This window comes from Ascaphus truei, chromosome 21, assembly GCF_040206685.1.
Source record: "Ascaphus truei isolate aAscTru1 chromosome 21, aAscTru1.hap1, whole genome shotgun sequence".
NCBI lineage: Eukaryota > Metazoa > Chordata > Amphibia > Anura > Ascaphidae > Ascaphus > Ascaphus truei.
This window is the reverse complement of record NC_134503.1, coordinates 22,038,246-22,109,859: the sequence shown is the minus strand read 5'-3', so window position 1 is coordinate 22,109,859 and position 71,614 is coordinate 22,038,246. Positions and strand designations below refer to the sequence as shown.

General features: G+C 48.3%; 3 protein-coding genes across 6 annotated transcripts in view; 1 reads left to right on the top strand and 2 right to left on the bottom strand.

Annotated features, from left to right (window-relative positions):
- Positions 1-25,020: 25,020 nt before the first annotated feature.
- Positions 25,021-32,237, bottom strand: NDUFA8 (NADH:ubiquinone oxidoreductase subunit A8). Its single transcript, XM_075579341.1, has 4 exons — positions 32,079-32,237; positions 30,239-30,402; positions 26,572-26,737; positions 25,021-25,255 (listed from the first exon to the last, which is right to left on the bottom strand). Exons 1-4 carry the CDS (start codon positions 32,127-32,129, stop codon positions 25,118-25,120), a joined length of 519 nt encoding a protein of 172 aa, XP_075435456.1. The 5' UTR covers positions 32,130-32,237; the 3' UTR covers positions 25,021-25,117.
- Positions 32,238-32,277: 40 nt separating this feature from the next.
- Positions 32,278-61,578, top strand: MORN5 (MORN repeat containing 5). 4 transcript variants are annotated; one of them, XM_075579344.1, is made up of 6 exons: positions 32,325-32,434; positions 40,513-40,589; positions 44,755-44,905; positions 50,474-50,585; positions 52,308-52,439; positions 61,357-61,578. In XM_075579344.1, exons 3-6 carry the CDS (start codon positions 44,756-44,758, stop codon positions 61,509-61,511), a joined length of 549 nt encoding a protein of 182 aa, XP_075435459.1. In that variant the 5' UTR covers positions 32,325-32,434; positions 40,513-40,589; position 44,755; the 3' UTR covers positions 61,512-61,578. The 4 variants fall into 4 exon arrangements, with proteins under 4 accessions (XP_075435458.1, XP_075435457.1, XP_075435459.1 ...); XM_075579343.1 differs by lacking the exon at positions 40,513-40,589 and having other exon boundaries at positions 32,278-32,434; XM_075579342.1 differs by lacking the exon at positions 40,513-40,589 and having other exon boundaries at positions 32,295-32,461.
- Positions 61,579-68,134: 6,556 nt separating this feature from the next.
- LHX6 (LIM homeobox 6) overlaps positions 68,135-71,614 on the bottom strand; it is a 101,642-nt gene continuing 98,162 nt past the window's right edge. The window contains exon 10 of the mRNA XM_075579340.1: positions 68,135-71,442. Within this exon, the coding sequence (XP_075435455.1) occupies positions 71,422-71,442 (21 nt within the window). The 3' untranslated portion in view covers positions 68,135-71,421. The remainder of the gene's footprint in view (positions 71,443-71,614) is intronic.

Here is a 71,614-nt window from a genome sequence, read left to right as displayed (position 1 = left end):
GCAGGGACACTTGGGTGGGTGGGAGGGAGGGGGCCAGGGACACTTGGGTGGGTGGGAGGGGGCCAGGGACACTTGGGTGGGTGGGAGGGAGGGGGCCAGGGACACTTGGGTGGGTGGGAGGGAGGGGGCCAGGGACACTTGGGTGGGAGGGAGGGGGCCAGGGACACTTGGGTGGGTGGGAGGAGGGGGCAGGGACACTTGGGTGGGTGGGAGGGGGGGGCAGGGACACTTGGGTGGGAGGCAGTGACTGGGTGGGGTGACTTACCTTGCTGCCGGACGCTTTCCCCTGCTGCCCCCGAAATCCCCTGCTGCTCGGGACGGGAGGTGGGCTTGGGGGCATGGGAGGTGGGCTCGGAAGGGGGTGCCACGGGAGGTGAGCTCGGGAAGCGGGCCGCAGTAGGAGCTTGTACTTCCAACCTCCGCCATGTAACGTGCGGGCCGCAGAGGAGCTGGTATTTCCTCCTCCGTCCCACGTTGGGAGCGTGGGACCGCGGGGGGAATCGCCGCCATTGTTTTTTAACTTGAGTGGGGGGGACGGGAGACACCGCCCGGCCAGCCTCGCTGCGACCCGGCAATTTTGGTGCCGTGGCCCGGTGCCGGGTCGCGACCCACCATTTGGGAAACGCTGGTCTAGGCTGTGACAGGTCACCATGTGGGCTTTTGACCCCCCCCCTCATGCTCCTCTCTGAGTGACAGAAGTGTGGTGGTGACTCATGGCCTGTGTATAGCCTATCAGGTACAGGTACAGAACTTGAGCCCTCCCCTTCTAGTCCCTCAGAGAGGCAGTGTCAACTTTAAGTAGTCTGTTCTCCTCCTTCCTTATGCTGCGTCCATAGACAATACAGCTGTGCGGAGGCGTGTCTATGGGCGGGCCACTGACGTCACGGAGCTGGCTCACCCTCATTGGGAGAACCGCTCACGTGACCGCCCTATCGCGTGAAAAATCAGTTTTGACCGATTTCACGAGCATCGTGCACACCCTACCGCTTCTACGCGCCCGCATGCTGTATAGACGCGATCACTGCCTTTAGGCATTCTGATCGCTCAGCATGCGGACGTGTCCGCGCGGTCTGCCCCTCTATGGACGCAGCCTTAGGAGAAGGAGTGGGAGCTTCTCCTCCTGGATGGGAGTGAGAAAGGCCCGGCAGCCCTCATGGCTGACTGGGCCTGTACTATCTGATGCTCCAGACTCATGAGCAAGCACCATCCAGAGGCCTGGATCCTCTGAGCCCTGCATCCGCTGTATGAGAAAGAACTGCATTGGCTGCAATAAACCATCAATTTGATATACTCCTGCCTGGATATCAGTCTTTGGGCAGAGAGGATGGATGGAGTGTGTTTTAGTGGAGACTGTATCCAGAAGACTCTGGAGTCACTACAACTGGAGGCGCTGACACCATGAAGAACTACCAAAAGCCTGTCCTGGTCTCCCTACCAACACATACATCTCAGCTCTCCTGACCCTAACAGGTATGCCGCACCACAACAGCTAGTAGCCACAACACGTATCTCCTAGAGGGTGGGGGTACATGTGCTACATAAACAAAAAGCGAGACAAATACTGATGAAGCAAAATACATTTACTGCATATTATTAGGCTTAGACTCTGAGAATCCCTTCACTCCTTCAAGTTGCCAAGATTTTATTTCACTTGTCATATAGTGAGTGAGAGCAGCTCTCAGACAGGGGAGCGGATAGGATAGGAGGCAGCAGCCAGACACTGACTCCTCCTCCACCCTGCCTGCATCCAGACAGACTCCTCCCCCTCCCTGCCTGCAGCCAGACACTGACTCCCCCACCCTGCCTGCATCCAGACAGACTCCTCCCCTTCCCTGCCTGCAGCCAGGCACTGACTCCTCCCCTTCCCTGCCTGCAGCCAGACAGGCTCATCCCCTTCCCTGCCTGCATCCAGACACTGACTCCCCCACCCTGCCTGCATCCAGACACTGACTCCCCCACCCTGCCTGCAGCCAGACACTGATTCCCCCACCCTGCCTGCATCCAGACACTGACTCCCCCACCCTGCCTGCATCCAGACAGACTCCTCCCCTTCCCTGCTTGCAGCCAGGCACTGACTCCTCCCCTTCCCTGCCTGCAGCCAGACAGGCTCCTCCCCTTCCCTGCCTGCAGCCAGGCACTGACTCCTCCCCCACCCTGCCTGCAGCCAGGCACTAACTCCTCCCCTTCCCTGCCTGCAGCCAGGCACTGACTCCTCCCCCACCCTGCCTGCAGCCAGGCACTGACTCCTCCCCCACCCTGCCTGCAGCCAGGCACTGACTCCTCCCCCACCCTGCCTGCAGCCAGGCACTGACTCCTCCCCCACCCTGCCTGCAGCCAGGCACTGACTCCACCCCCACCCTGCCTGCAGCCAGGCACTGACTCCTCCCCCACCCTGCCTGCAGCCAGGCACTGACTCCTCCCCCACCCTGCCTGCAGCCAGGCACTGACTCCACCCCCACCCTGCCTGCAGCCAGGCACTGACTCCTCCCCCACCCTGCCTGCAGCCAGGCACTGACTCCTCCCACACCCTGCCTGCAGCCAAGCACTGACTCCTCCCCCACCCTGCCTGCAGCCAGAAACTGACTCCTCCCCCTCCCTACCTGCAGCCAGACACTGACTCCTCCCCTACCCTGCCTGCAGCCAGGCACTGACTCCTCCCCCACCCTGCCTGCAGCCAGGCACTGACTCCTCCCCCACCCTGCCTGCAGCCAGGCACTGACTCCTCGCCCACCCTGCCTGCAGCCAGGCACTGACTCCTCCCCCACCCTGCCTGCAGCCAGGCACTGACTCCTCCCACACCCTGCCTGCAGCCAGGCACGGACTCCTCTCCCACCCTACCTGCAGCCACTCACTGACTCCTCCCCCTACCTGCAGCCAGGCACTGACGCCTCCCCTCCCTGCAGCCAATCACTGGCTCCTCCCCCTCCCTGTCGCAGCCAGGCACTGACTCCTCCCCCCTGCCGCATCCAGACACTGACTCCTCCCCATCCCTGCAGCCAATCACTGGCTCCTCCCCCTCCCTGCTGCAGCCAGGCACTGACTCCTCCCCCCTGCCGCAGCCAGGCACTGACTCCTCCCTTCCCCTGCAGCAGCCAGACACTGACTCCTCCCCCACCTTGCCTGCAGCCAATCACTGGCTCCTCCCCCTCCCTGCCACACCCAGACACAGACTCCTCCTCCTCCCTGCAGATGTTTCATAGCTATCACACGGGAAGTGCCATTGCAGTTAATGGGGTTTTTTGTGCAGTAGGGTAAATTGGAGCTATTGTAGTTTACAGCATCATTTATTTATTTATTTAGGAAATGTTTTACCAGGAAGTAACACATTGAGAGTTATCTCTCGTTTTCAAGTATGTCCTGGGCACAGAGTTAAGACAAATAATACATGGTTACAAATACAGTAGATAGTTACATAATACAAGACATTGCATGCACAGTTAGAGACAATATATATTATGGGCGTATGTAACAGTTACAGACAAGATTAAAATGTGAGACAGCCTTAGTTTTGAAAGAACTTAGACTGGTGGTGGATATGAGAGTCTCCGGTAGACTGTTCCAGTTTTGGGGTGCACGGTAAGAGAAGGAGGAACGTCCGGATACTTTGTTGAGCCTTGGGACCATGAACAGTCTTTTGGAGTCTGATCTCAGATGATAGGTGCTGCACGTGGTAGGGGTGAGGAGCTTGTTCAGGTAGCTGGGTAGCTTGCCCAGAAAGTATTTGAAGGCGAGACAGGAGAGATTAACTTTGCGCCTAGACTCTAGTGATGACCAATCTAGTTCTTTGAGCATTTCGCAGTGATGTGTGTTGTAGTTGCATTGGAGAACAAAACGGCATACAGGCATACCCCGCATTAACGTACGCAATGGGTCCAGATCATGTATGTAAAGCGAAAAATGTACTTAAAGTGAAGCACTCCCTTTTTTCCACTTATCGATGCATGTACTGTTCTGCAAACGTCAAATATGTGCATAACTGATGTAAATAACGCATTTGTAACAGGCTCTATAGTCTCCCCGCTTGCGCACAGCTTCGGTACAGGTAGGGAGCCGGTATTGCTGTTCAGGACGTGCTGACAGGCGCATGCGCGAGCTGCCGTTTGCTTATTGGGCGATATGTCCTTACTCGCGAGTGTACTTAAACTGGGGTATGGTATGCCTGTATTGAATTGTAGAGGGTATCAAGTTTGCTAAGGTGGGTTTGGGGTGCCGAGCTGTATGTCCCCATAGTCGATAATTGGCATTAGCATCTGCTGTGCGCAGGCCCGCCAAGAGGGGGGGACAAAGGGCACTGGCATCCCGGGGCCCCGTGTGTCAGGGGGGCCGGCCGCCCGGGCGCCAGTTAATTAAAAAAAAAAAAAACCACAACACTCTGTGCCAGGTCTCCCTATTGGCAGCGCTTGAAGTCAGCAGCTGGGTAACCTTCCGGCGCGCCAGCGTGAGAGGGAGGCCTGGCGCATGCGGGAGCAGCCTCGGGGAACAGGTGCCTGCAGCCGGGCCCCCGCAGCATCGCGCCCTCCCCCCCCCCGCAGCAACGTCACCCCCTGTGGCTGCCGAACCCCCCCCCCCCCCCCAGCGCCGCCAGGCCCCCGCGGTGCCGCCAGGCTGCTACCGGCCCCCCCCCCCCCCCCAGCACTGCCATCCCCCGCGGCCGGCCCCCTTCCGCAGCAACGGGCTCTGTCGCCCCCTCCCTAGTACAGCCAGTCACTACCCCCTCCCCCCCCCCAGCCACCAAGCCTGACCTGAGACCACCCCCCAGGTAAGTCTAATTTTTATATATTTGGGGGGGGGGGGGTTGGGCTATTTTATATATGTATTGGGGGACTGGGTTATTTTATATATGTATTGGGGGGGACTGGGGTATTTTATATATGTATTGGGGGGGCTGGGGTATTTTATATATGTATTGGGGGGGCTGGGGTATTTTATATATGTATTGTTGGGGGTTTGGGTTATTTTATATATGTATTGGGGGGGGGTTGGGGTATTGTTTTATATGTATTGGGGGTGTCGAGTACTTTTTATATGTATTGGGAGGGTCTCGCATATTTTAGCATTGTGTCCACCTGGCAACCCTAGCCGCCCCCCCCCCCCCCAGCCATCCTGCAGCCACAGGCGCCCCCCCCCACCAGTAGCAGCCACCGGCGCCGCCCCCCCCCCAGTGGCAGCGACCGGCCCCCCATCCAAAAGGTAAGTCTGATTTTTATTTGTATTGGGGGTGTATTTTTTATATGTATTGGGTGGTTAAGTAAAAGTTGCACGCGAATTTGTTTTTTTCCGTGGTCGGTGTGCTATGGGTTTGGGGGGGAGGGGTGCGCTATGGGTTGGGGGTGGGGGGCCCTGCTCCTTCCAATTGTCCCAGGCCCCATGATTTCTGTTGACGGCCCTGGCTGTGCGATACGCTTTCTGACCAGCAGACTTAGGGAGGACATGTTCCTATAAAGAACAATGTCCTAGAATGTCCATGTGGTCTCCAGTACGTGGGGAAGACCATCCCGCCCACTGCGTACACGCATTCCGGAACACATAGGAAAACTTCGATGGAAATGAATGACACATTGTGTGGCTAAACATTTTACCTTGGCACATAATGGTGATCCTAGGGGTGTGACCTTTAAAGGTATTGACCAGGTCATGCCCCATTAGAGGGGGGAGGGGGATAATAGAGATGTGGATCTCAATAAAAGGGAGCCATTCGGATAGATCAATTAGGCTGTATGATGCCATCTGGTCTCAACATCAAATCGAACTTTTCGACTTTTTGGGGGGGGAGCGGCTCACTAACCCGGGTTCAGTCCACGCATCTCCATGGCATCTCCATCTCCATGGCAACGTGGCGTCAAATGACTCCACGGAATCATTTGACGCCGCATCAGAGGTAAGGGGGGGGGGCACGACACATGGAAGAGAGCAGGCAGGGGGGCGCAGCGCAGGAAGTTTACGCACCCCTGAGTTATAGGATCAATTACAAGGAGTTTTAGGAGCAGTTAGGGGAGGAGTTATAGGATCAGTTAGGGCAGGGAGGGCGCAAACGTTTTTCCCTGGGCCCCCTGCCAGCGGTCCCCTCACCCCCGCTCCGGCGTCATGACGTCACATGACCTTGCGGCGTCATTTGACGCTTCGTTGCCATGGCGAAGCATGTGAGAAGCTGCCGGAGCTAAGGTAAGTTAGGTTTACAGAGGCCCTGCAGCTCCCCCGGCACTTAATTTAAGTGCCTTCGGGAAGCGCGCGGGGCCACTGTAAACCCCACGTCCCCCCGCACTGAGTCTCTCGCCCCCCCCCCCTCCTGGGGCAGGAATTATAGGGAGCGGTTATAGGAGCAGTTAGGGGAGGAGTTATAGGGAGCGGTTATAGGAGCAGTTAGGGGAGGAGTTATAGGGAGCGGGTATAGGAGCAGTTAGGGGAGGAGTTATAGGGAGCAGTTATAGGAGCAGTTAAGGGAGGAGTTATAGGGAGCAGTTATAGGAGCAGTGAGGGAAGGAGTTATAGTCAGGCCTGTATTTCCCAATAGGACTGAAACCCCCCTGCTGGGTTACTAGTTTGTTATACAAAGGGTTAAGTTCTGCTGGGTTGTTGCTAAATGGTGACCTTTATATGTTTGTTGCCAATAGTCTAACTGACGGAGTGATATGATGAGCCCAACCACTCCCATGTAGCTATGGTGACCTGTGAGGTCACTGTAGTATAAATATGGGAGTATAGGGGGTTGGTGCCCCAGGAGGACCACAGGAGTGCCCCAACAAGACCCAGCAGGTCCCCAGAGGAAAGAGGAGGGGGTCTCATCTGTCTGCATGTAGACCTAGTCTAGTAAGTGTGTAACTCTGTGTTAAGATGTGCGTCACCTTTATTGATTTCACAGTTAGGGAAAGTGTCCTCAGCCAGAACGGGCCACTTAATATATCTGGAGACCAATACCGGCCACTATCACTAAGTGTGTGTGACAGGGACGCAGTGTGCGATCCCTAAACCCGGTTTCTCCAGAACTGGCACCAGTAAAGTTGCTCTAACGCCAACCTGGAAATACCGGCACACCAGGTTACTGAGTGACGACTGCTAGGACATTGTACGGATGATGGGTAGATGGGAACCTGGATGGAACTACACCCCTAGGCCGAGTCTAGGAAAGTACCTGTGAATGACTCCAGTCCATTAAAGTCATGGAAATGCTTGTTCATCTTGACCATGGGTGAGATAAAGTGCCATAAACCGTGTGTACCTCCCTGTGGAGTGGTCTGGACTCCAGGGAAGAACCCTGTATATGTCTTGTCAATAAGCCTGTCCTGTTTGTGTAACAAAGTTCCGGGCAGCCTTTTTCTTACCACCCTGAGAGCTTACACTACCAGCCAGCCGAATGCCAGCACGAATGCCATTTGCCGCCTCCAGGAAGATTTTGAAGGCTGGTGCGCCAGCGCCACCCTCCTCATCCAGTGTCACAGCGTCATTTAACGTCATGTCATCACGTGAAGTCGCGCCTTCATTTGATGCTGTGACGCTGGAGGAGGAGGGTGGTGGCAAAGAGGTGAGTTTGTCTAAGGGCGCAACATTGCTAAAACCGTCCCTGGTTATATTGAGCACTTATAAGAACCGTTAGGGGAGGAGTTATAGGGAGCAGTTAGGGGAGGAGTTATAGGGAGCAGTTAGGGGAGGAGTTATATAGAGCGGTTATTGGAGCAGATAGGAGAGGAGTTATAGGGAGCGGTTAGGGGAGGAGTTATAGGGAATGGTTAGGGGAGGAGTTCTAGGGAGCGGTTAGGGGAGGAGTTATAGGGAGCGGTTAGGGGAGGAATTATAGGGAGCGGTTAGGGGAGGAGTTATATGGAGCAGTTAGGGGAGGAGTTATAGGGAGAGGTTAGGGAGGAGTTACAGAGAGCAGTTAGGGTAGGTGTTTTAGGGGGCAGTTAGGGGAGAAGTTATAGAGAGCAGTTAGAGGAGTCGTTACAGAGCATAAACCATTATGTGCAGAAAGTATGCTGTATAGGCCGCACTTCCTAATGTATTAAATATAATGAGGATATAAGTACGTGGTGGGTGCTGGGGAACAATGAAGAGACCCCTAATCTCTCCTGAGGACATAAAAAACCCACTTTGTGGTGACTATGGGAATGGGCCTGTGGAAGGGGTAAGTAACCCCGAAACGTTGCCCCCACCCCCCCCCCCCGCTTCTCACCGCATCCACTTCCTTCCCTGTTAGGGATTTCTTTATCACATCCCTCACTTTTTAGTGATATCACATTTCCCCCTTCCCTCACCATCCCTCCCCCTCCTGTTCATATCATGTGGTTTGCGGGGTTTTTTTGCACATTGTCAACTCATGTTCTTCACTTTTGCTCATTCATACATATCAGCATTTCAAGTATCATTGATTCTTTTGCATTTATTTGCAGTGCGGGGAACACTTTGTGTAGGACACTGCTCTCTGTCATACAGACGGCCCTCCTCACCGGGCTGACCCCAATGTGCATGCTCCATCAAAAGCGGGGGCGCGCACTGGGACCGTGATGGATGCATGCGCGCTCGCACCTCCTTACTACAGCATCTGTGCTGCATTAGACTGTTTTCTCTGCACCGCTGATCCTGACGGATTCACTCCACACTCGAGGATGACGTCATCAAAGCATGCCTTTATCTGACAGAGAGAGAGAGACCTCCTCACTAAACCCTGTGCCATCAAACAACTTGTCCTCTCACTCCAAGGACAAAACCCCACACAGATCAACAACCTGCCGAAAAAAGAAATCAACTCAATCTCCAACGAAATGAAGAAGCAGTATGTGACTATGTGGGAAAATGATATCCAGCGCTCAAAGAAGCTGGAAACCTACCACAGCCTACAGAGAGAATACACTCTGGCACCCTACCTACTGAAGGTAAAAGACCCAAAACAGAGACAGACCCTCGGCCAGTACAGAATAAGTGCCCACAGCCTAGAAATAGAAACAGGCAGACACAGACAGAACTGGAAGCCCCGGGAGATGAGAATATGCCAAAGATGTGAGCTAGGAGAGGTAGAAGATGAAACACACTTCCTGTTGCGTTGCACACAATACTCTGAAGTGAGGAGTGCCCACCTAGAGAAACTCACTGCACTTATCCAGAACTTTAATAATATAGAGGAGAACCAAAAAATAGCGATCCTCCTGGGAGAAGATGAAACCCCAGCAGAACTGGCTGCACACTATATCAGCACCTGCCACAGGCTGAGAGATGCCCACTAACCCCCACATCCCTGTGTGAAACTGTTACCCATGTACCGTGTAATCATTATACCCTACCCCCTAGTATTCGTGTAATTATTGTCCCCCGCCCCCTATTATTCACGCTTTGGCAATGCTGAAATGTTCTTTCGTCATGCCAATAAAGCTGATTTGATGAGGAGAGAGAGAGAGAGAGGACTGACTGACTGCTCTGGTGGTTGGGGATGCAGGGTCAAGGGAAGTACCTTGTGGTCCGCACAGACCTGAGGGAACGGGTCTGAGGAAGGGGTCTTTTCCCCAAAACGTTGACCCCCTGATTACCCCCCCCCATCCTATTTGTACACCCCCCCCCACACCCCTTGTTTATTGTCTCCCCCACTCCCTGTCCCTGTGCTCCTTTGCCCTTACCACCTCTGTGAAGGGTCCTTTATTATTTACCCGCTCGTGCTACATCACTCCAAGTTTATTTGTATTATCTTGTGCTTGCATTAAATGGTTTACTTTTTGGTGTATACCCTGTTTTGATCATTTTTCCCATAAGTCAGTGAGTGCTGGAACTCTAGTTGATATTTGAACACTTTGTGTGTTCTATAAAACATTATGTGCATTTGTGCATAGAATAAGAAACGTCTCCATCTCCCTGATTTCTAGAAAGTATCGCATCTAATAAATACAAACTTCCCAAGAATGTAAACAGCATTTCTCTTCTGCTGATCGGATTCCCAGACTTTCATTACATTTAGTATCTGGATGAACAATGAGCCTCCTTCAGCTCGGCTTTAAACTTCTAACAACCTATTGTATTTCTTTCCTGTGCCCCAATGTGCTTCCTCTGCCGGAGTGTTCCTCTGTTTAGCCTCAAGTGCAGCTGTCACGAGTACTTAGATCACACCCGGGGCAGGCACAGAGCTGGTATATACACTGCCCGGGGCAGGCACAGAGCTGGTATATACACTGCCCGGGGCAGGCACAGAGCTGGTATATACACTGCCGGGGCAGGCACAGAGCTGGTATATACACTGCCCGGGGCAGGCACAGATCTGGTATATACACTGCCCGGGGTAGGCACAGAGCTGGTATATACACTGCCCGGGGCAGGCACAGAGCTGGTATATACACTGCCCGGGGCAGGCACAGAGCTGGTATATACACTGCCCGGGGCAGGCACAGAGCTGGTATATACACTGCCAGGGCAGACACAGAGCTGGTATATACACTGCCCGGGGCAGGCACAGAGCTGGTATATACACTGCCCGGGGCAATATACACTGCCCGGGGCAGGCACAGAGCTGGTATATACACTGCCCGGGACAGGCACAGAGCTGGTATATACACTGCCGGGGCAGGCACAGAGCTGGTATATACACTGCCGGGGCAGGCACAGAGCTGGTATATACACTGCCCGGGGCAGGCACAGAGCTGGTATATACACTGCCCGGGGCAGGCACAGAGCTGGTATATACACTGCCGGGGCAGGCACAGAGCTGGTATATACACTGCCCGGGGCAGGCACAGAGCTGGTATATACACTGCCGGGGCAGGCACAGAGCTGGTATATACACTGCCCGGGACAGGCACAGAGCTGGTATATACACTGCCGGGGCAAGCACAGATCTGGTATATACACTGCCCGGGGCAGGCACAGATCTGGTATATACACTGCCCGGGGCAGGCACAGAGCTGGTGTATACACTGCCGGGGCAGGCACAGAGCTGGTATATACACTGCCGGGGCAGGCACAGAGCTGGTATATACACTGACCGGGGCAGGCACAGAGCTGGTATATACACTGCCCGGGGCAGGCACAGAGCTGGTATATACACTGCCGGGGCAGGCACAGAGCTGGTATATACACTGCCCGGGGCAGGCACAGAGCTGGTATATACACTGCCGGGGCAGGCACAGAGCTGGTATATACACTGCCCGGGACAGGCACAGAGCTGGTATATACACTGCCGGGGCAAGCACAGATCTGGTATATACACTGCCGGGCAGGCACAGAGCTGGTATATACACTGCCGGGGCAGGCACAGAACTGGTGTATACACTGCCGGGCAGGCACAGAGCTGGTATATACACTGCCGGGGCAGGCACAGAGCTGGTATATACACTGCCCGGGGCAGACACAGAACTGGTATATACACTGCCCGGGGCAGGCACAGAGCTGGTATATACACTGCCCGGGGCAGGCACAGAGCTGGTATATACACTGCCGGGGCAGGCACAGAGCTGGTATATACACTGCCCGGGGCAGGCACAGAGCTGATATATACACTGCCGGGGCAGGCACAGAGCTGGTATATACACTGCCCGGGGCAGGCACAGAGCTGGTATATACACTGCCCGGGGCAGGCACAGAGCTGGTATATACACTGTCCGGGGCAGGCACAGAGCTGGTATATACACTGCCGGGGCAGGCACAGAGCTGGTATATACACTGCCCGGGGCAGGCACAGAGCTGGTATATACACTGCCGGGGCAGGCACAGAGCTGGTATATACACTGCCCGGGGCAGGCACAGAGCTGATATATACACTGCCCGGGGCAATATACACTGCCCGGGGCAGGCACAGAGCTGGTATATACACTGCCCGGGGCAGGCACAGAGCTGGTATATACACTGCCCGGGGCAGGCACAGTGCTGGTATATACACTGCTCGGGGCAGGCACAGAGCTGATATATACACTGCCCGGGGCAGGCACAGAGCTGGTATATACACTGCCCGGGGCAGGCACAGAGCTGGTATATACACTGCCCGGGGCAGGCACAGATCTGGTATATACACTGCTCGGGGCAGGCACAGAGCTGATATATACACTGCCCGGGGCAGGCACAGAGCTGGTATATACACTGCCCGGGGCAGGCACAGAGCTGGTATATACACTGCCGGGGCAGGCACAGAGCTGGTATATACACTGCCCGGGGCAGGCACAGAGCTGGTATATACACTGCCCGGGGCAGGCACAGAGCTGATATATACACTGCCCGGGGCAGGCACAGAGCTGGTATATACACTGCCCGGGGCAGGCACAGAGCTGGTATATACACTGCCCGGGGCAGGCACAGGGCTGGTATATACACTGCCGGGGCAGGCACAGAGCTGGTATATACACTGCCGGGCAGGCACAGAGCTGGTATATACACTGCCCGGGGTAGGCACACAGCTGGTATATACACTGCCCGGGGCAGGCACAGAGCTGGTATATACACTGCCCGGGGCAGGCACAGAGCTGGTATATACACTGCCCGGGGCAGGCACAGAGCTGGTATATACACTGCCGGGGCAGGCACAGAGCTGGTATATACACTGCCCGGGGCAGGCACAGAGCTGGTATATACACTGCCCGGGGCAGGCACAGAGCTGGTATATACACTGCCCGGGGCAGGCACAGAGCTGGTATATACACTGCCCGGGGCAGGCACAGAGCTGGTATATACACTGCCCGGGGCAGGCACAGAGCTGGTATATACACTGCCCGGGGCAGGCACAGAGCTGGTATATCCACTGCCCGGGGCAGGCACAGAGCTGGTATATACACTGCCCGGGGAAGGCACAGAGCTGGTATATACACTGCCCGGGGCAGGCACAGAGCTGGTATATACACTGCCGGGGCAGGCACAGAGCTGGTATATACACTGCCCGGGGCAGACAGAGAACTGGTATATACACTGCCCGGGGCAAGCACAGAGCTGATATATACACTGCCCGGGGCAGGCACAGAGCTGGTGTATACACTGCCGGGGCAGGCACAGAGCTGGTATATACACTGCCGGGGCAGGCACAGAGCTGGTATATACACTGCCGGGGCAGGCACAGAGCTGGTATATACACTGCCGGGGCAGGCACAGAGCTGGTATATACACTGCCCGGGGCAATATACACTGCCCGGGGCAGGCAGAGAGCTGGTATATACACTGCCGGGGCAGGCACAGAGCTGGTATATACACTGCCCAGGACAGGCACAGAGCTGGTATATACACTGCCCGGGTCAGGCACAGAGCTGGTATATACACTGCCGGGGCAGGCAGAGAGCTGGTATATACACTGCCGGGGCAGGCACAGAGCTGGTATATACACTGCCCGGGGCAGGCACAGAGCTGGTATATACACTGCCCGGGGCAGGCACAGAGCTGGTATATACACTGCCGGGGCAGGCACAGAGCTGGTATATACACTGCCGGGGCAGGCACAGAGCTGGTATATACACTGCCGGGCAGGCACAGAGCTGGTATATACACTGCCCGGGGCAGGCACAGAGCTGGTATATACACTGCCGGGGCAGGCACAGAGCTGGTATATACACTGCCGGGGCAGGCACAGAGCTGGTATATACACTGCCCGGGGCAGGCACAGAGCTGGTATATACACTGCCCGGGGCAGGCACAGAGCTGGTATATACACTGCCCGGGGCAGGCACAGAGCTGGTGTATACACTGCCGGGGCAGGCACAGAGCTGGTATATACACTGCCCGGGGCAGGCACAGAGCTGGTATATACACTGCCGGGGCAGGCACAGAGCTGGTATATACACTGCCCGGGGCAGGCACAGAGCTGGTATATACACTGCCGGGGCAGGCACAGAGCTGGTATATACACTGCCCGGGGCAGACACAGAACTGGTATATACACTGCCCGGGGCAGGCACAGAGCTGGTATATACACTGCCCGGGGCAGGCACAGAGCTGGTATATACACTGCCGGGGCAGGCACAGAGCTGGTATATACACTGCCCGGGGCAGGCACAGAGCTGATATATACACTGCCGGGGCAGGCACAGAGCTGGTATATACACTGCCCGGGGCAGGCACAGAGCTGGTATATACACTGCCCGGGGCAGGCACAGAGCTGGTATATACACTGTCCGGGGCAGGCACAGAGCTGGTATATACACTGCCGGGGCAGGCACAGAGCTGGTATATACACTGCCCGGGGCAGGCACAGAGCTGGTATATACACTGCCGGGGCAGGCACAGAGCTGGTATATACACTGCCCGGGGCAGGCACAGAGCTGATATATACACTGCCCGGGGCAATATACACTGCCCGGGGCAGGCACAGAGCTGGTATATACACTGCCCGGGGCAGGCACAGAGCTGGTATATACACTGCCCGGGGCAGGCACAGAGCTGGTATATACACTGCTCGGGGCAGGCACAGAGCTGATATATACACTGCCCGGGGCAGGCACAGAGCTGGTATATACACTGCCCGGGGCAGGCACAGAGCTGGTATATACACTGCCCGGGGCAGGCACAGATCTGGTATATACACTGCTCGGGGCAGGCACAGAGCTGATATATACACTGCCCGGGGCAGGCACAGAGCTGGTATATACACTGCCCGGGGCAGGCACAGAGCTGGTATATACACTGCCGGGGCAGGCACAGAGCTGGTATATACACTGCCCGGGGCAGGCACAGAGCTGGTATATACACTGCCCGGGGCAGGCACAGAGCTGATATATACACTGCCCGGGGCAGGCACAGAGCTGGTATATACACTGCCCGGGGCAGGCACAGAGCTGGTATATACACTGCCCGGGGCAGGCACAGGGCTGGTATATACACTGCCGGGGCAGGCACAGAGCTGGTATATACACTGCCGGGCAGGCACAGAGCTGGTATATACACTGCCCGGGGTAGGCACACAGCTGGTATATACACTGCCCGGGGCAGGCACAGAGCTGGTATATACACTGCCCGGGGCAGGCACAGAGCTGGTATATACACTGCCCGGGGCAGGCACAGAGCTGGTATATACACTGCCGGGGCAGGCACAGAGCTGGTATATACACTGCCCGGGGCAGGCACAGAGCTGGTATATACACTGCCCGGGGCAGGCACAGAGCTGGTATATACACTGCCCGGGGCAGGCACAGAGCTGGTATATACACTGCCCGGGGCAGGCACAGAGCTGGTATATACACTGCCCGGGGCAGGCACAGAGCTGGTATATACACTGCCCGGGGCAGGCACAGAGCTGGTATATCCACTGCCCGGGGCAGGCACAGAGCTGGTATATACACTGCCCGGGGAAGGCACAGAGCTGGTATATACACTGCCCGGGGCAGGCACAGAGCTGGTATATACACTGCCGGGGCAGGCACAGAGCTGGTATATACACTGCCCGGGGCAGACAGAGAACTGGTATATACACTGCCCGGGGCAAGCACAGAGCTGATATATACACTGCCCGGGGCAGGCACAGAGCTGGTGTATACACTGCCGGGGCAGGCACAGAGCTGGTATATACACTGCCGGGGCAGGCACAGAGCTGGTATATACACTGCCGGGGCAGGCACAGAGCTGGTATATACACTGCCGGGGCAGGCACAGAGCTGGTATATACACTGCCCGGGGCAATATACACTGCCCGGGGCAGGCAGAGAGCTGGTATATACACTGCCGGGGCAGGCACAGAGCTGGTATATACACTGCCCAGGACAGGCACAGAGCTGGTATATACACTGCCCGGGTCAGGCACAGAGCTGGTATATACACTGCCGGGGCAGGCAGAGAGCTGGTATATACACTGCCGGGGCAGGCACAGAGCTGGTATATACACTGCCCGGGGCAGGCACAGAGCTGGTATATACACTGCCCGGGGCAGGCACAGAGCTGGTATATACACTGCCGGGGCAGGCACAGAGCTGGTATATACACTGCCGGGGCAGGCACAGAGCTGGTATATACACTGCCGGGCAGGCACAGAGCTGGTATATACACTGCCCGGGGCAGGCACAGAGCTGGTATATACACTGCCGGGGCAGGCACAGAGCTGGTATATACACTGCCGGGGCAGGCACAGAGCTGGTATATACACTGCCCGGGGCAGGCACAGAGCTGGTATATACACTGCCCGGGGCAGGCACAGAGCTGGTATATACACTGCCCGGGGCAGGCACAGAGCTGGTGTATACACTGCCGGGGCAGGCACAGAGCTGGTATATACACTGCCCGGGGCAGGCACAGAGCTGGTATATACACTGCCGGGGCAGGCACAGAGCTGGTATATACACTGCCCGGGGCAGGCACAGAGCTGGTATATACACTGCCCAGGACAGGCACAGAGCTGGTATATACACTGCCGGGGCAGGCACAGAGCTGGTATATACACTGCCCGGGGCAGGCACAGAGCTGGTATATACACTGCCGGGGCAGGCACAGAGCTGGTATATACACTGCCGGGGCAGGCACAGAGCTGATATATACACTGCCCGGGGCAGGCACAGAGCTGGTATATACACTGCCCGGGGCAGGCACAGAGCTGGTATATACACTGCCCGGGGCAATATACACTGCCCGGGGCAGGCAGAGAGCTGGTATATACACTGCCGGGGCAGGCACAGAGCTGGTATATACACTGCCCAGGACAGGCACAGAGCTGGTATATACACTGCCCGGGTCAGGCACAGAGCTGGTATATACACTGCCCGGGGCAGGCACAGAGCTGGTATATACACTGCCCGGGGCAGGCACAGAGCTGGTATATACACTGCCCGGGGCAGGCACAGAGCTGTTATATACACTGCCGGGGCAGGCACAGAGCTGTTATATACACTGCCCGGGGCAGGCACAGAGCTGGTATATACACTGCCCGGGGCAGGCACAGAGCTGGTATATACACTGCCGGGGCAGGCACAGAGCTGGTATATACACTGCCCGGGGCAGGCACAGAGCTGGTATATACACTGCCCGGGGCAGGCACAGAGCTGGTATATACACTGCCGGGGCAGGCACAGAGCTGGTATATACACTGCCCGGGGCAGGCACAGAGCTGGTATATACACTGCCCGGGGCAGGCACAGAGCTGGTATATACACTGCCCGGGGCAGGCACACAGCTGGTATATACAATGCCCGGGGCAGGTACAGAGCTGGTATATACACTGCCCAGGACAGGCACAGAGCTGGTATATACACTGCCCGGGGCAGGCACAGAGCTGGTATATACACTGCCCGGGGCAGGCACAGAGCTGGTATATACACTGCCCGGGGCAGGCACAGAGCTGGTAAATACAGTGTCTGGGGCAGACACAGAGCTGGTATATACACTGCCCGGGGCAGACACAGAGCTGGTATATACACTGCCCGGGGCAGACGCAGAACTGGTATATACACTGCCCGGGGCAGGCACAGAGCTGGTATATACACTGCCCGGGGCAGGCACAGAGCTGGTATATACACTGCCGGGGCAGGCACAGAGCTGGTAAATACAGTGTCCGGGGCAGACACAGAGCTGGTATATACACTGCCCGGGGCAGACACAGAGCTGGTATATACACTGCCCGGGGCAGACACAGAACTGGTATATACACTGCCCGGGGCAGGCACAGAGCTGGTATATACACTGACGGGGCAGGCACAGAGCTGGTAAATACAGTGTCCGGGGCAGACACAGAGCTGGTATATACACTGCCCGGGGCAGACACAGAGCTGGTATATACACTGCCCGGGGCAGGCACAGAGCTGGTATATACACTGCCCGGGGCAGGCACAGAGCTGGTATATACACTGGCCGGGGCAGGCACAGAGCTGGTATATACACTACCCGGGGCAGACACAGAGCTGGTATATACACTGCCCAGGGCAGTGTGCTGCAGTGTGTCACACAGAGCAGTGTATGTTGCAGTGTGTGTGCTGCAGTGTGTTACACAGAGCAGTGTGTGTGCTGCAGTGCGAGTGCGTCACAGAGAGCAGTTTGTATGCTGCAGTGTGTCACACAGAGCAGTGTGTTTGTTGCAGTGTGTCATAGAGCAGTGTGTGTGCTCCAGTGTGTCACAGAGCAGTGTATGTGCTGCAGTGTGTCACACAGAGGTGTGTGTGTGTGATGCAGTGTGTGCTACAGTGTGTTACACAGAGCAGTATGTGCTGCAGTGTGTTACAAAGAGCAGTGTGTGCTGCAGTGTCACACAGAGTACTGTGCGTGCTGTCGTGTGTGTGCTGCAGTGTGTCACAGAGCAGTGTGTGTGCTGCAGTGTGTCACAGAGCAGTGTGTGCTGCAGTGTGTGTGCTCCAGTGTGTCACACAGAGCAGTGTGTGCTGCACTGTGTTACACAGATCAGTGTGAGTGCTGTAGTGTGTCACACAGAGCAGTGTGCGTGCTGCAGTGTGTTACACAGAGCAGTGTGCGTGCTGCAGTGTGTTACACAGAGTAGTGTGCGTGCTGCAGTGTGTCACACAGAGCAGTGTGTGTGCTGCAGTGTGTTACACAGAGCAGTGTGAGTGCTGCAGGGTGTTACACGGAGCAGTGTGAGTGCTGCAGTGTGTTACACAGAGCAGTGTGCGTGCTGCAGTGTGTCACACAGAGTAGTGTGTGTGCTGCAGTGTGTTACACAGAGCATTGTGTGTTGCAGTGTGTTACACAGAGCAGTGTGTGTGCTACAGTGTGTTACACAGAGCAGTGTACGTGCTGCAGTGTCACAGAGCTGTGAGTGTGTGTTGCAGTGTATTACACAGAGCAGTGTGTGTGCTGCAGTGTGTGTGTGTTGCAGTGTGCGTGCTGCAGTGTGAGACACAAGCAGTGTGTGACACAGAGCAGTGTGTGTGTGTGTTGGAGTGTGCGTGCTGCAGTGTGTTACACAGAGCAGTGTGCGTGCTGCAGTGTATTACACAGAGCAGTGTGTGCTGCAGTGTATGTGTTGCAGTGTGCGTGCTGCAGTGTGTGTTTGTGTGCTGTAGTGTGCGTGCTGCAGTGTGCGTGCTGCAGTGTGTGCGTTGCAGTGTGTGCGTGCTGTAGTGTGTGTGTTGCAGTGTGTGTGCTGCATTTTGTGTGTGTGTGTGCTGCAGTGTGTGTGCTGAGTGTGTGTGTGCTGCACTGTGCGTGCTGCAGTGTGTGTGTGCTGCAATGTGTGTGTGCTGCAGTGTGTGTGTGCTGCAGTGTGTGTGTGCTGCAGTGTGTGTGTGCTGCAGTGTGTGTGTGCTGCAGTGTGTGTGTGCTGCAATGTGTGTGTGCTGCTGTGTGTGTGCTGCTGTGTGTGTGTGCTGCAGTGTGTGTGCTGCAGTGTGTGTGTGCTGCAGTGTGTGTGTGCTGCAGTGTGTGTGTGCTGCAGTGTGTGTGTGCTGCAATGTGTGTGTGCTGCAGTGGGTGTGCTGCAGTGTGTGTGTGCTGCAGTGTGTGTGTGCTGCAGTGTGTGTGTGCTGCAGTGTGTGTGTGCTGCAGTGTGTGTGCTTTAGTGTGTGTGTGTGCTGCAATGTGTGTGTGCTGTAGTGTGTGTGTGCTGCAGTGTGTGTGTGCTGCAGTGTGTGTGTGCTGCAGTGTGTGTGTGCTGCAGTGTGTCTGTGCTGCAGTGTGTGTGTGTACTTTGCCCATGGAACTTGGGACTTTCTCACCGAACCTAAAATGTTGACAGATTAAAAAAAAAAAAAAAAATGTTAGACATTGAAGTTGAATACTTCATTTATCATGCAAATTACAGTGACTTCATCCTGCGAGGACAGCCTCTTCTCGTGCTAAGGCCGGAGACTTTCCTGCACAGAGCATCTGAGAGCGTTTAATTTCTCCCAGTGCAGATGTGCTGTTCGTCTTGCTGTCAGCGGATTTATTGATTGTGGGGCATGAGGTTGGGCGAAAGGATGAGGAAACATCAACTCAGACCAAATAGTTCTCTAATCGCTGCTTCCAGACTGACACAGAGGATCTGTCCTGAGGATGTGCTCGAGTTATTCTCGTTCAGGCTCTGCCCACCAAGTCCTGCTTTTTATTAGGTTTCTACATGGTACCATTTCATGTTTAATCAACCTCGTTGATTGACGAAGTTAATTAAGAGGGAATTAAATGGTTAAAGAAGAGAACCAGTTAACCCTTGCAGATCTGAAAAATCAGCTGCTAGTCTGAAAGGAACAATCCCAGCAATATCCTGTCTGTTTTTGTTACACAAATCAGTTCTGTAGTGTGAGATACTTTCTGCCTTATTATTATTATTATTTAATTCACCTCAATGCCATTTTGAATGAGATTTAATATCCTTTGATTTCTATAGCAGGCTTTAGCCCACCTCCCCAGCAGTGCAAGATCTTTGCAACACTTTCCTGTTTCGGATCATTTGTTGCTAATGTTCCCAGCAGTTTGAGCTGCAAACTGTAACAATAGATAATGTTACCTTAGTAATATAAGGATACATTGTAGCTGCTGAGTTACAAGGACTGAAGGATTCATTAAAAGTGAAAGGCGGCCATTTAGTGAACCCTGGGAAGTTGGATCTTTGATGATCAATCACGGGAGAACCAATCGATCGGCAGCTTAGGTCATTAGTTTTCAATAAAGGCAATAAAATGCATATATTAAAACAAAACAAAAAAGTTGTGGTTTTTTTATTGCCTCTTTAAGAGTCCTGGAGAAGGGTCATTACTTGACCTTGGGGCCGGGAGAAGGGTCATTACTTGACCATGGGGCCGGGAGAAGGGTCATTACTTGACCTTGGGGCCGGGAGAAGGGTCATTACTTGACCTTGGGGCCGGGAGAAGGGTCATTACTTGACCTTGGGGCCGGGAGAAGGGTCATTACTTGACCTTGGGGCCGGGACAAGGGTCATTACTTGACCTTGGGGCCGGGACAAGGGTCATTACTTGACCTTGGGGCCTGCCAGGAAGCTCCCCTTCCCTCCCCGCATATACAGAAACACACAACGTGAAGGTCTGGGGGTACAAAGGCCACAGCTTTATTTACACAATATGAAACCCCGCCAGCCTGCTCCCCCCGGGTAAGGGCGATGGCGCCCCAACCAGGGCCCGCACAGGGCGTTCCTGCACCATAGAGCACCCGCGGGCAAGGTTACCGCACACAGTGAGAGCGCTCCACACTGCCCCCTCCTATCTGAGAGCGCTCCACACTCTCCCTCCTATCTGAGAGCACATTGCTCCCTGCTATCTGGGAGCGCTCCACACTGCTCCCTCCTATCTGAGAGCGCTCCACACTCTCCCTCCTATCTGAGAGCACTCCACACTGCTCCCTCCTATCTGAGAGCGCTCCACACTCTCCCTCCTATCTGAGAGCGCTCCATACTGTCCCTCCTTTCTGAGAGTGCTCCATACTGTCCCTCCTTTCTGAGAGCACTCCACACTGTCCCTCCTGAGAGCGCTCCACACTGTCCCTCTTATCTGAGAGCGTTCCACACTGCTCCCTCCTATCTAAGAGCGCTCCACTGCTCCCACCTATCTGAGAGAGCTCCACGCTGCTCCCTCCTGTCTGAGAGCGCTCCACTGCTCCCTCCTATCTGAGAGCGCTCCACACTGCTGCCTCCTATCTGAGAGCGCTCCACACTCCTCTCTCCTATCTGAGAGCGCTCCACACTCCTCTCTCCTATCTGAGAGCGCTCCACACTGCTCGCTCCTGAGAGCACTCCATTGCTCCCTTCTGAGAGAGCTCCACACTACTCCTTCCTGAGAGCGATCCACACAGTTGCCTCCTACCGGAGAGCGCTGCACACTGCTCCCTCCTATCTGAGAGCGCTCCACACTGCTCCCTCCTATCAGAGAGCGCTCCACACTGCTCCCTCCTAGCGGAGAGTGCTCCACACAGCTGCCTCCTATCTGAGAGTGCTCCACACTGCTCCCTCCTATCTGAGAGCGCTCCACACTGCTCCCTCCTATCGGAGAGCGCTCCACACAGCTGCCTCCTATCTGAGAGTGCTCCACACTGCTCCCTCCTATCTGAGAGCGCTCCACACTGCTCCCTCCTTTCGGAGAGCGCTCCACACAGCTGCCTCCTATCTGAGAGTGCTCCACACTGCTCCCTCCTGAGAGCGCTCTGCACTGCTCCCTCCTGTCTGAGAGCGCTCCGCACTGCTGCCTCCTGTCTGAGAGCGCTCCCCATGGCTCCCTCCTATCTGAGAGTGCTCCGCACTGCCTCCTGCTATCTGAAAGCACTTCAAGCTGCTCCCTCCTGAGAGCGCTCCAAACTACTCCCTCTTATCTGAGAGCGCTCCACACTACTCCCTCCTGAGAGCGCTCCACACTAATCCCTCCTACCTGAGTGCGCTCCACACACCTCCCTCCTATCTGAGAGCACTCCACGCTGCTCCGTCCTATCTGAGAGCGCTCCACACTGCTCCCTCCTATCTGTGAGCGCTCCACACTGCTCCTTCCTATCTGAGAGCACTCCACACTACTCCCTCCTATCTGAGAGCGCTCCACACTACTCCCTCCTATCTGAGAGCCCTCCACACTACTCCCTCCTATCTGAGAGCGCTCCACACTACTCCCTCCTATCTGAGAGCGATCCACACTGCTCCCTCCTATCTGAGAGCACTCCACGCTGCTCCGTCCTATCTGAGAGCGCTCCACGCTGCTCCCTCCTATCTGAGAGCGCTCCACACTGCTCCCTCCTATCTGAGAGCGCTCCACACTGCTCCCTCCTATCTGAGAGCGCTCCACACTGCTCCCTCCTATCTGACAGCACTCCACACTGCTCCCTCCTATCTGAGAGCGCTCCACACAGCTGCCTCCTATCTGAGAGCGATCCACACTGCTCCCTCCTATCTGAGAGCACCCAAATGAGATCTGAGGGTTCTGGATGACACAGAACACTATTTAAGAGAGAGACCACTGAAGTCTATGAGAGCACGCATGCAAATAGTGAGTAAGGCCGGTCAGGGCTGAGGATCATAACAGGACCGGGCTGAGGAGCCTCTCAGATTTCTTTGAACTGTTGCATGTTCCTGAGCAAATATAAACTAGATTACAAGCCCAATGCCCTGTAGTCCCTCCAGTATGCTGTGAGAAAGGCATTTCCTGTTGGTTATAACTATGGGATAGATGGCAGAGGGGGCACCACATTATATAAACATGATGAAGGGAGGTATTTGATTTAATATGATCTGTAAGTGCTCTTGTGGAGAAGTTACTCAGCATCACTATCATTTTCTAGTGTCTACACATTACCTTATCTCAGAGCCTGCCCACCGAGGATGACATCATCAGGGCTTTAAACACTTCCTGACTGTGCAGATGATTGCGGGCACCTTTCTGAGTGAGGAGCCGGCGCGTTCTGATTAGTGTGCAGAGAACCTTGTGGTTTGATTTATTCTTCCTACCTCTTATGACTTTTGAACGCCTAGTGCTGCATCCTGTTTATGATCTTTATGTTTAGATTTTGCATTTATCTCACTATGTTTATCTCTGTCTAGTATTGAACACTTAGATTAGTGGAGGATATATTTGTCATTACTTATTCATTTAGACTTACCAATTGTTGCTATCAGATTTAGTGGAGGGTTTATTCTTTCTCATTTGGGGCCTATTTGTGGTTTTGTGGGTTCTGGGATCAGGGAAGTACCCTTTTGGGACTGAGGGGAACGGGCCTGACGAAGGGGTAATCCCCGAAACGTTGCCCCCCTGTATACCCACCTTTTTGTTGTTGCGCCCCCCCCCCCTCCCTTGTTTTGTTCCACTTTTTTCCCCCACACATCCCGTATATGGTACTACCTTTATGTTATTGTAGTTTTCCATGTGTGGTATTGATGCCTTTTTTTAATTCATTTGTGCATATATTAAAACTTACCTTTTTTGGTTCTATACCAGTGATTTGACTTCTCTATATAGGGAGTGCTGGACTATTCAGTATTCTGTATTCTTTCTCTAGTCCTTGGCACCCCGCATTGTATACTTTATTTCATTAGTGTGAGTGCTGTTTATCGTTATTGTATTGAATAATTGTTTGTTCTTGTATAGCGCTGCTAGTTTTACGTAGCACTTTAAGAGACATTTTCCAGGCACAGGTCCCTGCCCCGTGGAGCTTACAATCTATTTTTTGGTGCCTGAGGCATAGTAAACTATTAGTGGCTGTCTCTTTACGATGCAATGTTGTTTCAATACGGCCTGATCTGGCTTTTGAGATGGTTAAATCCAAGAATAATGATTCCATGGTCACAATCTCATAGGTAAGGCGTAGGGTTCAGAGTATTGGTATTTAGAATTGTAATAAATTCTTCAGAGTTGCTTCGTACCTTTCCATAAAATCAAAATGTCATCGATATACCTCGCCCACATAACAATGCGCGAGGTATACATATAATTCATCTCCTGGAAGACCACCTCTGCTTCCCACCATCCAAGGTACAAATTGGCATAGGTGGGGGCACGGGTGGTCCCCATTTCTGTCCCCCTTAATTGATGGTCGATTTTTCCATCAAAAATGAAAAAATTATGGGTTAGTATAAAACGCAATAGATCCAGGACCAGATTATGATTAATGTAATCGCAACTTCTTGTTTGTAAGAAATATGCTACAGCCTTAATCCCAATCTCATGTATTATTGACGTATATAGGGCTTCGACGTCTTAGATGATTAATAATGTCTCCTCGTCAAAAACAAAATCATTTAACCTGTTCAAAACATCTTTTGTGTCTAACATAGGACGGAAGCGTATTTACAAAGGGTCGAAGTACATGATCCACATAGGCACTTGATTGTGTCCGGTATCTCCAATTTAACGGTACAATCAGTCCAATGATTTTAAGTTCTTTTTTTATATTGGACCGTAGGATCTGTTTTTAATACTGTGTAACAGTTGATCCCCAGAAATCCTTTGGGTTTTCCAATAGTTACAGATTTGTGACCATCATACTGGGGTCAGTGGAGCGTTCCCTCTTGGAAATGCATGGTAAGGGGCCACCCCTTGTGCTGACCGCAGACATGAATTCATGTTGAAGGAGAATGGAGGGAAACTCCCTGCGATAATACAGAGAGCAAACGACTCCCTTTGGGGTCTTCGCAATCATTGCAGAGGGTGGTAACACTATCCCTCACATTAATCCAGCGGCGAGGGGAGATGCTTCATGGCCACACTTTTTGGGGTCAGTGTCACACAACAAGCAAAACACAGAGAGGTTTTACCATTTTATTCTCCTAGAACACAGTAGATAATGAAACAAGTCTACGGCAGGAAGACCACAGAGTTAGATACCAGAAGATGTCAGCATTCTACCAGTTCCAGAAGAAAAGCCTGCTGCCATATTTGGAAGGCTTTAGCTCTCCTTCAATAGCAGGGTTTGGCTCTGGTCTTGGCCTTGAATGGTAGACGTTGGTTGGGAGAGGTCTGTCAATTTTCACTTTTGTGACCTAACATGGATAAGAATGAACAGAGGTAAGAGTTTTATAGGACATGGCTACTGTGTAGTTGAGTACATCATAGTACAGCAGAGACAGTGAGCAATCTGTAAGAGAAGCAGACACAGTCATTATAGGGGATTTGTGTTTTAAGAACTGGTCAGCAATGAGGCTATTCAGCTGGAAAAAACAGCCCCTTTTCTTCAGTATTATAGGAGGGCAAGTAATAAGATACTTTTACCAGGAAAGATACAGCAGTTACACAGAACATACTTCGTGTGTCACGAGGCACTTCTTCAGGGGGGGAGGTAGCTCCCCCCCCCCTGAAGTGTCTCGTGACACGAAACGTGCGTCGGGGTGCGGTGACGTCACGCCGGTGGGGTCCGCATGAGGGTAACTACTAGAGGGTACATCTTATGTGTGGCATTAGCGTTTATTACGCATTTACTTTATACTGCTACTACCATCCCCACTACCATTTCTCGCCCTAGCACCTCCCAGTCTGGGGATTTATTTTAATCCAATTTTTATACCACTTATACATACTGTCACTTGTTTCGGCGTATTAGTATTCCAATAAAACATTTATTATTTTTACTTTTAACAGGTTAGACGTCCCATCGCCATATAACCCCATTATTTGTGGGTGATTGGCGCAAGCTAGGCATGTCTCTGAGGGTCACTATATCCCCCCATTTATTATTATTATTATTGCACCATGAGTGCGTGCTAACAAGGGACTCGTGTGACCTCGGTCACTGTCTTGTCTTTACTCGGTCTGATTTTCCCTATGCACCTGGTGCTTATTCTATAATTGTTATTTATTTGGAATTGAGCAGTACCATTATCTGTGTTTGGATATAGGAGTGGGTAAGATTTCTCATTTCACGGCATCTTTAAGAAGAACTCTTATCCAGAAGATTTGTGGGTAACACTCTTGTTTGATTGAAAGCATATTATTCACTTACAATGAAGTTGCATTGAGGTGATTTTTTTTTTTTTTCATTTTTAACTGTCGCCTTGAGGAGGGGTTGTCATTGCTAATACAAGATACTCACACATTATATTACCAACTCCGTGAAAAAGTTTGACTCATATGTCTGTGTATTATTGACACGAACAACCATATTCTGGAACTATGAGCACCCATTACCCTTTATTTATAGAGAATTGTTGCTTACCTGCATGTCACTGATACACTAGATATATTAGTGGCCTCCCTGCATGAGGTCACTGGATACAATAGCTAATAGTGGCCTCCATACATGTCACTGGATACAGCTCATGTTCCTGGAAGAGTTTACAGATAAATCACACAATATCATTACCTTAGACAACTCTCCCATCTCCGGTCTCACCCAGCCGAGCTTGTCAAAGACACAGTTATCGAACACTTGCTGCTGCTTGCGACAGCGGCGAAGTTCCAGCAGATTAGAGTAGTCCAGACATGTCCAATATTCAGTGAAAGGTTCTGCACAGTGAGTCTTAATCTTCCTGCCAATCACAGCACAGGAGAGACACAGTTATCATGCTGTTCTGTGGAGGGGACCCGCTGCTCCGCCTATCTCCTCCCTCTCTATAACACTTCTGTGGGAATATATACTTTGTATCTTCTTTGCTACCCCTACGGCACTTGAGGCCTTGAAAATGTGTGTACAAAGTGTGTGTGCGCGCATGTGTGTACACACACGCGTCTTTTGATATGAGAGAAATCCCACTTCAGAAGTCACACGCCTTTCTTACCTGGGCTATCTGAGACTACAAAGTTATTCCCCCTGCACTAAAACACACCCCAACAAATCCTCCTCACACATTTCTCTTTCTTTCCATGCTTCTCCTCCTCGCTTCTGGGGAGATCTCTCCCAATCCCGGTCCCTGCCTTATTTCTACTTGCCCTCGCCTGCAAAATGCAACTTCTATTCCTTCTGGTGTTAACCCTCCAACCTCATACCCATCCCCTGCCACCCTTCCTCCTCTCTCCCTCTCTCCTGTGCCCTTTGGAATGCTCGCTCCCTTTCTAACAAGTTCCTCTCTGTACATGACTTCTTTATCTCTAACTCTCTGCTCCTATTTGCTATAACTGAGACTTGGCTCACTCAGTCTGACTCTGCTCTGGAAGCTGCCCTCTCTTATGGTGGCCTTTCTCCCACACTCCGTGCCCTGATGGCAGAGGTGGAGGCGTGAGGCTACTCCTCTCCTCTCTGCTGTTACCGTATCCTTCCTATTCCTCCCTCTCTTGCTTTCCCCTCCTTTGAGGCTAAGACTGTCCAGATCTTCTCTCCTCTTCCTGCCATGTGGCGGTCATCTATCGCCCACCTTCCTCTACTCATCCCTCTTCTGCCTTTCTCTCTCACTTTGAATCCTGGCTCTCTTTCTTTCTCTCCTCAGATTCCCCTGTTCTTCTCCTTGGGGACTTTAACTGCCACATTGCTGACCCCTCTCTCCCTTGGGCTTCCCGCTTTCTCTAACCTCTTCTTTTGGCCTTCAACAGTGGACTGCAGCCAGCACCCACAAGAATAGCCACTACCTAGACCTTTTTTTTCACAAAAAACTTTTCTCTTTCCGATTTCTCAATTTCCCCCTTTCCGCTCTCTGACCATCACCTCATCTCATTTTCTCTCTCTCGTTTCTCCCCTTCTCCATCTACCCCTCGCTCCTGCAGAAACCTGCGCTCTATTAACCTGCCAGCCTTTGATTCCACTTTACGCTCCTCCTTCTCCTCTTTCAGTTCTACTCCAGACTCTGACAACCTGGTCAGGAACTACAACTCTGCCTTATCCTCCTCTCTTGATCTTCATGCCCCTCTTTTTCTCGGCCGCCCTCGTCCTAACCCCAGACCTTGGCTAAATTCCCACACGCGCATGCTGCACTCCTCCACTCGTTCCTCTGAACGCCTCTGGAGGAAATCTCACACTCTCGCAGACTTCCTTCACTACAAATTTACGCTATCCTGTTCCAACTCAGCCCTCTCAGGCTAAATAAACCTAGTTTTCTTCACCAATCAACACACACCGACTCTTCTGTCTTTGACTCTCTACTAAAACCACCCCGAGCTGCCTCTTCTTCCTCCATTTCACCTCAGGACATTGATGACTATTTCAAGGAAAAGGTGGAATCTATGTCAGAACATGTCCTCTGTTTCCTCCTCCCATCCCACACCGCTTCCTAACTCTCCTCCTGCCTTCCTTGACTCTTTTTCCGCTGTCACAGAGGAGGATGCGTCACTGCTGATCTCCTCCTCTCCCTCTACCACTTGCCCTCTTGACACCATTCCCTCCCATCTCCTAAAACATCTTGTTCTTACTATAACCCCTACGCTCACACAGATATTTAATACCTCCGTCTACTCTGGTACCTTTCCCTCCTCCTTCAAGCATGCATCCGTTATACCATTACTCAAAAACAGCAAGCTTGACCCTACCTGTCTTTCTAACTATCGACCTGTCTCCCTCCTGCCTTTTGCCTCCAAACTCCTTGAACGTCTTGTATTCTCCCGCTTGCTCCACTTTCTCAACACCCATTCTCTCCTAGATCCTCTACAATCTGGCTTCCGCACGGGTCACTCGACGGAAACAGCCCTCACTAAAATAACTAATGACCTCCATGCTGCCAAATACAAAGGTCATTACACTCTGCTCATATACCTCGACCTCTCTGCAGCATTTGACACAGTGGACCACCCTCTTCTCCTTCACATTCTCCATACTCTTGGTATTCGTAACACAGCTCTATCCTGGATCTCCTCTTGCCTCTCCCATCGTACTTTCAGTGTCTCTTCTGCTAATGCCGCCTCCTCTATCGATCTCTCTGTGGGGGTACCCCAGGGCTCTGTCCTGGGACCTCTTCTCTTTTCACTGTACACACTTTCTCTAGGTGACCTAATCACATCTCTTGGGTTTAAATATCACCTCTATGCTGACGACACTCAAATGTACTTTTATACCCCTGACCTTACACCTGCTGTACAGACCAAAGTTTCTGAATGTCTCTCTGCTATATCATCCTGGTGGCCCTCCGCCGACAAACTTAACATGACAAAAACAGAGTTCCTCATACTTCCTCCCAAACCTGGCCCTACTACCTCCTTCCACATTACTGTTGGAAGTACCATCATTCACCCAGTAGCCCAAGCACGATGCCTAGGGGTCACACTCGACTACTCTCTCACATTTTCTTCTCACATTCAAAACGTCTCTAAAACCAGCCAGAATCACTCTACTCTTTCCTAAATCTGTCTCAGCGTCTCCCCTCCTGAAATCCCTCTCCTGGCTTCCTATCAAATGCCGCATCTTGCACTCAATTCTCCTCCTCACTTTTAAAGCTTTACACTCTTCTGCCCCTCCTTACATCTCAGCCCTAATTTCTCGCTATGCACCATCCCGACTCTTGCGTTCTGCTCAAGGATGTCTTCTCTCTACCCCCTTTGTATCTAAAGCCCTCTCCCGCCTTAAACCTCTCTCACTGACTGCCCCACACCACTGGAATGCCCTGTCCCTCAATACCCGACTAGCACCCTCCCTATCCTCCTTTAAGACCCACCTTAAGACACACTTGCTTAAAGAAGCATGAGTAGCACCGTAGATATTACTAGACACATGATACATAAAGCTTGGCCCCTTGCAGACACACTTACCAAAATGCCCTCCTACTATCTCTGTACGTTCCTCCTGCATACCAATTAGACTGTAAGCTCCTTGGAGCAGGGACTCCTCTTCCTAAATGTTACGTTTATGTCTGAAGCACTTATTCCCATGACCCGTTATTTATATTATTTATCTATATGATTGTCACGTGTATTACTACTGTGAAGCGCTATGTACATTAATGGCGCTATATAAAGACATACAATACACTACTGAGCTACACTATTAATGTGCACTCTCCCATTCCTAGGGAACTACAGCGGAAACACAAGAAACGTATGAGAACCCTACTCTGTGTCATCTCATTTATATCACACTAACCACGAGGACGTTATTATTCCACCACAAGTACCTGAAAAACTCCAATGCACAGTCGTTCACTTTTCTTCCTTCGTTCAAACACTTCCGTGGGTCCTTCTCTTCCCAGCGACACAGCATGAACTCCTTATTGGGCTTGTCACAATGGGAGCCATAGTGATGGGCTGCAGCCTTCAGCACGGCAGAGCTCACGTTCAGCTGAGAGATGGGAGGAGCACAAGAGGAGGACCAGTTAGGCGAAGTGGTGGATACACTTCGATAGGTGCATTCACCACGCACAGACATCACACACACACACCAAGAGAACATATATCAGCGCTCAATCTATTCTGCGATAGTGATTAATCACATTGTTGAAAAAGCAATCCCTAGGTGTCGAAGTCTTTCCAACCAAGGTCTAGTCAGGATAGACCATTATTAACTGAATAATAAAGATAGTATTAAGTGGGGAAAAGACTTGAAATGTGGGGATTTAGCAGCTTCTCATAGGACAACCACATCCAAAAAGTAAACAAAATATCCCTTGAGGAAGTAAGCTTGAGTGACGAAACACGTAGGGTTTCCTATACTGGAGAAACTCAGAGGTTTGATCACGTTATTCTGAGCTATGGTCCTGCCCCTACAACATCGCGAGTACAAGCCGTTACTTGCTACTCCTGGAGAGACACAGACGGGCGTGGAGATGCCTCGAACTAGTATCTGCAACAAGTGTGAGCTACCAATCACAGCCCCCCCGAGAGGCTCCAAACGGAGAACTGTGGCAAGTGTGAGCCACCAACTGTTGGCCCTGGTGAGACGTTGAGAAGTCCGGGGAAGGTTATGTTGAGACAGATTGCTGCTCCTAGTAAGACGCCGACAGGCGTGGGGAAAGATTTGAGTGAGATGCTGATGAGCGTGGGGAGAAATCCTATTGAGATCTGCAGCTGGACGAGCAGGACACGAGAGGCTCCTATAAAGAATAGATCCTGAGAAATCTCAACACTTTATTGTGAATGCGAGTTACTGACTGTTGCCCCCCTGTTTCGAAGGTAAGCGTGGGGAGACCCTTTGAACTAAGATACAGCTGGACCAGCGCCACCTGTTGAAATCAACAACACTTTTTTGGGGTGAGCTTTTCATCACGTGGCAAACTGCAGAGCAGCCATTGTTGTATATACCAAAAGTCCAGCTATTATTTATGTATATGAATTACTGAGTACCTTTAATTAAGCTCTGCATTTTTTATTATATACATGATTTTATTAAAAACTGCCTATATCTTGGATCATGCGCTTCTCCTTTGTGACACACACACACAAACACAGAATATACACACACACAATATCCATGTAACACACAGATCTAACATACATATACACACACGATGACATATTATAGACACATAATATGACATACGAGTGACACAGAGACACCGACGATATGACATGAGACAGAGACACACACGATATGACATAGGAGTCCATGGTTAGTTCACGCGGCATCACATATGCCTGTAGCGGGAGAGATTTGTGTCCAAGGGGTAGACGTAATGGGGAGGCATGTCAGGGGCATGGCTGTGACATCACAGAGACGATTCGTCGTTGAGTTCACCATGGACGCGGCCATGAGACAGAGACACACACGATATGACAGATGAGAGACAGAGACACACGATATGACATGACAGAGATACACACGATATGACATATGAGAGGCACAGAGACACACACTATATGACAGAGACATTTATATTTATATATATATATATATATATATATATATATACACACAGACAGACAGATTATATATATATATATATATATATATATATATATATATTACACACACATATACATACATGCATACATGCATGCATGCATACTGTACGCACACACCTCCCGCACGGTGAGCTCCTCGGCTGTCGGTATCTGCAGGGTGTGCTGCATGACCGGCTCTGTCCTCCTGAGGTCACCGCACTGCGCTTGCGCATGGCGCGCGTCATTACGCCCGCCGTACACACGCACTGACGTCACCGCGCCCGTGCGCCTCCTGTCTCCTGCGGCGGGTGTGAGTTTCCAGCACTCCGCCATGCAGCTCTCTGATTGGTGCGCGCGGTCAACTGACGCGTCTGTTTGTTCTGGTTCCGGGGCTGGTTGTCATGGTGACGCATCATCGTCCCGGAGACAGGCCTGGACGCGCCGGGCATGGAGTACACCGGCAGCGAGTACACCGGGGAGTACCGGCAGCGCAGGTGCAGTATGAGGGAGAGTACCGGCAAGTGCGGTGTGAGGGGGAGTACCGGCAGGTGCGGTGTGAGGGGGAGTACCGGCAGGTACGATGTGTGAAGGGGAGTACCGGCAGGTGCGGTGTGTGTGGGGGAGTACCGGCAGGTGCGGTGTGTGAGGGGGAGTACAGGCAGGTGCGGTGTGTGAGGGGGAGTACAGGCAGGTGCGGTGTGTGAGGGGGAGTACCGGCAGGTGCGGTGTGTGAGGGGGAGTACCGGCAGGTGTTGTATATTGTATTGTATGTCTTTATTTATAAAGCGCCATTAATGTACATAGCGCTTCACAGTAGTAATACATGTGGTAATCAAATAAATAACAGATAATATAAATAACAGGTCATGGGAATAAGTGCTTCAGACATAAAAGTAACATTAAGGAAGAGGAGTCCCTGCCCCGAGGAGCTTACAGTCTAATTGGTAGGTAGGGAGAACGTACAGAGACAGGAGGAGGGAGTTCTGGTAAGTGCGTCTGCAGGGGGCCAAGCTTAATGTATCATGTGTTCAGAATGTTCACAGTGCTATTCATATGCTTCTTTAAGCAAGTGTGTCTTAAGATGTGTCTTAAAGGTGGATAGAGAGGGTGCTAGTCGGGTACTGAGGGGAAGGGCATTCCAGAGGTGTGGGGCAGTCAGTGAAAAAGGTTTAAGGCGGGAGAGGGCTTTAGATACGAAGGGGGTAGAAAGAAGACATCCTTGAGAAGAACGCAAGAGTCTGGATGGTGCATAATGAGAAATTAGAGCTGAGATATAAGGAGGGGCAGAAGAGTGTAAAGCTTTAAACGTGAGTAGAAGAATGAAGTGTGAGATGCGGGATTTGATCGGAAGCCAGGAGAGGGATTTCATGATGGGAGATGCTGAGACAGATCTAGGAAAGAGTAGAGTGATTCTGGCAGCAGCATTTAGGATAGATTGTAGGGGAGACAGGTGAGAAGCAGGAAGGCCGGACAGCAGGAGGTTACAGTAATCAAGACGGGAGAGAATGAGGGCCTGAGTCAGAGTTTTAGCAGTCGAGCAACAGAGGAAAGGGCGTATCTTAGTTATATTGCGGAGGAAAAAGCGACAGGTTTTAGAAATGTTTCGAATGTGAGGGGCGAATGTGAGAGAGGAGTCGAGTGTGACCCCTAGGCAGCGTGCTTGGGCTACTGGGTGAATGATCGTAGTTCCAACAGTAATGTGGAAGGAGGTAGTAGGGCCAGGTTTGGGAGGAAGTATGAGGAGCTCTGTTTTAGCCATGTTGAGTTTAAGGCGACGGAGGGCCATCCAGGATGATATAGCAGAGAGACATTCAGAAACTTTGGTTTGTACAGCAGGTGTAAGGTCAGGTGTTGAAAAGTATATTTGTGTGTCGTCAGCACAGAGGTGATAATTAAACCCAAAAGATGTTATTAGGTCACCTAGAGAGAGTGTATACAGAGAAAAGAGAAGAGGTCCCAGGACAGAGCACTGGGGTACCCCCACAGAGAGATCAATAGAGGAGGAGGAGGTGTTAGCAGAAGAGACACTGAAAGTACGATGGGAGAGGTAGGATGAGATCCAGGATAGAGCTTTGTTCCGAATACCATGAGTATGGAGAATGTGAAGGAGAAGAGGGTGGTCCACGGTGTCAAATACTGCAGAGAGGTCGAGTAATATGAGCAGAGTGTAATGACCTCTGTCTTTGGCAGCATGGAGTTCGTCAGTTATTTTAGTGAGGGTTGTTTCCGTGGAGTGAGCAGTGCGGAAGCCAGATTGTAGAGGGTCTAGGAGAGAATAGGTGTTGAGAAAATGGAGCAAGCGAGAGAATACAAGACGTTCAAGGAGTTTAGAGGCAAAAGGCAGGAGGGAGACAGGTCGATAATTAGAAAGACAGGTAGGGTCAAGCTTGCTGTTCTTGAGTAATGGTATGACTGTTGCATGTTTGAAGGAGGATGGAAGGGTTCCAGAGCAGAGGGAGGAGTTAAAAATGTGTGTGAGCATAGGGATTATAGTAGGAGCAAGGGGTTTTAGGAGATGGGAGGGAATGGGGTCAAGAAGGCAAGTGGTAGAGGGAGAAGAGGCGATCAACAGCGACACATCCTCCTCTGAGACAGTGGAAAAAGAGTCAAGGAAGGCAGGAGGAGAGTTAGGAAGGGGTGTAGGATGGGAGGAAGAAACAGAGGGGATGTTCTGCCGTATGGATTTCACCTTTTCCTTAAAATAGTCAGCAAAGTCCTGAGCGGAGATGGAGGAAGGAGAGGTAGCTGAGGTGGTTTGAGTAGAGTATCAAAGACAGAGAACAGTCGGCGTGGGTTAGACTTGTGTATGTTGATTAGAGAAGAAAAGTAGGCTTGTTTAGCTTGCAAGAGGGCAGAGTTGAAACAGGATAGCATTCATTTGTAGTGAAGGAAGTCTGCGAGAGTATGAGATTTCCTCCAGAGGCGTTCAGAGGAACGAGTGGAGGAACGCAGCATGCGCGTGTGGGAATTTAACCAGGGTCTAGGGTTAGATGGGCGAGGGCGGCAGAGAGAAAGCAGGGCATGTAGATCAAGAGAGGAGGACAAGGCAGAGTTGTAGTTCCTGACCAGGTTGTCAGGGTCTGTAGCAGAGCTGAGAGAGGAGAGGGAGGAGCGTAAAGTGGACTCAAAGTCAGGTAAGTGAATAGAGCGCAGGTTTCTGCAGAACCGGGGGGGGTAGATGGAGGGGGAGAAGCGAGATAGAGAGAATGAGATGAGATGATGGTCAGAGAGAGGAAAAGGGGAAATCGGAGAGAGAGAAGTTTTTAGTGAAAACCAGGTCTAAGTAGTGGCCATCCTTGTGGGTGCTGGCTGCAGTCCACTGTTGAAGGCCAAAAGAAGAGGTTAGAGAAAGAAAGCGGGAGGCCCAAGGGAGAGAGGGGTCATCAATGTGGCAATTGAAGTCCCCAAGGAGAAGAACAGGGGAGTCTGAGGAGAGGAAGAAAGAGAGCCAGGATTCAAAGTGAGAGAGAAAGGCAGAAGGGGGATGAGTAGAGGTAGGTGGGCGATAGATGACCGCCACATGGACAGAGAGAGGAGAGAAAATCTGGACAGTATGAGCCTCAAAGGAGGGAAAAGCAAAAGATGGAGGAATAGGAAGGGTTCGGTAACGACAGAGAGAGGAGAGCAGGAGCCCCACGCCTCCACCTCTGCCATCAGTGCGCGGAGTGTGGGAGAAGAAAAGGCCAGCATAAGAGAGGGCAGCTTCCAGAGCAGAGTCAGACTGAGTGAGCCAGGTCTCAGTTATAGCAAATAGGAGCAGAGAGTGAGAAAGAAGTCATGTACAGAGAGGAACTTGTTAGAAAGGGAGCGAGCATTCCAAAGGGCACAGGAGGGAGGGTGGCAGGGGGTGGGTATGAGGTTGGAGGGGTTGACACCAGAAGGAGTAGAGGTTGCAATTGGCAGGCGAGGACGAGTGCATGTAGAAATAAGGCAGGGACCAGGATTGGGAGAGATATCCCCAGAAGCAAGGAGGAGAAGCATGGATAGAAAGAGGATGTGCGAGGATGATTTATAATGGTGTGTTTTAGTGCAGGGGATATAGCTGTGTGGTGTCAGAGGACGCAGGTAAGAAAGGAGTTCATGTGAACTGGGAAGTGGGGAAGGAAGGAGAGATGGAGCTATATGAATCGAGTTAGAGACATACTGAGGCTGGTAAAAAGAAGTGCATAATTTGAGAAGAAGTAAAGTCACAGCAAATATAAATGGTAAAGGCAGCATAACAGCAGTAATGATGCAGTCTGGTATAGATGATATCCTCTGTTCCAGCGTAGTTCAAATGCAGGAATCAGGACCTGTTAGGGGTGTCCACTTCTTCACTTCTGTTGAACTTCCTTTTAAACTTGAGTTGTTCAGTAGTCCTGCCACTTATAATGGGCCACTTTGAATATGGGCTGCAGGCAGCATAAGGCTGTTCTATCTGGGGTTATATAGGCCTAAAAAGTCACCTGACAGTGTGGTTCTGTCTGCTTAATTAGCACATCTGAGGCACATTCAAACAGATGGTTTTCTACACATGGTCTTCCCTGCCTAGGTGTCAACGCTTAATTTGATTAGGGGTAGACAGAAAACAGCATTCAAATATGGTTTTTACCTAGCATTGGGTCACTTGCATATGCGGTGTGAGGGAGGAGTACCGGCAGGTGCGGTGTGAGGGGGAGTACTGGCAGGTGCGGTGTGAGGGGGAGTACCGGCAGGTGCGGTGTGTGGGGGAGTTCCGGCAGGTGTGGTGTGAGGGGGAGTTCTGGCAGGTGCGGTGTGAGGGGGAGTACCGGCAGGTGCGGTGTGAGGGGGAGTACCGGCAGGTGCGGTGTGAGGGGGAGTACCGGCAGGTGCAGTGTGAGGGAGGAGTGCAGCATCCCACAGGAGGTACAGCTAATCACTTGGTCACATTAATTACAACAGTCTGTCTGTTTCCTCTATATCAAGGGAAGAAAAAAGGCTGTCCCCAATTTTACCCTTTAGCATGTTAAAGCTGCAGACCAAGCAATATGATACGTTTTTTTTTTAGTTTTTTTTTTTTAATAAATCAGTTCTGTACTTCGAGAAAATAGTTGTAGCGTCTTTTTCTCTCTTTAATTAAGCAATTTTTAAAGAATGTTTTAATGTATTCTATTGTAGCAAACATTTTTGTTTCTATATAAACCATTTACAAAGTCACATCCCCTTCCTCTTCTGAGAGAGGCTCTGGCTCTTGAGCCCTGCCCTCTCTCTAGCAATGCACCAATTGTATCTGGTAACTGCCTGGTCACATGATCTTCCACACAGAACATTGCATCATGGGTACTCTTGTACAGCCCTAACAGTGAATTAAATGGCGATCGATTACAAGAGAACGGATCGATCAGCAACTGAGCTAATCACTTGTCAGATTTTATTGATGCACATATTGAATGGGATTTTTTTTTTTTTTTTTTAAACGGCAGTTTGAACTGCAGCTTTAAGGTACACCAACTGTGAAGTAGGAGGAAGTCCCAAGACAGGAAACACAAAGTGCTGTTTGATAGGCAAGATGTCAGTGTCACGGAGGCCAGTAGTGTAGAAGGAGGGGGTGATTGAGAAGCAACAGAAAGGTCCAAAAGAATAAGTTAGCAGAACTGCCTTGTAGATTATGAGTGACGCTTATTAGGCCCCAGTCTCTGTGGAGGTGTTAGAATGGAATCCAGACTGCAGTGTGTTGTGTGTTGAGAGTTAGAGGAGAGAAAGTCCAGCAGGTGGTCGTTCATCAGTGAGTGATTCAAGAAATGTGGATGCAGAAGGGAAATAGGACGATCGCTGGAAGGGGAGGCTGGATCGAGAGAGGGGTTCTTCAGGATTGGGGTGACAGAAGCAGGCTTGAATGAGGAAGACAATATGCCTTTGCTCAGAGAGAGGTTGAAGAGATGAGTTAGTGTAGGAATAATTGCAGAGGAAATGTGAGTGGATAGGATCGAGTGGGTAGGGGGGAACTAGTAGAGAAGATGGGAGACTTCCTCCTCATTTACTGGTTGTAAGCAATTGAGAATTTGGAGCTGTTTGTTGTAGATGGGGCTTGACAATGTGCAATGCCGTGTCTAATAGTATCGACACTGAGGTTTATGTAGCAACAGAGAACAGTCTGTTTAGATGCACTGCTTAGTTTTTTTTAGCAGAGCTGCGGCGTTTGCAAGAACAGTTTCTTACAACTTTTGCAGACATAAAATTATACCACTTCAGATGTGGCAATAAAAAGGCAAACTGAGGGGTGCAGAGAGACACAGACTGCGATACATCTCATTATATTCTATGCTTCATGTAATTTCTTCCCAACTCCTCCTCCTGACACTCCAGATGTAACAAGCTGGGGCAGACAGAGGAAAACTGGAGCAAAATGCTTTAATAGTTTAATACATAAGTGCAGGCAGAAAACGTCCCAGTTTTGGCTAGAAAAAGGTTTGTGCACCCCTTAGGATTTTCACATATTTCAAACCTAAAATGTTATTGGATCTTAATCTAAATCCTAATACTTTACAAATATAACCTAATCAAACAAATGACAAAAAAATCATACTTTTTCAAAATGTATTTATCCACAAATGCTGCAACATTCAATATCCACGTGTGAGAAAATATGTGAATCTTTCAGTACCTGGGAGCGCCCCAGTGAGCAGCAATGACTTCAACCTCGGGTTCCTGTAACTGCTGCTCAGTCTTTCACATCGAGTTTGAGGAATTTTGGCCCATTCCTTCTTACAAAACTGCTTCAGCTCAGTGACATTTGAGTTCTTCCTTGCATGGACAGCTCGCTTCAGGCCATTCTAAAATGCAGAATTTCTTCCTCTGCAGCCATTCTTTTGCAGATCTTCTTGTATGCAAGGTCCTGCTTCAGAAAAGCAGCCCCAAACCACCTCACTCAGACCACCATGCTTGACGGTTGGGATGAGGTACTTCTGTTTGAACGCGGTTTTGGTTTTCGGCAAACAGAACGTTTCTCATTGAGGCCAACAAGTTATACCTTTCACTTGTCAATGTTCCAGAAGTCTTGTGGATCATCTATGTGCTCTTTGGCAAACATCAGATGGGCAGCAATGTTGTTTTTAGAGAGCAGTGGTTTTCTCCTGGCTATCCTTCCATGAACACCATTCTTGTTTAGGCTTTTTCTAATAGTTGAGTCATGAACACTCACATTTGCCAAGCTGAGAGTGGCCCAGATCCTTGGAAGTTACTCTTGGGTTCTTTGTGACTTCCTGGATGATTTGCTGGTTTGTTCTTGGAGAGATTTTGGTAGGTCAACCGCACCTGGATAGAGTGACTGTGGTCTTGAACTTTCTCCATTTGTCTGACAGTGGACTGGTGGAGCCCCAAATCCTTAGAAATGATTTTGCAACCCTTTCTAGATTGATGAGCATCAATAACTGCCTTTCTGAGGTCCTCATAGAGTTCTTTTTAATGTAGCATGACAAGTTTCCACACATGTGAAAACCAAACTCAAAAAGTTTCTGATCTTTATATAGGGTGGGGCCTCCCAAACTCAAACCTGATGATCTACCTAATTATTTAAACACCCAACTGTAATTATTCCTTTTTAATTTGCTGATAAAACCAGGGTTTCACTTACTTTTGCACAACTCTTAATTACTCATTGTTTGTCTAATTCATACATCATTCTGTTTCAAGAGACATGGAATTTGTCAATATAAACCCTATTGAATTTTTAAGAAAAGACTTGTTTTGATTCAAGAAGGTTATCATTGGGGTTCACAAACTTTTTCTTGCCACTGTATATAGACTCTTATCTTTAAAGGGTTAGCAAGGTCTTGAGTCGTAATATAATAGCATGTTCTTGTATAGCGCTGCGAGTTTTACGTAGCGCTTACAGAGACATTTTGCAGGTCCCTGCCCCATGGAGCTTACAATCTATGTTTTTGGTGCCTGAGGCACAGGGAGATAAAGTGACTTGCCCAAGGTCACAAGGAGACAACACCGGAATTAAACCAGGTTCCTGCTTCACACTCAGTGCCAGTCAGTGTCTTTATTCTCTGAGCCACTCCTTCTTCCCGTAAGGGAAGAACTGGCTTGGGCGGGCAGAGGAGAGAGTTGAAAGGGGGAGACAGTCGATGTGGATTGGAGGACATGGTAGATATGAAGGAGTAAATGTAGTTTGGTTTAGAAAGACATAGGGCATCATTATAGGCAGAAACAAAACTGAATTTGTAATGTATGAAATCTGTTGCAGAGCTTGATTTTCTCCATTGGTGTTCATCACTGCGGGAGCATCTCTGAAAGGAAACTTGTTTTGTTGGTGTGCCATGGTTGAGGTTTCATGGGACGGTAGCAGTGAGTTGTGGCAGGTGCAATCTGGTTGAAGGGCAGATAAGAGAGAACTATTGTATAGCCATGTCTGGGCAGGAGAGGTTGGTTAGGGGAGAGAGGTGATTTTGCAGAAAGGTAGAGAGCTGAAAAATATCTATATAAGCTCCAGTAGGTGTAAGGCCGCGCTTACAGTCCCGGCGTTGCGTCAAAACAAATGTATTGAATCCATCGCGTGTGCTTATAGTAGGAGCGACGCGACGGCTTGGTCACGAACGTTGAAAGTCAATTCAATTTGATTTTTCAGCAACCGTAGAGTGACGTCAGCATCTCCGTCGCTGTCGCCAGGACTATAAGCGCGGCCTTTGAAGAAGTTGATGAGGGGTAAGTGGCAGGAAGTAAAGTGAGGAAGAAGGAGGGCAGACGGTGATCATAGAGAAGGTACGGTGAATTAGAGAAATTAAAGAGGGAGAAGAGATGAGAAAACACAAAGTCAATCGAGTGACCATCACGATGCGTGGAAGAGCTTGTCCACTGGGAGGAGTCAAAGGAGGCGGGTGAGGAGAGGAGATGAAACAGCTGGAGCTTTAGGGTCGCCAATAGCAATATTAAGGTCCCGTAGAATGCGAATGGGAGAGTCAGACGAGAGGAGGTGTGGAAGCCAGGCAGCAACATTGTCTAGGATTTGGGAGGTACGTCCAGGGGGGCAGGAGATGAACGCAACATGGAGTGAGACGGGAGAAAATACAGATAATGTGTGTTTCAAATGATGGAAAGACATGGGTGTATAGCTTGAAAAGTGTATCGAGGAGAAAGCAGAATGCTTCCTGGTCCAGTGGTATAAGTAAAGGAGACGCCGTCGTAAGACAGTGCAGCACAGGAGGGAGTATTATTTGTGACGGGAGCTTTGTGACAGGCTATTAATAATACACCAAAAAATATATATATAAAATATATATATATATATATATATATATATATATATATATATATATATATATATATATATATATAACTGGGTTTGAACTGGGACGAGACTTAGATATGATAAAATATAATTTATTCCTTGATAAAGGTGAACACATCAGATATACAAATAACAGGCAAAATATAGACACTTACTTAAAGATTAGGACAAGAAAGCCATCAGGATACAGAATGGGCCATTTCTTCCATATTTCAGCTGACATCCCAGCAAGACAGGCAAGTCATGAAGGAACAATAGCCCTAGGCTGAGCCTGGTTCTTATACAATTATTTCCCTTTGAACACCACCTAAACCCAGCCCCTCTCATAACTCAGCGGTGAAGTTGACAGTTTTCCTCAGAGTAAAACTCCTCCCACCCCACGACGTTTAAAAACTGCTTTTCCCTATCTAAATAACTTCATAACTTCAGTTTAGTAGTACTTACTGGCATGTGAGACATATTAATACATTCCGTCACGCCTGACGCTCCCAATAAGACCAAATATTACCGTGTAATATTAAAATTAAGAGAGATATTAATATCTGTCTGTTCGAACCGGCTAAACGTCAGGTGTTTGTAACCGTTAGTTGCGGGTATGTCCCACGAATACACATATGTAACTCTTAGCATGTTCAGCCAAGGACATCTCATAATATTCTTATATTTAATAAGGTCACCCATTCTGATTTTCTCCTTGGGTAGCCCCACCCCTTGCCCCCATCAATAAATCCTTTGAAGCAGGGACCCCTGGGTGGGAGGGACGGGGACATTTGTCCCCTGTGTTATGTTTATTCTTGCAGGATACCTTGGTTTGTAAGTGTGAGTTTTAACGCTCACAACCCACTCCAGTTCCTGGGTCCCGCATAAACAATTAGGTAATTAGCCTTTGATCACCAGGCTATGTAAATTCTAGCAAGCTGTTCTGCTTGCATAGGCAAGTGACCCAGCTCATAGGTGTCAAAACATTTGGTTCTGGTATGCATAACATTTGTTCCTTAATGCATTACAAAGGCAGGCAGAACCCATAGCATCCTGCCTGTACATTTTAACTGCAACAGGAAGGTACTTTATCAAAAATATATGTTTCCCTTATGACAAAGTTATATTTTTAATAGGTGTGTTCTTGGGGGGTTACCCTGAGGCTGCACACCAACAATCAGGGTGCTTGCTCACTCCGTTCCTAAATTAGCAGTCTTAATGGAACGGCTCCTGTTATTCAGCACTGCATATAATATTAACCCCTTAAGCCCCAGTGTGTGTTATGCAGACACTGATATAACAATAATACATGGGAGCAGGGGAATATACATTTTCATGTTATAACAAGGGTTGAATCACATTGCTGGACCTCAGCCCAGTTAACCCCTTGTCTCCCTGGTGAGGTTAGAGGGTGGCCAATTGGGGTGTAACCCCTTTAATCCCGGGCCAAATCCTCACGAACGTCACATTATCATTTATTTATAATGTGCCAACATCCTGTAGCGCTGTACAATAGGGTTGGAGAAGGAAAACAGTAAGATAACAAGCATTAACATACAGTGTTACTCCTCCGCTGCCACCAAAGGCTATCACGCTTTTGGCACGACTCGTGTGGTATGTCCTAGAGAATTTTAGGAAGAGATAAGGAGGTGAGCCATGTTTCAGTGATGTTGGAAGAGTTGGATAGAAAAAGGTTGTGCACTGAAGTAAGTTTGTAGCAGGCAGACCAGGCATTTCTTGGAGAGGGAGGGAAGGCAGGTAACCTGAATAAATGGGAGGGAGGGAACCTGAATAAATGGGAGGGAGGGAACCTGAATAAATGGGAGGGAGGGAACCTGAATAAATGGGAGGGAGGGAACCTGAATAAATGGGAGGGAACCTGAATAAATGGGAGGGAACCTGAATAAATGGGAGGGAGGGAACCTGAATAAATGGGAGGGAGGGAACCTGAATAAATGGGAGGGAGGGAACCTGAATAAATGGGAGGGAGGGAACCTGAATAAATGGGAGGGAGGGAACCTGAATAAATGGGAGGGAGGGAACCTGAATAAATGGGAGGGAGGGAACCTGAATAAATGGGAGGGAGGGAACCTGAATAAATGGGAGGGAGGGAACCTGAATAAATGGGAGGGAGGGAACCTGAATAAATGGGAGGGAGGGAACCTGAATAAAAGGGAGGGAGGGAACCTGAATAAATGGGAGGGAGGGAACCTGAATAAATGGAAGGGAGGGAACCTGAATAAATGGGAGGTAAGGAAGGGAGGGAACCGGAATAAATGGGAGGGAGGGAACCTGAATAAATGGGAGGGAGGGAACCTGAATAAATGGGAGGTAGGGAACCTGAAAAAATGGGAGGTAGGGAAGGGAGGGAACCTGAATAAATGGGAGGGAACCTGAATAAATGGGAGGGAAGGAACCTGAATAAATGGAAGGGAGGGAACCTGAATAAATGGGAGGTATGGAAGAAAGGGAACCTGAATAAATGGGAGGGAGGGAGGGAACCTGAATAAATGGGAGGTAGGGAAGGGAGGGAACCTGAATAAATGGGAGGGAGGGAACCTGAATAAATGGGAGGGAGGGAACCTGAATAAATGGGAGGTAGGGAACCTGAAAAAATGGGAGGTAGGGAAGGGAGGGAACCTGAATAAATGGGAGGGAGGGAGGGAAGGCAGGTAACCTTAATAAATTGAAGGGAGGGAAGGCAGGTAACCTGAATAAATGGGAGGGAGGGAACCTGAATAAATGGGAGGGAGGGAAGGCAAGTAACCTGAATAAATGGGAGGGAGGGAAGGCAGGTAACCTTAATAAATGGGAGGGAGGGAAGGCAGGTAACCTGAATAAATGGGAGGGAGGGAACCTGAATAAATGGGAGGGAGGGAAGGGAGGGAACCTGAATAAATGGGAGGGAGGGAAGGGAGGGAACCTGAATAAATGGAAGGGAGGGAACCTGAATAAATGGTAGGAATGGAGGGAAACTTAATAAATTGGAGGGATGGAACCTGAATAGAGGGGAGGGAGTGAAGGGAGGGAACCTGAATAAATGGAATGGAGAGAACTTGAATAAAAGGGAGGGGAGAAGGGAGAGAACTTGAATAAATGGGAGGGGGAAGGGAGGGAACTTGAATAAATGGGAGAGAGGGAAGGCAGGTAACCTGAATAAATGGGAGGAGGGGGGAGGGAAGGCAGGGAACCTGAATAATATTGGAGTGGTTGGCAGTGCAGGATATGGAGGAGCTTCTGGGACAGAAAATGGGTGGGTGAGGGTAGGTATATGGGTGGAACCAGATGTCATGATAATATCATGATATATTATGTATTTTAATCCATCTGGTCCTTCAGGGGTTAAAAAGGTGCAACTTGAATGTGATGGAGTACTGACATGGTAGGCACAGTAACACACAGGTAGAGGATCTGAGTATGAGGGGAGTACTGACATGGTAGGCACAGTAACACACGGGTATAGGATCTGAATGCAGCATATAAGCAGTCCCATTACATACAGTAAGTCCCAGTTTGAATATTCACTTTCATACTGTGACACACACTTGGATAATCTGGATTGAGTGCAGAAAGTGTATAAAAAGTGTTCTGATTCTGATTTAGGATGGAGGGAAAAGATGGAGTGTACACTCTTCCAACGGAGACTCGCTATGAAGGGGACATGAAGAATGGGACATTTCATGGGCAAGGAACGCTGTATTTCCCAAATGGAAGCAAATACGAAGCTCGCTGGGACAGCGGCATCTCACAGGAGGTACAGCTAATCACTTCTATCACTTGGTCACATTAATTACAGCAGTCTGTCTGTTTCCTCTACATCAAGGGAAGACACAAGGCTGTCCCCAATGTTACCCTTTAGCATGTTAAAGCTGCAGACCAAGCAATATGCTACTTGTGAGGTTTTTTTTTAAAGTAAATCAGTTCTGTAATATGAGCAAATACTTTTTTTTAAACAACTCTGAATGACATTTTGAATGTACAGGCAGTCCTTGGTTATCCGACGCAATGCGTTACTCAAAATGGCGTCGGATAGCGAAGCGTCGTAAAGCGAAACCCGTTTTCCCATAGGAACACTGTTTAAATCAAACGTCCCGTTCCTGAAGGCATTTATAATGTTAAAACACACAAAATATTTTACTCAAGCTATAAGATATGCAGCACACACATAGATTATGATGTAAACATTATATTTATTGATTCCAGAACTGTAAAATAAAACTATAAAAATAAAACTATACTGTATTCTGTACAGTAATGTACATGAGCAAAAAAACCCATCAATTATTGGAGGAAGATGATTGTAGGGATCTTCAACAGACAACGGACTTTTTGGAGGTGATGGAGCTGGACTTAAAGGTTGGGCCTCTTGAAGAATCTCTTCAATGAAGTCTGGACAGATCCTTTCCTTTTCTGCGTGTAGATCTCTCTATAGCAGCTGATTTGGTTAGACACCCCACGACTGACTGTTGAACTCCGTTCAATGTTAGGGTCATTTTCCTCAAATGCGCTATCAATGTGCGCTATCAATGTGCTTGAATGCCGCAGCCAGTGCGCTATCAATGTGCTTGAATGCCGCAGCCAACATTTTGGTTGACAAAGATTTACGTGGCTGTGCCACTTCAGCAAATTGGTGGGCCTCCTCTTCAGAAATTTTTTGCTCTTCTAATTGCATCAGGTCTTCATTGCTCAACTCGTTAGAATGTGAGGCGAGCAACTCCTCAATATCCTCGGTTTCCACCTCCAAGTTGAGATCTCTGGCCATTTGCACAACAGTTTCTGTAACCTCTACAACAGTCTCTGTAAGGCCTTGGACATCTGACACAAAATCAGGGCACAAATTACGCCAAATTCCATTTAAATTGGACTGTTTGACCTCATTCCATGCCTCTCCGATGTTTCTTACTGCATGGAGAATGTTGTAACCCTTCCAAAATTCTTTCAAGGTTGGACCTCCTTCCACATCAGTTGCTGTGATGGCCTGGGCAAATGTTCGCCTAAGATAGTAGGCCTTGAAGGAAGCGATAACCCCCTGGTCCATCAGCTGTATCAATGAGGTGGTGTTTGGGGGCATGAACACCACCATGACGTTTGGATGATGGTCATCCAGGTACACGGGATGGCCAGGAGCATTGTCCAGGAGCAGCAATGCTTTGAAATCGAGGTTCTGGTTCATGCAATATAATTGCACAGCTGGAATAAATTGATGCTGGAACCAGTTCTCAAAAAGGCTCCCTGTTACCCATGCCTTACGGTTGGACTTCCAAATCACTGGAAGTGTGCTCTTTGCATAACCCTTGAATGCCCTAGGGTTTTCTGCATGATAAACAAGCAAAGGTTTTTAGCTTGAAATCACCGGCAGCATTTGATCCAAGCAGAAGAGTCAGCCTATCCTTTGCAACTTTAAAACCAGGCATAGATTTTTCCTCTTTTGCAATTTAGCTTCTACTGGGCATTTTATTCCAGTAGAGCCCAGTCTCGTCAACATTGAAAACTTTACGTGCGCAATAGCCACCGTCCTCTATAATTTTGGCCAATGTAATAGGGAAGGTTTTAGTTGCCTCCTCATCAGCACTAGCAGCTTCACCGGTCACTTTAATGTTATGCAAGTTTGCCCTCTCTTTAAACCGCATAAACCAGCCCTTATTTGCAGTGAACGTTTCCTCAGTGGTCCCTTCTCCATGCTGGTGCTTAATGTCCTCATACAGACTCAAAGCCTTCGCCTGAATTAAGGCTAAACTAATAGGCACATGACGCTGGGATTGATCTTCCAGCCATATGATGAGGAGTTTTTCTACCTCAGCAATATGCCCAGCACGTTGCCTTATTGTCGTACCTTGCATAGGTGCTGAGCCCTTGATCTGTTCCAAGATTCTTGCCTTATCTTTTATTATTGTCACAATAGTTGTGCGAGGTATATCCAAGGCACGTCCAATTTCTGTGTCCGTCTCTCCTTTCTCAGAGCGCTTTATTATGTTTTGTTTGGTCTCCAAAGTCATAGATTTTCTAATCCTTTTTGGAGTAACAGCACTCTGCTTTTTGCTTTTATCAGCCATGGTTTAGGGCCTAAAATACACCACTAAACCTTCACACAAACTGTTCAGAATGATTTTCCTAACCTGCAGCCTTCTGATTGGGCAATTGTAGCAATTTTGCAAAGCATCGTAAGAGCGTCCGATAAGCCGTTCGGGCGTCGTAAAACGGGCCATAGTGATGCATTGACTAGCGTCGGATAAGCCGTTCATCGTAAAACGAGGACCGCCTGTATTATAATGTAGATCCAAACGTAGAATCCTCCACTAGAATGCACTCTATGTTAATATATATTATTATGTCTTTGGACAAATTGTCCCACCAGTTTCACTTGCTTCACAAATGACTACTCGTAGTTACCAGATCAGCTACCCAGATTAAAAAATAAAAAACAATAAAACTTTATTACATCCTTAAATTCGTGACTCTGTGCAAGTATTTACAGTGTGAATTGTTTGAAAGAATCCCTGTTGGAGTGAAGTAGAGAATTAACATATAATTGTGGAGACTTGTAATCACATTAATATGTATGTCTTCCTGTAACATATAATATGTTTTTTCTACTTTGACATCTCTCAAGCCCACGGAATATATCCTTATGTGGAATATAGGTGTATATGGTGGATAAATATATCCTATATCTCATATATATTTCCTATATTGTAATCAAAGTTCATCACAATGAACGGCGCTTAAATATTCATGCCGTCTTAGCATACAAGTACTGGGATACAAAAAACTCCCCACATCACATATATAGGTTTGCTCGAATGATCATAAATCAGTGTGTATAAGGTAGATTTATAATATCCCTAGTATGTACTTCTTAATATACCAGACAACAGAATATGTATAATATTCCTATAGTGTTGTATAAATCTTTAGGTTTTTATAGTGTATAGAGAGTTGTCTCAGTTTGACTCCTTTTTAGTGTCAATTCTAACTCTATACATTGTAGCAGTTTAGAGCCCAAGTTTCAGCAGACTCAAATAACACTGCGCAACAGTTACCAGTCTCAAATGACAACACACATAGGGTCTACAGATATACCCCCACTCTCTGGTATCGGCGGACCCAACAGTGGAGTGAGGAAAAAGCGCTTATGTAAATGGATGAAACAATGGACCTATATGTACTTATTATCGTCTAGTGACATTCAGACATATTTAGATATGAGCCGTGCTCCGTGGGGTAGAGATGTTGTTCCGATGACGTCAGACTCGACGTCCAATGACGCGTTTCGCGTGTCACCACGCTTCTTCTTCTCTACCCCACGGAGCAAAAGGAAAAATAAATATTATTAATAGGATGAGCGATCTTTAAAGTTTATTTTTGTATTATAATGTAACAAGCATTTTTTTTTAGTTTCTATAGCAACCATTTACAACGTCACATCCCCTTCCTCTTCTGAAACAGGCTCTGTCACACCCCTTTTTGAGCCCTGCCCTCTCTCTAGCAGTGCACCAATTGTATCTAGTGACTGCCTGGTCACATGATCTTCCCTACAGAACTTTGCATCTTTGGTCCTCTTCTGCTGCCCTGACAGCCATTTAGTGAACCCCCGAGCCGAATCTTCGCTGATCGATCAGCAACTTACTGTAGCTAATTACTTATCCTTGTGTGGATTGTATTGATGCACATATTAAAGGGAAGGAGGAGGGCGAACGGCAGCTTGCACTGCTGCTTTAAGGAAATCCATACAAACGTTGTATATGCCAGGGGAGTGCAATCTTCTTTTTTTTTTTTTTCCCTGCGCCCCCCTGCCTGCTCTTCCCTTCTCTTCGCGCGCGTCCCCCCCCCCCTCTTACCGTGGCGTCGACGTCACGGTGTAATGTGATGCCGCATTGCCATGGCGACGCGTCTTCAGGAGCAAGGTAAGTGCATTACGGAGGCCTTCGCCGCTTCCCCGGCACTTAATTTAAGTGCCTTTGGGAAGTGCGCGGGGCCTCTGTAAACCCTGCGCCCCCCAGTTTGCACACAGCTGGTTTATGCCATCCTCACACAGGCCCATAGTAAATACCCCCCACCTGGTCAGCGGTAGAACTATGAATCAGTCGCTCTTACCAATACTTTTGGCTCATTTGGACTTCTCCAATATTACCCTCTATTAGATACTGCTTAATGTGGCTCCGGTGTATTGTACATTGTATTGTACATTGTATTGTATGAGCACACTGACAAGGCAGAGACAGGCGAGCCAGGAATGGCACAGGATACACAGAGCGTTACATGTTTATTGGTGAGGTCAGACAGGGGAGACAGCTGGTGTCACCGCAGAGTGGAGCTTCATCAGGACCCTTTCCATGGAAATCCTTTCATGCAGGGCCCCTGATTCTGCATACATGTTGCTTAGGACCTCCCGGGTCACAGTTATGAATTGGTCCTGCCTGCGGCCATTTTAAAATCCCAGAAATGCTAGTTTGCTGGTGGCAAATATACTGCTTTTCAGGGCACCCCACAGTGCAAACCGTGTGAAAAGAAAATATCGACTGAGTGGAGGACATTGCTACTTTAAGAGGGAGATCATTGGGTTAGGTTCAATTTTAATTCATTTAATCCAGCGGTGCTCAAACTGGGGGGCGCATCCCACCGTGGGGGCGGGAGAATTTCTAGGGGGGGGCGAGCGGTTACAGAGGCCCTGTGCACTTCCCCACGGCATTTAAATTAAATGCTGGGGGAGGCGTGGGGCCTCTGTAACTCACTTATCTGCTCTCTGCGGGTCTTCTGCGACGCGTCGCCATGGCAACGTCATTTGACGCTGAGTCATTGGGAGAGGGGAGCGCAAACGCTATTTCTCCCGGGCAGGGGGCGCAGCTCAAGAAGTTTTCGCACCCCTGATTTAATATATTTACTATTGGTTTGCCTTATGCTTGTATTATTATGTTTGCATGGGGGTTGTTGTTGTTGTTTTTTAATTAGAAAAGATAAACCAATAAAACAGCAATACGGGAATGTTATGAGTCACCTCAAATGTGCTAAAGTCAAAGCATTAACTATGCCTAGGTGTAGCTTCTTTTTGTAACCCTCCACGTACAGTATCTCCCTCCCAAACCCGTGCAGCTGTATCTCTGCACATATTATTAGTGTTATCTCTCTGCACATTATAGCTGGGGCTTGAAGCCGCCTGTCAGTGACCTTCCGTAGTTATCCTGAGCGACCTAATCCTGAGCCGCACCTGCGGCTTTCTTATCGCTCTGAGTAACAGAGATCTTATTGTGTACAATTCTCTGTTGCGTATCCCGAGTGTATCGTCCTCTCTGCCTTACTTATTATACACATGCTTGTTTTGCAGGGCAAATACACTTTTGCAGATGGCTTAGAGTATAAGGAGAAGAAATGGCATTACTGTGATGGATACGACAGAAGATTTTATACTGAAATCTGTTGTGGAGTGAAACCTGCAGGTACATTTAAATGCAGTGTGTAATCCTGTTAAATATTTCCCATATATATGTATCATGTCATTGTGTCCGTTGCATGAGTATATATGAGAACAGGTTAACCTAGGGAGAAGGAGTGGCTCAGTGAGTAAAAAAAGCCCGCCCCTCCCCACTTCCACTTCCCTAGTTTGCAAGTGCCTCATTCTGCTGGATATAGACCCACTGTGGTCTTTCTCCCTCCTAATAGAGGTAAATGAGAATTTTAATCCTAATAGAGGTATATTAGTATTTTATCTGGTAGTGTTAGGACTTGCGAACAGGTGTCTGCCTTGTCGTTGCTTACAACGCTTTGGCCAAAGGGTTAAACTAAATGACCCTATTTCAAGAGAATATATAAGTATTTTACTGTGTATTTCTGTCATGTTGGATGTAGCATTGGGCTTCTCTGTCGTCTGATATATGAGAACACCATGCATTATTTCTGTAATCAGACCAACAATAAACGTCATGTCCATACATAAATACAGCTTACCTGCACTCGGGCTGTACATCTCTAACTCTGTTCTAGCCAAAATTCCCATTGAATAACACCTTCATATATAGAACAAGTATAATTGAGGCCTCTGACATTCTGTAGCACGAAAATGACATTTTCAAGACAAAAAAAATCTAACGTTTCAGCTTTTCTGAACTTGTGTACAATACCATCTTGGTAACAAACAGGAGAAAACCTCAGGGGTATGGTATTTCATTTCTTGTACTGAACGTACCCCTGTTTTGTGAGTGCCTGTGTGTTTGCATACTGCAGAGGGGCCCTGTAGGAGACCAGTGCAGAGGTACAACCAAGGAGACATAGATTTGGGGGACATAAACAGTGGCTTTTATTTAGCCCGTATCTTCGAAAAACAACACGGCTTTAAGGCAGCACACAAATACACAAAACAGCCTATCCCTGTGTAAGGGCGGACTCACTTCCCTGTCACTATCTGCAGGGCTGGGGGGATAGGCCTCTTGCCAACCTCTGACCCCAAAGTCCAAAGACGTACCTGTAACCAGGGGCCTCTTCATATTATTCTCCGGGTTGGTGTCCGTGGGGTTCACCCTCTGGCGGGTTCCAGTGACCCTGTGTCCTGGAATAAATGGTCTGGTTACTTGGGATCTCTCTCTGGCAGCACAGTCCTTCTGTGTTCACACAACCCTGTGCAGTTTATGCAGCACATCTTTAATCCTGCTTGATGAGCCAGGTGGAGACTGGTTAATTGACTCTATGCCATTAACCAGCTCCCTGCTGGACTCCTCATCTACAGGGCAGGCTTTTGGTGTGCTGCCTTTTTAAACCAGGCACTAAAAGCTTTGACGAGAAACTGCTCTGCACCAAGCATCACCCGCCACATTTCAGGCCAAAATCTCGGAAACAATAAAAGACGGAGATGTGCTCATTTTTATCATCATATTTTTTTGTACAGAAGATTGATGCTGAGAATTGTCACACTGACATTTTCTACCCATTCCTCTTCATGAAGTCCAAAATAGATTTTGATTTAAAAGTGCCATGTTAAGGGCTTGAAGATGAAGCGCTTGAAAATAGGTTTAACAATAAAAGTGGCTTTTGACCGCTGAGTAGCGTATGCCCGCTAAGATGCCGAAACATTACATTATACGCCTAATGGTGTAATCTTACTGGAAATAAACACCAGAAAAAGCAGAAATGAGGGAATTTCTTGTGTTTTCTGAATCTTTTCTCAGGTCGCTCCCAGATTACAAATTTGGATCCTCCCAGAAAGATCCCTGACGGCGGTTATGATTGCGGGGACGGATTCTATGACCCCATCAGTCGCGTTGTGAATGACTTTCAGCACAGATTCCTAAGAAATGCAGGTCAGTGACTGGGAGGATTAGAGCTGCAGACCAAGCAATATCCTACACGTGTGTGTTTAATAAATCAGTTCTGTACTATGAGAAAATACTTGTCGTCTTCGTCTTCTTTTTTTTTTTTTTTTCTTTTTTTTTTAACAAATCTGGATGACATTTTTAATGTATTATAATATAACAAGCATTTTTTGTTTCTATAGCAACCATTTACAAAGTCACATCCCCTTCCTCTTCTGAAACAGGCTCTGGCACACCCCTTTTTGAGCCCTTCTCTCTCTAGCAGTGCACCAATTGTAACTAGTGACTGCCTGGTCACATGATCTTCCCCACAGAACTTTGCATCTTTGGTCCTCTTCTGCAGCACTGACAGCCATTTAGTGAACCCCCGAGCCGAAACGTCACCGTTCGGACACAGGAGAACGGATCGATCGGCAACTTAGCTCATTACTTATCATTGTGTGGATTGTATTGATGCACATATTAAAGAGAAAAATAATTTTAAAAAAAATTAAAAAACGGCAGCTTGGACGCTGCTTTAATACCGTTAGCCGGAACAAGACGAATGTGTGCCATTCTAGGAGAATTTCCATGATGTTGGAGTATTGCAAGCATTGTGGTATTTGGTACAGTCCCAGCGAGGTCACTATAGTTTCTGTGTACCTCCTATAGATGGATCCATAGTGTAATTCCATCGTAAACTGCAGGGTTAGTAAATGTTTTATGGTTCTTTTTTTCTGCTTATCGTTTCATTTTAGGAACAAACGTTCTCCGTAGAGGTGGTTTGTAAACAAGGTTAGTTTCTCTGCACAGGCATGAGGATTGTTATACTGATATATCCTTCATCCCGCGACGGAATGACAGTCCTCATACAGACCCCAAATAGCAGTCGTGGCTCTGGGCAAGGGGCGCAAAAGACTTTCGCACGCGACTTAAGATTTATTTCAAGTTATTATTTTTAGCATGATTGCCAACTTTCCATTTATAAACGATGAAGGGTGTTAATATCAAGCTTTTTGTCTAGGATTGATGTGAACCTCGCCTAACCCTTCTCAGTAACACACAATTCATGTAATAAGCATTATATGCATTTCATACCCGCCTCCGAATGTGAAAGTAAAGGCAGTCTGGCCAGACTTTGCTTTTGTGACCGAGGGCTGCATCTTTCAGGGCGCCGGAGCCGGCTCTTACAACTCACGGGACTTCTTCTCTGCGCAGCGTCCAACTTTTATCTAAAAGGCAAACGTCACACGGTGAAATGAAATAATGTAGGCCAGACCATTGTAATGAAGTCATTGGTTGTTCATGAAACTGCGATAGTGCTAATCAGGGCAATGTTGCATGGACGCTCCCATTGAAGTCGTGATTGTGCCCCTGTTGGCACTACGGCAGTTGAATGAATAACCCCCATAATGAGCTTCCTGCAGGCCATTGAACATGTGCGTACGCTTGGCCTAAGCTGAGATACTTGCCTGCTGCATGTGAGAGCGGACATTGGACGGTGTTTAATTGCAGACCAGCTTGCTACAATTATTCAATTGAATGTCCTTTCTGCAGCAAACCTTATTAGCCTCACTAACACTTTTCATCTTAGCGGGAAACATTCTCTCATTGCACCACAGGCATCACTTTGCAGGGCTTTGAGGACTGATTCAAGAGTGTGTTATATATAACCTGTCACAGCTAAGACAAAGTCTCGGTGATAGGAAACAAACATTAACCCCACACAATCCTTACGTTCTGTTTCAGAGCGCAATATCTTTCTATTCGCTCCTGTTCGTGTACAACACAGACGGCCAACTCCAGTCCTCAAGGGCCACCTACAGGCCAGCTATTAGGGATATCCCTGCTTCAGCACAGCTGGCTCAGTCAAAGATTGAGCCACTGGTTGAGCCACGCTTGCTGAAGCAGGGATATCTGAGCACCTGTTGGTGGCCCTTGAGGACTGGAGTTGGCCGTCCCTGCCATAAAAGACATGGTTCCAAAGACCAGTCTGTTACATTCCATTCTGCCATTGTCTCGGGTAATGTATTGTCTCTCGCATTCCATTCTGCCATTGTCTCGGGCAGTGTACTGTCTCTCGCATTCCATTCTGCCATTGTCTCGGGCAGTGTATTGTCTGTCGCATTCCATTCTGCCATTGTCTCGGGCAATGTATTGTCTGTTAAACGATAATGCAAATTGCGTCAGTGAGAGGTGTTTTGAAGTAATCAAACGTATTACAAAGTGTTTACTTGGTGCCAATAATCTATAAAATAATGCACCGTATAATGCACCGTGTACATTCTTTGTTTCTCTTCATGTATTTTTCTCACTTTTTGGTGGGTTGCTATGTTTGACACAGGTGCAAGGAATCAGAATTGTAACAACTGGCACACACTTCAGGAGTTTAATACACACGCACACGCTTCAGGAGTTTAATACACATGCACACGCTTCAGGAGTTTAATACACATGCACACGCTTCAGGAGTTTAATACACACGCACACGCTTCAGGAGGTTAAAACACACGCACATGCTTCAGGAGGTTAATACACACGCACACGCTTCAGGAGGATAATACACACGCCTACACGCTTCAGGAGGATAATACACACACGCACATGCTTCAGGAGGATAATACACACGCACACGCTTCAGGAGGTTAATGCACACGCACACACGCATCAGGAGGATAATACACACGCCCACACGCTTCAGGGAGTTAATACCCACGCGCACATGCTTCAGGAGGTTAATACCCACGTGCACACGCTTCAGAAGGTTAAAGCACACGCCCACGCTTCAGGAGGTAAATATCACGCACATGCTTCAGGAGGTTAATACACACACACGCACACACTTCAGGAAGATAATGCACACGCACACGCTTCAGGAGGATAATGCGCACACGCTTTAGGAGGATAATACACAAGCACACACGCTTCAGGAGGTTAATGCACATGCCCACACACTTCAGGAGGGTAATACAAACACTTACACACTCCAGGAGGTTAACACCCATGCACACACGCTTCGGAGGTTAATACCCATGCGCGCACACTTCAGGAGGATAATACACACGCACACGCTTCAAGAGATCAATACACGCACACGCTTCAGGAGGATAATACACACGCACACGCTTCATAAAATGTAATACACGCACACGCTTCAGGAGGATAATACTGTACACACGCACACGCTTCAGGAGATTAATACACGCACACGCTTCAGGAGGATATTGTGCATATGCTTTAGGCGGATAATACGCACACACGCTTCTGGAGGTTAATGCACACGCTTCAGGAGGTTAAAACACATGCCCACACGCTTCAGAAGGTTAAACACATGCCCACACGCTTCAGGAGGTTAAAACACATGCCCACACGCTTCAGAAGGTTACAACACATGCCCACACGCTTCAGAAGGGTAATACGCGCACATGCTTCAGAGGTTAACACGCGCACACGCTTCAGGAGGTTAATACACACGCACACGCTTCAGGAGGCTAATACACGCACACGCTTCAGGAGGTTAATACATACGTAAGCACTTACCCTAAAATCCCCTACACCACTTAAATTAACCCCCTACCCTAACCAGCAAAGCTTACCACAGCAGCGGTTTGCAATGGGGGTTTCTGTAGCACATCGACTGCAGCAGAGGGTCTGTCTGCGGCCGAACGGCGGTACTCATAAAGTTGCGGCAAAACGGCAGCGACCAAATGTCTCTTTCCGCTTAGGCACATTTTTCTAGGAGACGAACATGAGGTCGGCAGGGATATCATACATAGTGCTCAGTAACCGTCCCCTCCACACCCTGCATGTGTTCAGCAGCTTCCCAGGGGGCGCCATGGACTCCCATATTCAGAGGAGAGAAAGGAGATGATGCAATAACTCGCAGTGTGTCTTTTTAAGGAACTCCTGGCGTATGGCATTTTAAAGACCAGCGAACATGTGCGGCCATATTTAGTCAGCGTTGCTGCTTTATAAGGTCCTGTTCCTGTGACGGCTCAGTAAATATGCCCGTTGCAACCCGCTCAGGTGTATGTGACTGGGAGGTGTTTCCAGGCAAGAAGCGTGTCGTATGGCACAGCACTTAGTAAACATGGTCCTCTGTCTGGTAAACGGCTTCTATTTCTACACGTTGCGTGCAGGGATAAAGTTCATTCTTTGGCCGTATACCAGAACATGTTTGAATACCCTGCCTATTGTAACAGTACCTTTATGTATAAATAGAATCAAATACTCAGCACAAATATGCATAGTCAATACAGGGATAAGATCCCCCCAGCTAACGTTACCGGGGTGAGAGCTTACAATCCATGTAATCATGGGAGGGAAAGTAGAAATCATTTCAGTGGCAACTTCCGACTGCGAAATGTTTGTAACGGGTGCTGCTTCCTGGTGTCTCTCCCGGGAGATTCGGGGCTGGTAGGAAGGTGTCTTGTTTTTTTTGGTGTGCTGAAAATGATAAGGAAAGAGAGAGATGTTCTGTTGCTAGTGCTGCCGTCAGGGTGCCTTGACACTTTCCTTACAACATTGCCTCTGTAGTTCTAGTTGGCTCTGATCCCAAAGCCTGGTATGTAGAAAATATAATATCAACTGAGATAAGCAGCATGCCTTCCTAAAACACAGGAACCTGTAATGATGAACAATGCAGAGGGAACACCCAGACCGTCCCATGTCCTCATATATGCTTTGAACTCCTTTTTTTTATAACTACATTTGTTTATATGATATCCTGGCCATGCCAACATCACAACGATGTGACCGTTCAATTGTCAACGGAGGACCCCCTGTTCTGATCAGTGACTATGCTTTCGAATCTCTGCACCAGGAGTTTTAAGCCGTGAATATCCATACAGTAGCCCTCCGTAGGGCATGAAGTGAACGGAAATATCCACGGCTCATGAAACATGAGATGAATCTGCCTGCCCCTAGAGAGAAATTTCAGGGCACAGGGCCAGAGAAGTAACGGAAGAGTCAAAATGAGGGAAGGGGCTGGGATGATAGGGAACCCATCCAGAACGCTCTGTAGGATGGGCAGGAAGGAGTAGGAAAGCACCAAGGCTGCGGGCCAGCCCATGTATGCATCTAAAGCAGATGGTAGGAAACATTCAGGAAGTCCTCTGTAACTAGGCCGGTCTAGGAGACGTTGTGCTGCTTTCTGGGAGTGGCATTTAAGGATGTCCAGTACAGCAGAGTTCACATGGGGCTTGTTTTCACAGAGCAGTCTAAATGGTCGTGGGTGCGAAAGGTCACTCTGAAGACAATTGTGCTTGAAACGAAAAAACAATAATCCTATTCCCTATTGTGACTGCATTTTACCTGAGGCCATCACAACAAATGTCTGCTCGGTTCCCTGAATATGGATTTGCTTTTGGTGGATTTTGTGTACACTGCCGCACCATATGTTGATCACCTCTTTTAAATGGTTAACCCAGGGGTTCTACACTGAGCCACTGATTGATCCACCGGTGCTGAAGCAGGGATATCGTGAAAACTCGACCTGCTGGGGGGTCTTGAGGACTGGAGTTGAGAACCCCTGGGTTAACCAATTCACCTGCATATGGAAACCTCTCTGCAGTCCTGGAATTCACTTGCGATTTGTATAATACAGCACTCTATCAAAGCACAGACCCAGTGACTGCGCAGAACAGCCTTAAATGTATTGCCCTCCAGATTACCAACTGGTCATCGAGGCCACTTCCAGCCAATTGCCAATCTTAATGCAAAGACTAGAGCCATTGTTTTGACATAACCTGATTACCACAAAATCATCTTTTTCCTGTTTGTTTTTCCTACACCCTTTCAATTAAGACTTAACCTAGATTGTTTCATTCAAAACACCCTACATTATTTTAATGAAAACTGGGATTTCATAAAAAAAATGACTTCAGTTTAACTAATCAAACATCAGTACTTTGGAAAAGTAGACATCAGTGCTTTCTATTGAACATTCTGATAAACCCTTTAATTGTTGCCAGATGCTTTCGGCTCCATTTAAGCAGCGAGTAATGAGAGGGTCAGAGCCATGGCCTATGGTTTCGGCACGCTGTAGCTGGGCGATTTTTTTTTAACTTTTGACTTCAGCTTCTGTAATTGCTGTGACACAACTTTTCAGAAATGTTTGTAGTGGTTAAAATGACTACAATAATACCACCATATCTTACATATCTGTGTCCCAATAATAAGTTGTTCAGTCAGGATAAAGGTTTTAGATCGTACCGCACTCTGTTTAAATAAATACACTGGGTATAGTTTTTTTTCCGTAAAGTCCAGGCAGTTGAAGAGTATCCGAGATCCCACTACTGCCACCTACTTATTCTTGGAGCTGGATATCTATGGTTGCCGCACTATTTTAATAAAGTCATACATAAGACATTTTAACATAATAAACTGTTTTATTTGCAGGTGGCAACCTGTAAATCAAACAGTTTATGTTAAAATGTCTTGTGTAAGACTTTATTAAAATAGTGCAGCAAACATAGATATCCAGCTCCAAGTATATGTTGTTGGCGACAAACTGCACATAAATGTGTATACTGTACAAATAAGTGCTATGCATTACAGAGAGACTACATGGAGATTACATGACGTGCAGTCCCAGGGTTAGCAGACAGGAAACCTGCAGCTATGGAACACTGACAACTTGAACTCAATCCTTAATATATAAAGAAACCAGCATGATTGTTTGATGAATGATAGCATCTGACTTCATGTGCGGTGTCGGGGGGAAAGCAGAATGGTGGGATTGCTGGGAGCTGTAATCCGTATTCAGCCTATGACGGAGATCCGTGCTACCAGACAACGAACGCGCAGTAGCTACAGTATAATGCAGCGCAATGGGAGACGAAAGAAAAGTAAGGCTACAAAATGACTGAGAAAACATCTCCAGGCTGGTAAACCAAGATGAGAAATGCAAAAGTATCTTAAATAATACAACGGGACAGATTGCACATTTATACTTACTGGTATGAATAACAGCATGGATATTTACTAATGCATTCAAAATGCTTCAAAACACATCACCAACAATTTCAAAGTTGGGGATAAGAAAACATTTGAGAATAATGTACAGAGTCTGCAACATATAATTTGATTATTTTGGGACGCTGCCAGGCGATATCAACGGTACCTGGCACGCGTGGTTATCCTTTCCGTTTGGCTGGGCACTGCCGCATAGAGAGGTGTGAGGAAGTATACCTGAAGCATTGCCTCTAGTTACATTTAGGGTTGCCAGGTGGCTTCTCCAAAAATACTGGACACAATGGTGAAAGGTGCGACGTGCTCGAGACACACACCTCTCCGTGCTGTTTCCTCCTCTCCTTGGGCCCTACCTCTAGGCTTGTGGCACCTCCCCCTGAGTGGATACATTACCTAGCAGCAGCAAATCAGGATGGAGGAGGCTGCCCAGCCCCCTAGTAACAGCCCTGCTCAGAGAAATCCGCGACCCCCCCCCCCGAAAGCCGGTCAGGTCACTATGTCCAGACAGCTAAGACCGGACACATACAGATGCAGTCTCTGGTTGAAATCCGCTCACCAGGGACGCTCCGCCGGCTGTCCGCGGGTGATTTTGTTCTCCCCTTCGGCGCGCATTCACCCGCTAATGCTTCAAAAAAGCCAGCTAATGCGTGCACGCGCCTATGTACGTGCAGCGTTTCCCGCGCGTGAGCCGCACGGAGGGTAAGGCTGGGGCCATGGTACCGCAGACCGTGCTTAAGGCAGCGTTTGCGTCCATGTGGCGTGCGGGCGGAAGCAGAACGGGGTGCGCGTTGCGCAATCAAATAGTTCAAACTGATTTTCTTGGCGCGACAGGCCGGTCACGTGAGCGGTTCACCCAATGAGGGCGAACCAGCTCCGTGACGCCCCTAGGAACGCCCCCCACGGCCCGGCCACCATGGCCAGGGAAAGCACCCGCTTACCTCACAGCCTCCGCGCGCGCGAAGGAGCCATGGCCCCAGCCTAAGACAGAACCGGAGAGGACATCTGTACATGTCCAGAGAGATAATACCGGACACATACAGATGCAGTATTACCTCTATTTTCTTTACCGGACAGAACATCCAAATACAGGACAGTCCGGTTCAATACTGAACACCTGGCAACCCTAGACCATGCATTAACATATTGAAAATTGCTGCAATTGGAAGAATTGTCATTATAATTGTACATTTTGCTAACACCAATCAATACTTCAAGGTTTAATTGCATCCTAAATGTGGATGACATTTGACATCCCAGCCTAACCCTGGTGTTGTGGGGTGCGAGATGCGGGCAGACTCAGGGGTGCAACGTGCAGGGCTGACAAGCAGCTGCAAAAATGAAGCATACACATTTGTGATTCAAATTGTTCACTACACAGCCAGGTATGGTGTGAAAAGGACGTTCAAGTGGCTGTTAATGCCAATTACCAACAATCAGGGCGGGGCTTGAAGTCTTGTTCAGTATAATAAACCCAGTTTGTCTTGTTTCCCGGGTCCCTGCTGAAGAGGTTGCAGCTGCACTGATTCAAATAGCCTTAGAACGACAGTAATTAGGAAGCAATCGTTCCCTTTAACTGAGAAACATTATATCCGAAAAGTAACTCTTGATGTCCCGACATCTTTCTGACACGTGTGGGTTTACTGCCTTCGTATAGTGTGCACGCCACATGATTTCTCATGTACCCTATAGATTTGTAGTTGTATTATTTATTAGCTATAGAGGAAATGTAGCAGTCATTTGAGATCATCCCTCAAAGTCTCCTGGCTGCATAAACTGGGGCAGATCTAGTCCAAAAATACTGCACCTTAGGAAATAAAACACTGATTTCAATGAGAATGGGGTTCCTTGTGCCCTGGTTGGGCAGCTAAGAGATCTTGATACATGACCCCTATAATGTCCGTGTTTATTGTATGTGTATGATGTGTTGTCATTTTTTTACTATTTACTGTTTTAGATGACGATGAACATGAGTGGATTGTTCGCACCTGTCGGAAAGGATGGGATGAGATCACAGGATACAAGCCGAAACACTCGGAACAACTCTCGGCGCTCCCGCACATTGCTGACATGCAGGGAGCTGAACCCCCACCTGCTGGTGTCTTTGTATGAGTCCCCACGTGTAACTGAACACGCCAGTACCATAATACTGAGCAATAAATTATTGCCTCTTCCAGTACATTTTGCTGATGTTTCTTTTTATAAAGCCCTTCCCTACTCCAAGGTGATCCTCTCCTTTCCTACCTCCCTCCCTTCCTCCTCATCTCCCCTCCCCTCTTATCCTCCCCTCTCCTTTCTATACCAATTCCTTTTCTTTGTCCCTCTTCTTTCCTTCTCCTCTCCGCTTCTTCCTTTCTTCTCCTCTCCTTTTTTTCTTTCCTTCCTCTCTCATCTTTCCTTTCTTCCCCTCTCCTCTTTCCTTTCTTCCCCTCTCCGCTTCTTCCTTTCTTCTCCTCTCCTTTTTTCTTTCCTTCCTCTCTCATCTTCTTTCCTTTCTTCCCCTCTCCTCTTATTTCCTTTCTTCACCTCTCACCTCTTCTTTCCTTTCTTCCCCTCTCACCTCTTCTTTCCTTTCTTCACCACCTCGTCTTTCCTTTCTTCCCCTCTCCTCTTCTGTCCTTTCTTCCCCTCTCCTCTTTCCTTTCTTCTCTTCCCCACCTCTTCTTTCCTTTCTTCCCCTCTCCTCTTTCCTTTCTTCTCTTCCCCACCTCTTCTTTCCTTTCTTCCTCTCCTCTTCTTTCCTTTCTTCCCCTCTCCTCTCCTTTCCTATCTTCCCCTCTCCTCTTCTTTAATTTCTTCCCCTCTCATTTCCTTTCTTCCCCTCTCCTCTTTCCTTTCTTCTCTTCCCCACCTCTTCTTTACTTTCTTCCTCTCCTCTTCTTTCCTATCTTCCCCTCTCCTTTCCTTTCTTCCCCTCTCTTCCTTCTTTTTCTTTCTTACTCACCTCTTCTTTCCTTTCTTCCTCTCCTTTCCGTTCTTCCCATCCCCTCTTCTTTCATTTCTTCCCCTCTCCTCTTCTTTCCTTTCTTCCCCTCTCATCTTCTTTCCTATCTTCCCCTCTTCTCTTCTTTCCTTTCTTCTCCTCTTCTTTCCTTTCTTCCCCTCTCCTCTTCTTTCCTTTCTTCCCCTCTCCTCTTCTTTCCTTTCTTCCCATCTCCTCTTCTTTCCTTTCTTCCCCTCTCCTCTTCTTTCCTTTCTTCCCCTCTCCTCTTCTTTCCTTTCTTCCCCTCTCCTCTTCTTTCCTTTCTTCCCCTCTCCTCTTCTTTCCTTTCTTCCCCTCTCCTCTTCTTTCCTTTCTTCCCCTCTCCTCTTCTTTCCTTTCTTCCCCTCTCCTCTTCTTTCCTTTCTTCCCCTCTCCTCTTCTTTCCTTTCTTCCCCTCTCCTCTTCTTTCCTTTCTTCCCCTCTCCTCTTCTTTCCTTTCTTCCCCTCTCCTCTTCTTTCTTTTCTTCCCCTCTCCTCTTCTTTCTTTTCTTCCCCTCTCCTCTTCTTTCCTTTCTTCCCCTCTCCTCTTCTTTCCTTTCTTCCCGTCTCCTCTTCTTTCCTTTCTTCCCCTCTCCTCTTCTTTCTTTTCTTCCCCCTCTCCTCTTCTTTCCTATCTTCCCCCACCTCTTCTTTCCTATCTTCCCCTCTCCTCTTCTTTCTTTTCTTCCCCTCTCCTCTTCTTTCCTTTCTTCCCGTCTCCTCTTCTTTCCTTTCTTCCTCTCTCCTCTTCTTTCCTATCTTCCCCTCGCCTCTTCTTTCCTTTCTTCCCCTCTCCTCTTCTTTCCTTTCTTCCCCTCTCCTCTTCTTTCCTTTCTTCCCCTCTCCTCTTCTTTCCTTTCTTCCCCTCTCCTCTTCTTTCCTTTCTTCCCCTCCCCTCTTCTTTCCTTTCTTCCCCTCCCCTCTTCTTTCCTTTCTTCCCCTCCCCTCTTCTTTCCTTTCTTCCCCTCTCTTCTTTCCTTTCTTCCCCTCTCCTCTTCTTTCCTTTCTTCCCCTCTCCTCTTCTTTCCTTTCTTCCCCTCTCCTCTTCTTTCCTTTCTTCCCCTCCCCTCTTCTTTCCTTTCTTCCCCTCCCCTCTTCTTTCCTTTCTTCCCCTCTTCTTTCCTTTCTTCCCCTCTTCTTTCCTTTCTTCCCCTCTCCTCTTCTTTCCTTTCTTCCCCTCTCCTCTTCTTTCCTTTCTTCCCCTCCCCTCTTCTTTCCTTTCTTCCCCTCCCCTCTTCTTTCCTTTCTTCCCCTCTTCTTTCCTTTCTTCCCCTCTTCTTTCCTTTCTTCCCCTCTTCTTTCCTTTCTTCCCCTCTCCTCTTCTTTCCTTTCTTCCCCTCTCCTCTTCTTTCCTTTCTTCCCCTCTCCTCTTCTTTCCTTTCTTCCCCTCTCCTCTTCTTTCCTTTCCTCCTCTCTCCTCTTCTTTCTTTTCTTCCCCTCTCCTCTTCTTTCCTATCTTCCCCCACCTCTTCTTTCCTATCTTCCCCTCTCCTCTTCTTTCCTTTCTTCCCCTCTCCTCTTCTTTCCTTTCCTCCTCTCACCTCTTCTTTCCTTTCTTCCCCTCTCACCTCTTCTTTCCTTTCTTCCCCTCTCACCTCTTCTTTCCTTTCTTCCCCTCTCACCGCTTCTTTCCTTTCTTCCCCTCTCACCTCTTCTTTCCTTTCTTCCCCTCTCACCTCTTCTTTCCTTTCTTCCCCTCTCCTCTTCTTTCCTTTCTTCCCCTCTCCTCTTCTTTCCTTTCTTCCCCTCTCCTCTTCTTCCCCTCCAAGTGAGACGTCTGTCGGAGAGCGCCCAGTGAGACGTCTGTCGGAGAGCGCCCAGTGAGACGTCTGTCGGAGAGCGCCCAGTGAGACGTCTGACACTTACTCCCCAATGTTTATTCTGCCCCCTCTCCTCTGTATGATGTAAACTCCTCTGAGTCTCCACCTGTGGGGTCAGCATGGGATCTGTGTGGGACCAGCATGGGATCCGTGTGGGATCACGTGTTACTGTACTTTGTAACATAGTTTTTTTGCTATTACAACAATGACAATGATAGCTGTCCCTGTTGGCCCCTTGGGATGAGGTCTGGTGTAATAGCTGCACACATCAGGCTCTGACTTGGTGTAATTTAAAACCTTTCCCAAAGCTGTTGCAGTAAATTTCTTCAGGACCTTCCATGACCTTAGGCAGACTGACCTTGGGCTTTTTCAATTAGCCTTGGTTGATTTTAAGAATTTAGCCATTTAAAAGGATAACTTTTAAACCTATGGAGTCATTTTTCAATTAGTGTCGTCTGCATCTTTGTTTCGAGCAAATCCGGCCAGTGGGATCCTTTCAGTGTGAGTAGTGTATGTGTTTGGATGTGGTGTTATTCATAGGATAACTAGAGATTCAAATGCACAATATGCATCAGAGCGGCACAGCTCTGGGCGCAAGTATATACAGTAGGATTTTTTATTTATTATTAGTTAAAATACATTAAGAGATGTACATCTCATTTTGACATACCTTTTAGGGTTAGACCTCTTGTACTCTTGTTATCACCGGTAGGTTAGAGTTGGCCCTCTTGTACTCTTGTTATCACGGGTGGGTTAGGGTTAGTTCTCTTGTAGTCTTGTTATCACGGGTGGGTTAGGGTTAGTTCTCTTGTCGTTTTATTATCACTTGTAGGTTAGAGTTAGTCCTCTTGTAGACTTTTTTTTTTATCACGGGTAGGTTACAGTTAGGCATCTTGTACTCTAACCTTCCCCGTGATAATAAGAGTTAGTCCTCTTGTAGTCTTGTTATCACTAGTAGATTAGGGTTAGTTCTCTTGTTATCATGGGTAGGTTAGGGTTAGTTCTCTTGTACTTTGGTTATCACTGGTAGGTTAAGGTTAGTCCTCTTGTAGTCTTTTCATTGGTAGGTTAGGGTTAGTTCTCTTGTACTCTGGTTATCACTGATAGATTAGCCTTTTCTTTTTATTGCCTCTAATTCTAATTTATTTCTGTCTGCCTGGCCAGTCTGACCTTGCATTGTTCCTTATTGCCCCATTCAGTATTCTAATTGCCCCATTCAGCCCCTTCATGAGGCAGGCCCCAGTGGCTGTGCGTGTGGGCGCGCAAAGCGCTATGACTTGTACGCTGGCAGGGAAGACGAGACTTGTCTTCCCGTGCCGCGACGTGATCACATTGGTCGAAGCGCACCAATGGAAGGGCAGATATGCCCATTCATGGCCTCGCCCCCTACAGGCTCCCTACAGACCGCCGATTGTGGCTTTAAACTGTGCATGCGCCGCCAGGCGCGCGTGCAGCAATGAGGACTGGAGCCGTAGCCTAGGCTTTCTTAGCTTTTTCACACACTGCTAAAGGGTAGTATCCAGTCTGACATATCTGTTATCTTGACTGGCTTAGTGGAGAAGGTTTGTACATATGTATGTCTTGCTGTAGCTAAGCAATAATAAAAGTCTCTGTAACAGGGACTTATCCCTGTTGAAGAAACTATCTCTAAAATCCAGCAGGGATCTGGTTAAGTGCAGCAGCCAATTAACCTGAGTCCACCTGGCCAATTAAGTCTGTAAGAAAAGCATGATGTGAGACACAGGAGAGAGATTCCTTAGCTCACATTTGGGCTGACAGAAGGGGAGCTGAGAAGCTTGCACACGGACACTGTCTCGAACACAAAGGCTGCGCTGAGATCAGGATACCCAGACACCTATATTTCCTGGACACAGAGGAACCAGAGACTGCCATGGAGGGCCACCTGCTTAAGGTACTTCCCGAGACTTTGGGGTGATAGGCTGGTAATGGGAATATCCCTCCAGTGCTGCAGATAGGGTCTGTAAGTTACCCTTACAAAGGGATAGGGGTTTGTTATTTTGTGTATGTTTTGCCAGGATAAGGAAACAGGCTCATTAAAGCCAAGGTATAATTGCACCCAAATCGGTCTCCATTATATGTACCTCTGCACACATCTCTTACACTCCGGCTGACTGTTTCCCTAAAATGAGGGTGAAGCTTTGTTTCTTCTACAATGGTTACAATGCATTTTGAAACGAGTTTCCTGACTGACGGTTTCACACCCTGCTCTCACTCACAGTACTGATTTCCCCCTACTTTCCTTACTTACTCTTTCAGTCTGAAGGAGGTAGGCAGTGAGAGGATTGGGCAGCCGGTGTGCTGGCTCAGGTGTCACAGGTGTGTCTGCTCTAGACTTAGACAGTTTTACTGGTTTATTACATGATTTCTTCTTATACTGGATAAATTGCCCTATAACAGGGGTGGCCTACTCCAGTCCTCAAAGGCCACCAACAGGTCAGGTTTTCAGGATCTCCCGGCTTCAGCACAGGTGGCTCAGTCAAAGGTGCAATCAGAGGCCCTTGAGGACTGGCGTAGGCGTATATAATAGGTTGGCTCTAAAATACAATAAGAAAACATTACTCCGTGTGTGTGTTTGGCTCATTCAATAAATAAAAATCACTGTTCTAGATGTAAGTGCCAGCACTTCCACTTGACTTAACTTTATTTAATACACAAATAAAACATTTACAATGCACAACATTTAAAGTATATATATATATATATATAACAAAACAGACATTTGCTTAAAAAAAGTGCTTACATGTTTTTATAAATAAATAGTAAATTTAGAGTATTCTTTATTTTACCAAAGTAGATATTAACCAAGAAGATGTATTTAACTGCAACATACAAGAACAGAACGGTGTGTGCTTGTGAAAGATGTATGGTCATAATCATTTGCTGCAGGATTCCAGCAGAACCCGGAAGTGACATTTCAGCCACACTCACGGATTTGTGTTGTTTTTAATGCACGTTATTCGTTCAGGTACTAATGGCATACTGTAGATTGAATGTTTAGACTTCTTTTGGATGCAGGATGGTTTTCCCTTGCTATGTTTGACACTGTAACATTTTTCTTGATATAGTAATTGAACGGAATCCAGGAAGGAAACTGACATTTTAAAGTTTGTAATTAAAGGAGATTTCCAGGTTTTGATGGTCAGCGGTGAGCTGGGGATGGACGGGGGGTCATTAGAGAATGACCCTTGTAGAGACTGTTTGTAATAAGGTCTCTGTGCTTCATTCATTTGGTAGTAAGAGAAATAATGTTTTGTCTCTGAGGACATATATTAAGGATACCACTGTGTTCAATATTTTCAGCTCTAGGTATGTAAATATGATCATTTTACTAATAGTGCTACCTGTTGTATCTTTACAAATAGCACCTACCACAGGTCGGCCCAAGTCCCTCTAATTACAAGGAAGTGAAAGGACTCCGCTTCGTATCATGTCTAATTAGCTTTTCCTGGTAGTCAATCGGCGATTAAAATACAACCACCCACACCTCTGAATAAGCGGCAGAGGAACGTGATGTGACAGCGGTGCCTGCTCCTCCCTTCACTTCATTACTCCATCATCATTAATGCGCAATTGCTTTTTGATGTCACCTTAGACATACAAATTCCTCAAAGTGCAGGTCTCCTCTAGGACACAGGTACAAGGTAGAGCTCTACTCACACGCTCACAATGCAACACTTCATTTATTATAACAGCCAAGAACAGGAGAGGAGGAACGTTTCAGGTCCCATCAGGTGGTGGTGAAAGGTCCATATGGGACCTGAAACGTTCCTCCTCTGTTCTTGGCTGTTACAATAAATGAAGAACAGCTGATGGATGTTCCATATGGACCTTTCACCACCACCTGATGGGACCTGAAACGTTCCTCCTCTCCTGTTCTTGGCTGTTATAATAAATGAAGTGTTGCATTGTGAACGTGTGAGTAGAGCTCTACCTTGTACCTGTGTCCTAGAGGAGACCTGCACTTTGAGGAATTTGTTGTGTTGTGTTGGCTGCACAAACAGGATTCTCCTCGCCTGCAACTGTTTCCTCGCACTGTAGAACTATCACCTTAGACATGATATTGCAGTCCCTGGGACCAGCTGGCTGATGCAGCTTTGAGATTTGAGGTACTACCAAGACAAAACCCAATGGTACACATTTACAGACTGTACGGCATTCTGCACTGGGGCATTTGCACACCTATAAATCCTGGCAAAGAAATCGCCTTTAGGTTGGTAAATCAAGTTGTAATAATTATGCATCTCATCATAATCACTTCTTCATTTACATAATTGTTCCCCATTTTCTGCACAGGCGTATGATATAATTTAGCAGAGCTTTTTTTTTTTTTTGCTCTGATTACAATATTCATCAGCTGGTTTCATTTGCAGAGTGTTTATCTCGTTAAATGTATCTGTAAAACGATGATAAGCCGAGGTCGGCCTCCCAAAGCCATCTTTGTGATGGGGCAGAAAACCATAATACAGTGAAGAGGAAAACATTTGAAAGGAGACCCTTCTGCTTAAATCAACCATCTGTCCCGGTTACTTTCCTTGTGTTCACAGAAATCCCCTCGTGCATTTGGTTTTTGGAGTTTCAAAGCAGTAAATCCTTTCAGACTCGGCTTTATTATTGAGAAAAGGGTGATATTATGTTCACATATTAGGGGTAAGACGGTCCCATTGGTGGGCCAGGGGATAGTGTGCAGTAAAGAAGCAGAGACCAAGGGGGATGGGAGGTGAAGGGGCTTCACTGATATGGGGAAGGGGCTTGACAGCATATTAAAACAGCGCGAGAACCCTATATTCCTTCCACTGTGGATCTGCTACCCTGTTCTGGAGAAGACTTGAGTCCCACTTATTTAAATGGAGCTGATTTCTTCTCCGGCAAATAGGATGCAGCTTGACGACAGTTTGAGTAAGGGCCAGAGAGAGAAAGGAGGAGGGCTGGAAACCAGACAAAACAGGCAGAGGGTGGGGGGACAAGAAGGAAAGGAGAGAGCCGGGTGTGCGGCTCTTTTTTGTTGTAGCCAGCTCACACATGAAGCTGTAAGCAGTGTGAATCTTCACAGAAGAGTGCAGCCCGGCATTAGGGTTAAGTGCACATACTGCACAGCATTGGGCTGTTATTCTAGCCTCGTTTTATATCTTAACACAATGGTATTATACAGAAAAATACATGAAAAATTTGCATTTTTTGCATAAATTATCTGCTAGCCAAGCCCCTTTCGTATATTACGAAACTATTGATTTGCATAATATAAACAGACCTGTAATTTTCTCAGTGTTTTTACCACAAACACAATGTGATAAATGATGACGCGTGTCTAGTTCCCTTTCTGCCAGAGAGACCAGCGGAGCATTACTGTGTATGATACTATATTGTGCTGCCATGTACTACATGCCCTTCTGACAATGAATAGGATCATCATACATCAAATATTACACATTGTAAAGAACACGTTACAAGGTTGAGTGCTTTCATTATACTGCAAATCCAGTGTACCTTCCTAAGTGGGAAGATGCACCCTTGGCCCTTAGGTAGATTTGAGAAGTCTGATTAGAAGTCTGCATTGTGTTCATTATAGGTGGAATTAATTTGTCTTTACAGGGTAAGGTATTATAAATGGAGTAGTGCTTGACAAACAATATATTACGAAGTATGCGCATTAACATCGGTACAAGGGATCTAGGTATCGAGCAGGAGCACAGTTTTTGTCACTTTGTCAAGGAATCAAGGTCTTGGGGACAATTTCAGCTGCTGTAATGAGCAATTTTGGAAGCAGATGTGTGGAGCAGTGGGAGGTGTTATAGGGAGCAGAGGGCATATTAGGGAGTAGTAGCTGGAGTTATAAGGAGAAGTGGGAGGAGTTATAGGGAGCAGCGGGAGTAGTGGGAGGAGTTACAGGAAGTAGTGGGAGGGGCTATAGGGAAATGTCAGGGAGGAGTTATAGTGAGCCAATGGGAGGAGTTATAGTGAGCCAGTGGGAGGTCAGGGAGGAGTTATAGTGAGCCAGTGGGAGGTCAGGGAGGAGTTATAGTGAGCCAGTTGGAGGTCAGGGAGGCGTTATAGTGAGCCAGTGGGAGGTCAGGGAGGAGTTATAGTGAGCCAGTGGGAAGAGTTATAGGGAGCAGTGGGAGGTCAGGGAGGAGTTATAGGGAGCAGTGGGAGGTCAGGGAGGAGTTATAGTGAGCCAGTGGGAAGAGTTATAGGGAGCAGTGGGAGGTCAGGGAGGAGTTATGACATAGTGGGAAGAGTTACTTGGGACAATGGGAGATGTTATATGAAGTAATGGGAGGAGTTACTTGGGGAAGTGGGAAGAGTTATATGAAGTAATGGGAGGAGTTACTTGGGGAAGTGGGAAGAGTTATATGAAGTAATGGGAGGAGTTACTTGGGGAAGTGGGAAGAGTTATATGAAGTAATGGGAGGAGTTACTTGGGGAAGTGGGAAGAGTTATATGAAGTAATGGGAGGAGTTACTTGGGGAAGTGGGAAGAGTTATATGAAGTAATGGGAGGAGTTACTTGGGGAAGTGGGAAGAGTTATATGAAGTAATGGGAGGAGTTACTTGGGGAAGTGGGAAGAGTTATATGAAGTAATGGAAGGAGTTACTTGGGACAATGGGAGGAGTTATGAGAAGTGGGAGGAGTTATGTGGGGGAGCCAGGAGGAATGGTTTGTCTGGGACACGATGGTATATATATATATATATATAATTATATAATTATATAACCCTCCTAGTCTCAGTAAATCCTTATTGTAGTGTTCTTCAAGCTGCCAGCTCCGATCTCGTCTAAACTTTGCCTGAACCTCCCATTGTCTGCATGAGGACATTTTCGGGACGCAGGGAGGGAATTGCTGTGAGCCTGCACGGTGATGCTGCTCGATACATAGCCCAGAGCTGCAGAGCTTGGTACATACACAAATTGCTGTAAAAATTGGAAACAAATCCTTAAAAGGAGATACGTTGACTTCTGCACCTGTCCTGGTAGTTATTACTAAACTCAGACAATCGTTGCATTGCGGCCTTTATTCAACATGCGGTGAAGTAGCTTCTCAATTCAACTGAATGGGACCCCGAGGCTTCCCTGCCATGGAGTAGCAGCATACTCGCTACATATTGAGTGAAGGCCTAAGAGAGAACAGAACATGGCATTGTCTGCGGTGATACGTTTCTGGGTCGGCTTGTCCTTTCTGGGCCTGGCAGCTTGTTGTTACCAGGGACACATGATGCTGTTGGTCAGTACTGAAAAAGGATGACCTGCCAGGAAAAAAAAGAAATGGGATTTAATAATCCAGCACAAAAAAGACATTGCCAACCCATTTGTTTTATGTAAAACCTCCTGCTGCCCACGCACCATGTCTGGGGATCAAAGGTGCATTCACCCCATGTTAGAATTGAGACAGAAGCAGATTATTGGATTGAAATGATT

Excerpts from the sequence above, each read along its gene's own strand:
- MORN5 (XM_075579342.1), top strand. The coding sequence starts at position 32,388 with ATGGAGTACACCGGCAGCGAGTACACCGGGGAGTACCGGCAGCGCAGG. Across the intron at positions 44,906-50,473 it reads ACAGCGGCATCTCACAGGAG|GGCAAATACACTTTTGCAGA; the intron begins GTACAGCTAATC and ends CTTGTTTTGCAG. Across the intron at positions 50,586-52,307 it reads TTGTGGAGTGAAACCTGCAG|GTCGCTCCCAGATTACAAAT; the intron begins GTACATTTAAAT and ends ATCTTTTCTCAG.
- NDUFA8 (XM_075579341.1), bottom strand. The coding sequence starts at position 32,129 with ATGCAGCACACCCTGCAGATACCGACAGCCGAGGAGCTCACCGTGCGG. Across the intron at positions 30,403-32,078 it reads AGGAGCTCACCGTGCGGGAG|CTGAACGTGAGCTCTGCCGT; the intron begins GTGTGTGCGTAC and ends CCCATCTCTCAG. Across the intron at positions 25,256-26,571 it reads AGATGGGAGAGTTGTCTAAG|GTCACAAAAGTGAAAATTGA; the intron begins GTAATGATATTG and ends TATCCATGTTAG.